Raw genomic sequence first — 61,556 nt, forward strand, 5'->3', positions numbered from 1 at the left:
CCCAGGCTCCCCTAACCACTCTTAAATAAGATTGGAAGTCCCAGTGGCTGGGGGTGGGGAGAGGGGGAGGGTTGGGGAGGAGGGGGAGGAGAGAAGTGCTTTAAACTCTTGACTCCTAGAATAAGTTCTCAACTTCCAAAGCCTCTGTTCTGCTTGCAAAGAACTGATGTGGTGAGATAGGTATAAACACTAGCCAATCCATCTGATCCAAAGAGGTAGAAAAAGTGTTTGCTTGTGTTTGCTTGTGCGTGTGTGTGTGTGTGTGTGTTTACTCATTCAAACAAATGTGAAAAACGTGAATATTCTTGTATCTCGGTGCTGATAGAATTCTAGGGCCCCATAGTCTAATCTCAGCTGGATGCTTGAATCTAAATCTGAGACAGAAACCTCTCTTTTGGTTGAAGGCTCTTGGTATCCTATGGATCAAACACTATTTCCACTTTGTTCCACTCCTCTTTGGGGGTTCCTGTAGACAGAACCTCCTTGGGAAAGTGGTCACCCAGAGAGCTGTCATGAGAGCTGTTTAGCAGTAGAGGGCGTTGTTTACCTAAAATCCAAGCATGAACTTGTCCTACAAGACAAACTTCGAATTCTGATGCCCTAACAGTGGTCATCTAACTGTCTCCTCCAAACCATGTTCAAACCAGCCCAACAGATGAGAAGGTCGTAAGTTCACAAAGTGCTCCCTTGTCTTACTCAGGAGCTCAATCCTGTGGTAACAGTTCTCCTTGTCTGCCTGCACCCATTGTGTTACATTTCCTCTTGTTCTGTTCCACTGACTTTGAACCTTGTGTTCATATTGCCGCAGATCGAATTACTTCCCCAAGATGCCTTCCCTCTATTATTCTCGTTTAGAGGGCATTCACTACCATGTTAACATCCTTGGGGTGGGACACAGGGTAGGGTTGGGCAGTACAAAGTGGGCCTAATTTGAACATGAGCAGATTAAATCTAACATTGTCTGAGAGTTTGGGATAAAGCTAGATGTCGTAAACAGTAAATAAAGAACATTTGCTTATTTATTGGGCTTACATGTCAGAAGCCTGGTTTCCATAAAACACATACAAAAACCAGAATCGCTCTTACAGGACTATGCTTCTTGGGAAAAAATGCCCCCAAGACATTCAAAACACTGGGAATAACGAGACATCCACAGTGTTATTCTCTACATATTGGCTATATTTCTGAGGATAACATTGACTTTACTTGTGTTGAAATTTGGCCTTGGTATGTAAGGTTAAGTTTTGGGGTCCCCGTGCTAGCCAAAGTGCCTTAGCACAGCCATGTCCTTTGTGAAATTTGCAAAAGTGAGATATTTTAATCACAAATTGGTTAAGGCTGTTGCTTTTTTCCACACTGCCTTCTCCTCCGTCATACTTGCCATGTATGTACATATGTTAGTCACTTCTGTGTAGATAATCACTGCTAACCATCCAGGTATAGAAATGGCATCAAGGCAACACCAAGGGACCCAACCATGCCATGAGATGAAGGTGCAAGGCCAGAAGCTTTGCTTCAGTGAGCACATGTCTTAGGGCTCCCAATATTGAAAGTTTGTACCAAGCTGTATGTACCAAGATTTAAAACATACAGAGCCAGAAACTTGTATGAATTACTTTTCCGGTTTTGTGATACTTGTTGAGATTCTTTTTCTTTTATAAATATACTATTTGGACAAAACTATGGAGAATGTAAAAAGATCCGTGGTTACCAGGAGTAAGGAGTAAGGAGGGTTGCATAGGTGAAGCACAGAGGATTTTTAGGGAAGTTAAACTACTCCGTATGGGTCTATAACAGTAGATGCATGTCACTACACATTTCTCCAGATTCACGGAATGTACAATGCTAGGAGTGAACCCTAATATAAACTATGGACTTTGGGTAATTATAATGCATCAGTGCAGGTTCATTGTAACAATGTACCCCTCTAAAGGGGATGTTGATAGTGGGGGAGGCAGTGCATGTTGGGGAGCAAGGAGTCTATTGGAAATCTCTGTACCTTTTGCTTTATTTTACTGTGAATCTAAAATTGCTCAAAAATTTTCTGTGATTCATTTACTCATTCCAAATAAATATTCACTTTTGAGTCTAAATATGCATCCACAGTCTTGTATTCTATTTCTTTAAGAGGCCTCCAGATTGTTGAGTCCTCCACAAAACCTGCTGCTGCCCTGCTTATAGATAGCAAATCCTGGTAGCTGTATTAGCTCACAGTTAATAACTATGTCGTTTTCCTCTCAGATTATAAATATCTTTTAAAAATTTTTTAATATTTATTTTTGAGAGACAGAGACAGAGAGTGAGTGAGGGAGAGGGAGACACAGAATCCGAAGCAGGCTCCAGGCTCTGTCTGTCAGCACAGAGCCCAATGTTGGGCTCAAACTCATGAACTGTGAAATCTTGACCTGAGCCAAAGTCAGACGCTTAACCGACTGAGCCATGCAGGCACTCCCAGATTATAAATACTTTGATGGTGAAAAAGTACTATTTCTTGTATTCCATACATGAAGTAAAACTACTCATTGGCTGGAATTAATAGACCCCTCTTATTATAGTCCACTGGCTATTATCTGTAGGAATTGTGTTACTGGCCTGTTGAGTACAGCATAGGAAATTTTGTCCTGAGATTTCTGGTCCCTCAGAAGTGTCTTAAACAGAAGGAATAATACAGGAAGCATCTAATTACCCTTGTCAGTAGAAGGGAACAGCAAACTGTGAACTCCACCAGCCAGTGTCTTTAGAACTGAGTTTGTGGTACCGTGAATGTGATAATGGCATCCTGCCCCGGTGAGCTAGGTCAAAAGGAGATACAAGGTCCTTCAGTGTGGTCATCCCATCCCCCTGTTCCCACTGCTGTTAATGACACTGAGAGACATTACTTCACAGACTCTTGCATACTTTTTTGTTTCTAGAATTTTCCAAGTTCATTTCTTATGGGAGACAAATTTAGTGAAACTTTATAATTTGTTTTCTCCAAGTTCCTTCTTGGCTAGAGTGGGGAAAAAAAACGATTTTTGCAACAATCAAGATTCACAAGGGTGAATTTTTCTTCACAGGAAAGCCACAATTCAGATTCTCCCAGAGGAGATAAAGAACTGAAGATAAGCTGTAAATGTGGCTTATCTGGTAATTCTCCCAGAGACCAACTATGAAGGAGAAATCCTGTCATATCTGCATGTGCCAGCAGAGGGCAGGACATCCCTGCAGGTGGGAACAAAGTTCCCCAGCTAGGGGTCTTCCTTTGGTCCACCTCCATTACTGGACCAGTTCTGCAGACTTCCCCTTATGCACCCACATCCCCTGATGAGGTGCTCCCACCTGAGGAGGTTGCACAGAGTCCTGAGCCTGAACATCTGGCTGGGGCTGTTCTAGGCGCCTTAGACTTGGAAGACCTTGTTCCTGGAGATCCACCTACAGCCTGCAGGTCTCCTCTGGAAAAGGTGCTCCAGAGAAAATTTAGGGAATGACAGATCTAGGGAGATGCCNTAAGCTTTCAAAAGAATGCCCTACAGCATTCTAGGTCCCACAATGGGGTCTTAAGTAGCATTGCTAGATAAAATACAGGACGTCCAATTCCATTTGAATTTCAGATTAAAAAAAGAATAATTTGTTCAGTATAATTATGTCCCAAATATTGCATGGGATATACTTATATTTTACAAATCATTTTTTATCTGAAATTCAAATGGAATTGGGTGCCCTATGTTTTTACTTGCTAAATTTGTACTAAGATGCCTAGAATATTCTACCCCGGCATAGACCAAGTGTAGGATTTACTTTTCTCCTTTCTCCCTGCCCTGTGTCCCCCTAAACTCTGCATAGGAGCTGGTTTATTAGGCCTGCTCTAACATAAACCCTTCACCTCAGAAAGGGCCCAGGTACTGTGGGCAAGGCGTGCCCTTTACTCTTCCATTTCCTGGGCTTCATTTGATCCTGTCAGTAGAACAGGCAGGCCTGCGCTTAACAGAGTAGGAATCGGAGATGCAAGGAAAGAGAGAACTAACTGCAGGGCACTGATATTGATGGAAAGAGGTGGAGAGACTGCATGTACCTCCTGACATCACAGCTGGGCCCAGGGTCTCCTGCTTCGCCCCCTCCTCTCCCTCCACCTCAAACACGGAGAACCAAGGTACCCACAGAGAGCACAGCCACGTGCCGTGTTCGACCGCGGGCCAGCACTCTGGGACAGGCTTGGGGAGCCTCGACTGTGCTGGGAGCCCCCGCCGGCGGGACACCTGGGCCCCTTCAGCCGGCCTCAGCAGCAGCCTCAGCGGCAGCCACGCTTTCCTGTGCAGCCGCTGCAGCGTGTAGGATGCTGATAACGGGAACAATGCGGCAGAGGAAAAGTGGCAGGAGTGGGACAATGAGCCGGCCACGGGGACTCTCCCAGGCCAGGCGGGGATCGAGGAAGGATCTGCAGGTCCCAGGGGCCCGGCTGGAGACTGCTCTGTGGCGGGGCCGTTAGGGGGCTGCCCGGTGGCCTGGGAAGGAGGCTGGGGGCAGCCGTCCCTCCTGGGGGCAGCTCTGGCACTGCTCCAACTCCCAAGAGACCTCTCTCTTTGTGGGTGGGGCAGGTGCAGATAAGGAGTCATTAATTCCAGACCTCCCCAGGGAGGAAGGCAAGCATCATTCAGCTGAAACAAGAAGAGAGAGGTTCCCAGGATGGCCACGGCTCTGACGACTCAGTTACTCTCCAGCTCTCCTGCCTGTCCCATGGCCAGTGTCAGGGGCTCTTCAACACCCGCCAGCCCATGCAGAGCAGCTGGGTACACACACAGGACACCTGGGTGGGCCTGCCATTAACTCAGGAAGGCCAGCCACTGGCCGTTAGTCATTTGCTAGACATTTGTTGCGGGGCTAGCCAAACAGACCAAGTTGTCTTGGTGGCTGAGTGCCTGAAGGTGCTGACGAAGTCATCCCAAGAGTTGCTGCTGAGGTCTCAAGTGCCACCACCTCATTGTCTATGGTTCATGGCATATATGATAGATATGGAGACAATATGTACAGAATATATACTCAGATCCCCCCAGGCCAGAATTGGAGACCACAGTAGGTGGGCCCAGGAGATCAGTGATGAGCTTTGAGGAATATTTGTACAAATATTCCCTATACAAAATCTAGACCACAAGAACTGAGGTTGTGTCATTGCTTAGTCTACCTTATACTGAAAAGGACTTAACAGCAACCTGTTAGATGCAACAATATAACAGGATAAAAAGAAAACAAAGGAAGGGAGGTAAAATGAAGCCAGGAGTGCTTGTGGCCAAGGGGAGCCCTGAATGCATCAGCTGCCGTGAGAGAGAAGCATGACCTGTCACAAGTTGTCTTTTGGGAGGAGCAAAAACAAAACAAAACGTGGGAATATTATTTCTGATACTAAAACCAAAGACCAGTTCTCATGGATAGAGCTCAGAGCAAGGCAATGGACACCTTCCCCTGCTTGGGGAGTTTGCTTCTCAAAGTTTCTCTTGGTGTTGGGCAGGGATCAATTAAGAAAGTCCCCACCTGGGTGGCTCAGTCAGTTGAATGTCCGACTCTTGGTTTAGGGTCAGGTCAAGATCTCACCCTTTGTAAGATGAAGCCCCATGATGGGCTCTGTGCTGACAGTAAGGAGCATGCTTGAGAGTCTCTCTCTCCTTCTCTCTCTGACCCTCCCTTGCTCCTGTTCTTTCTGTCTCTCTCAAAATAAATAAACTTTAAAAAAAGAAAAAGAGAAAGAAAGAAAGTCCCCAAAAGGAGGCCACTGTGGTATGGCTCATGTATCCAGCTATCTGCTGTTTCTGCTTAACTTTAAGGCAAATGTTAAGGGGCAAATTCTATTGTATCGAGAGAAGTGGATGGATGTTTCTTCAGTGCCCAGCCAATCTTCAGCTAACTCTGTTTGTCTTGGTGGAACTCTGGTTAGGGATCGGATCACATAAGCAGGTGTTCTTCTCTGGCAACACACGGGAGGGCCCTTGTGTGCATTCGTGGTTCTGTGCAGCTCTCTCTGCTGAGTTGTGTGCATGGGTGGGGCTGCCACCCTCTTGTGAAAGAGGAGATGTTTGAGAGGCCACTCCACCCTCTCCACCCTGGAGGTCAGAAAGGCCAAGGTCCCAGCACAGCCAGATTGGGCCTGGCCTAATGCAAGTGTTCCCTGGTCACGAGCAGGTGACCTGGCTTTTACCCACCTAAGCCCAGCCTTCTCTCAACCCCTGTTCTGGCCAACACTTCAGTCCGTATTATAGATACATTTAACTTTAGATGTGTCATCTGTATAGGGGAAGGATAGCAGCTTTGCTGGCAGGAGTGGGGGGACCTCTCGAAGCTCTCCATCTCTATATCTCCAGGACGCTGAGCAGCCAGGGACTGCACTGATGAGAGACATGTATGTCAGACCCCAGGTATAGCCTTGGAGGTGAGTCATGGATCCCAAACACCAAGCTGCATCAGTTTAGAAAGTTCCTAGCACATTCTTCAGGTTGGGGCCAGGATACCTTTGCACATGTTCCCATCTAGCCCAGCTGGGCCAGCTACCTCTCTCTGGTTACCCCCGGAGAGTTTGGGGGCCACACAGGGTCAGCTCATGGCAATTCTCTCACCCACACAATCAAGGGCAGCCACTGGAGCTCCCTATTATGGACTGTTTTGTCAGCAGTTGGCATGCAATCAACAGAGGTGACACCAATTACTTGTGTCACAGCTTCTGGGGAAGAGGGAGATGTATGAAATCCAGCACAGGGGCCATCTATCAAGGCCTGAGAGGGGGCTGAGGGTCTGTCATTGTGACAGAAGTTGAGGGAAGCCAGAGTCTCTCAGGACAGCTGGTTGGCAAAGTGCATTCTATCATCAGAATTGACACCCCAGCAGTGGAACGGAGCCCAGTGTGAGGAACCAGGTCTTTCTGAGCCAGGGATCTGGACCAGAGTGCCGACCCCTCCCCCACCCACCCGTGTTTGGTCAAGCTGGGCCCTCCCTGCCTGCTAAACCTCTGAGCTTTTGACTATTCTGTCCACTGCCCTGGAGTCTCCCCCACCCCAGCTCCCAAATCCTCTCCTTAAAACCCTGCTCCTTCAAAGTGCTAATCAAATGCAGTCTCTCTTCTGAAACTTTCCCAAATGTATACTCCTCCAATTTTAATGTGCTTTCTCTCCCAGGGCTGAGCTGTTGTAGCGCTCTAGCCCTCTCAAGACAATTTCCCACGTGCCACAGTAGTAAGTAATTTATATATTTACTATGGCATGTCCACATTTATTACACCACTTCATTCTCTCAAACACTTAGTCAGCTAGATATTGGGCCCATTTTGATAGAATGGTAAACTGAGGCTCAGGGACATTGGTAATTTGTCCCAAGTCACACTGTTGGTAAGCAGAATGTGGCAGCTGAACAACCTGGAGATACAAAGAAAGGTACAACAGTGGAGGTCTGCCAGCAGAGCCTTCGAAAGCTACCAATGTGCCCTGGGAGACCCTGAACCAGAGGGAGGCTGAGAAGGTCTAGTAGCGGGAAGTCAGCCTCAGGAGGACGCTGGGCTTTAAGAAGTGCCTGCCACCAGAGGAGAGAGAAGCCAGAACATGTGTGTTGGTTGTGGGGCCCAGACTCCTTTCTGGGTGCTGGGACCCTGCTGCATGTCACCCCATAATCCCTAGGGAATTTGATTCTGTCTTATAAAGCATGATTCCCAAATGAGAGCAATCTCATGGTTTACACCAAACCCCAAGATGCTCTAAGGAAAGATACTTCATCCTTGGAGAGGGACTATCTTTGTCTAACAGGCATACGTGTCTTCAGACTCTCTGAAACCCCTCACTGGCTATGACAACCCGAGGCTATCTCCACGTGAGGTCTTTTACCAGAGGATTTCTCCAATCCTTCTGTTCACCCTTCCAGAACAATTTCCCCCACCATCAAATGGGTATAGCAGACCTTGCCTTTCTTCTTCACTGGGTTGCTCTGAAGGTCAAAGGAAACCAGGTTGTACTTTATAAAATGTGCAGTGCCACTCACATGTGAGGTGTGGGCTGGGAGATTCCTACTGTCTGCTTTGTGCGATTGGTGGGGACAGGAACAGAACTCTGAGCTGTGGAGAGGTTTATTGTCCTAGCCAAGGTTGGAAAAATTTGAGGCTGGTGGATCCTGGGACCTAATCCAGGACTACTCAAGAGATTTTGCAGAACCACCAGTATGTGGCTCTGGGTCCGAATGGGAAATTCAGGTAGATGACTCAGCCCCATGGTTCAGAGCTGGAAGGGACTCTAAGAATGTCATAGATGAGGAAACAGGCCCAGAAGAGTGAAAAAGCTGGCCTGAGGTCACCTGGCTCAAGAAAGAAGAGCTGAGGCGTAGCCTCCTTCCCCCTCCCCCACACTGGCAGGATAGTCCCCCTCCTTCCTAAGAGGCAACAGTTAGCTAGCCCAGACTTCAGTGTACATCTTGTATCTGAAAAACCACATAATTGTGGCAGCTTTAGGAGCTGCTCAATCCACGTGCCCTTCAAATAATTCATGGAGGGTGGCATGTGACTATTCCCAAGTCTGTCTTTTCTAACTTCTGCTTCCCAGTTGAGGAAGTTGAGGTCAAATACAGGTGACTGGGCCAATGTCTGGCACTCAGGCCTGGAAGGAGACTCCTCTGCCTCATTGTCACCATATCCCTGTGCTGCCCCATGTCACAGGCCACTAGTCATCTGGCCTAGCTTCTTGCTTACTAATTTTCCTTAGATCCTCATTCTTGATTGGCTTGATACCATAGGTTATCCTCAAATTATAAAATATGTGTGATGCACCTAAACGTTAGAGCCCAGCCAGCTGGCTGGGAGCTCCTGGCTGCCTCCTGCAGTGCACAGGGACACCAGGACAGGAAAGTGCAGCCATCAGCACTTTTCTTATTTAAAGTGACACTGTTGCATTAATTAATTAAACCTCCTTAGTGTCTGAAGGAGACAGAGAGACCACAGTTATTCCTACTTAAAGCAGGTAGGCAAGCTCCATCCTATCCATTAAAAGGAAAAGTGGAAGCAGAAACACAGGGTTTCATAAAAAGGACCTGAAAGCCTCCCCTTTGTTCATCCCGCCATAGACTTGAATAGAACCACAATGGTAAATGGTAAATCCGCAAAGGTTTCACACTACCATCCTTCCAGGCTCAGCAGGCTGAGGGGGAGGGGCTTCAGAGCTACAGCAGAATACACTGGAAAGGGAGGGGGAAAAATCAGCCTAGAAAATGCGAATCAGCTCAGGGAGCGGCATAATGGGAAGATTTCAGCGTGATGTATGGTGCTGGGGATGTTATTAATGGTTTGCTGATTTTTACCTTTAAAACCTTTGGGCAGATTATTTATTATGTCCTTGGCGTGCCTATGATCTATGGAGGGGGCACTAATCTGCGAGCACGGCCCCCCATGTCCCTGCTCCTCTACAGCTTCTAATTAGGCTGGGATGCTGCCCTCCCTGCCCGCCACGCTCTCCACCCACACGAGCAGAGGAGGCAGCCCTAACTCTGAGGCTCAGGCTCAGGCTGTGGAACAAACTCAGGCCTGCAAATCAGGGAACCCTATTTCTAGGCCTGAGTCTGCTTTGACTTGCTGTGTGACCTTGGGCCAAGACAATACCTCTCCGGACTTCTGTGCTCTTATCTTTCAAACCAGGTCACCGGACTACATGAGCTCCAGTGACACACAGGTAGAGATGGCAGACCCAAGAGGTAGTAGGTGTGTGGCTCTCCTGGTATGAAAGACTCATGCTTCTGTGACACAGAAGTGGAAACTCGCAGGGCTTTCCAACAGTTAACTGTTACTGGCCGTAGAAGCCAAGTATCTCTGGGTAAAATGGGCAGTCATCCTTTCTTGTTCTGGCTTTCCTATTGTGGCAGGTAACCACGGGGAGATCCTCACAAATCCTGACTCCCATAGCTACAAAGGGATGGCTGGGCCCTTCAAGTACATGGGTGCCCCGAGTCATTCTTCTGGTTAGGTATAGAGCAAGAACTAGAAGCCAGGTGCAGCAGAAAGGCCATCTTGATGGTCAGCTCGCTCTCTGCCCTACACCCACTACCCATAGAGCACCCCACACACATACCATGTGACTCCCTGTGGTTCTTCCTAATTGCTGTCACCACCATCCTCCCCAGTCTCAGATCATAGCACACTTACCCCATCCTGGCTCCAGTCCTTTCTGCCTGGAAGTACCTACCTCACCACTGCCACGAGTCAAACTAACTCATGAAACCTGTCCTTTTTGCTGCCATAGTTGGTCTTGAGGCCATTCCTATTTTATCTCCCAGTTTTCTCAATTACCATCTGGATTTTCTGCTGTTGCTGCCCCAGTGGGCATACGGAGTAGAAACACTGCTCTGTTATTCCACTTACCCATCAAGAGGGCAGTAAACCCCAAGGAGAGGCCACACAGTCAGGTGCAGGGAGGGGGCACATCAGGAGCACTGGTTTCATCTCTGCATCCTCAGCAGCTGGCACATGGCTGGCATGAATCAGCTGTTCAACACATGTTGGATGAAAGAACGAACAAATGTCAATCATCCTGGTGTGCAGTGTGCCCTAAAATGCTGGTGTAAGTAATGCAGGAAAATTCTATTATAATGAGTCTTTGTGATGCTGTTAAGACACCCAGTTGCAATGAACCCATTGGCAGAAAATCATAACCCCCATCTTCAAGACCAAGACGAACTAGACACCATCTAATTTCATAGTAGGGGCAAGGACCCCTAGTCCCAAGAGGGAATAGAGTCATTTTATCTTGTAGGTGTTTTATCTCCTTAAATTTCCTTAAATTCAGAACATTTTATGGGTTTGATTCAGTTATGCATTTGGGAAGTTCAGATGTGTTTGGAAGGCTGAGGTCAAAGAGGGGAAAAAAGATCATTGCTCCTTGATCACAGAACAGAGGAGCTATAAAGCATTTTCTTCACCCCTGGGTCCCCAACATTTTCTGGAGCTGCCTGTCCTGTTGGGACCTGTCTCCCTCCCATAGGGCAAGACAAAGCTCACCATGCTGGGGCAGAACAAAAGAGGATGTGGGGCTTACCCTTTTCCAAGAAAATGAATCACTTGTCAAGTCTTATGCTTCCCACCATTCCATCCATTGCACTCAATGAGTATCTGTCCCTGGGTTTGTCCTTTCCGGGAATGACTATGATTGATGGAGCTTTGAAAGGTCACCCAGTTCATCCCTTTGCCTTGAGGCAGGGTGCTCCCAAGCCAGTCTGGAATGTTAGCAGTGATCTCATTCTTTATGGGAGAGAGTGGGAAGAGTCAGAAATCAAGAGAGGGATGTTCATCCACTCCTAGCCCTGTGCCTCTGATGAAGCCATTGTGCTTATGAACTTCAGTCTCCACATCTGTAAAATGCAGTAATAATAATACCTGTGGCAGTCAATGTGGGTCTACCCATCTTTGTGAGAGACTGCCCCATGTGTTGCAAGGCTTTCAACATCCTGGTCCCTGCACCCCAAACTTCACTAGTGGCCCCCAGCCATTGGCACAAACAAAAACACTCAATGCTTTTCCAAGGCTGTCCACAGTTGGAAAACCATAGATTCTCTGTTCCTTATCAGGGACAGGCCTGATGGATGGAAGTGTCAGGGATGCTACTGAGGAGGGTGGGCCCTAGGGTGGGGAGGCATCACTGGGACAAGATGAGAGAATCTGGAAGGTTCAGCCCAGCAGACCAAGGACAGGACTGCAACATGGCCAGAGGTGCAGCTCAGAAGAGTGCAGCCACGCTGGCCTGCCTCCGCATTGGGGCTCCAAGGAAAGATGGTGGAGCCTGAAGCCCAGTCCAGGGGATGTGAGGCGAGAAGATGCTCAGGGCATGAAATTCAGAGCTGGGCTGTGTGGAAGAGGGGTCCCACACTTGAGAGATTCAGATTCGAGTTCAAATCACAACTCCTGCATTTACCGTCATTCACAAACTGGCAGTACAACAGCCTTGTAGAGTTGTGGCAAGGATTAAAGGTGGGAATGTATATAAAAGCCTCTTCCTGATATATATTAGGAGTGCACTAAGAGATCACAGATTATTTGGGGGATAAGGGGGAAGTTTTACCTCCAAGAACAAGGTAGACCCTCCATCAAAATGTGCCCTAGACAGAGCTGAATTCTCAAGGCAAGGACCCAAGCCCAACGGAAAGACAGCAGTCCAGTTACCAGCATACAGACCTAGAGCAGACCCAATTAATCCAAGGGCTGCTTCAGTGCCTCTGCCCAAATATCAAGGCTTTCCAGGAGCTGAGGGATTCAAATGGCCTCCACTATGGGGCTGCACGCATACATGACCATACTCTCTCTATTCGCTCATGCTTGATTCCAGAGACCCTGCTCTGGAATTCGCTGCTCACCATTAAAACCCATATCTGACCTCTCTGTTCCTTTTCTCCTGTCATCACCTCCACCTGGAATGCTATTTCCTTCACCTCTCTACACCAGAGCTTATCCCTCAAGACCCAGGACAAGTGTCAGTGTCTCCCTGGTGCTTTCCTGGACAACCCAACTGGAAGGGATGCTTGCTCATGTTGAGTGTCCACAATATCTTACCCACTGGGGGCTCTTCCTCCAACTGCATTGTAACAGCCTCTATTTTAGGGAAATTTCCCTCACCCTTCAAATAAAAATGCGTTAAGTTGCCTTTCTTTGACCAGTATAGATGACTCTGCTGAATAAAAAGAACAAAATGGTGGTGAAACAACTGATAGTATTTGTTGACAACTTTTGGTTGAGTTGGCACCACCATGCTAATTGCTTTGTGTGCTATCTCTGAACCATCTCAGGAGGTAATATTTCCTCAATTTTCACATGAAGGAGGTTAAGTAAATAGCGACTAATGGTGGAGGTGAAGTGAGAGTCCCTGACTCCATCTCTAGAGCCCACCACTAACCACTGTGCTCTTGCCATTTCTCCGGTGCTGCTCTCCTTGCAAGAAGAGTCCAGACAAGGATGTGCTGTGGTCATAATCCTGGGAAAAGCAAACCAGAAAATGGCCTTCTCCCAAAGCTTTACCAAAGTATTTTAGTAAACGTGTAAAGCTTTTCTCAGTCATTGACCAAAAAGCCTTTGGTAGATAAGACTGTGATCTGTAGGGTAATTTGTGAGCAGTCAGAAACATCATTCTGAGTGATGAGAGGCTCTTGCCTAATTATAACTGGAAGCAACATGGTGCCTTTTTAGATAGGACATGGTGGCCATGGTGAGGATAAACTTGAGTGGGGCAAGGTGAGAAGTGGGGAGACCCACTTAGGAGGCAAATGGCAGTAATGGTGAGGACTGAATCACCAGGCCTGGGGAATTTTAATAGAATAAAGAGAGGATGGAAGAAGAGATTAATCTAAGATGGATAATGGTTGTGCCGTGGGCATGCTGGGGGAGAGAGGAGCCTAGGATGGATGGTAGTGGTGCCATGGTGAGGTTGGGGAGAGATGCATCTAGGACAGATGGATATGGTGGCAGGTCTGAGCATGTGGTGAAAGGAACAAGCTGAGAAAGAGAGATGAGTTCTGCTCTGAATGTGTTGCTCCTGAGGAAAAGGTAGGGGCCGGAAGCTCAGCAAAATACCTGGTGTGAAGCTCTGGATTTGGGAGTCATCAGCCCAAAAGTTGGAGCAGAAACAGCAAAAGTGAGTGAGATCATCCAGGGAGATGAAGGGGAGAGAAGTCCAGTGCGTGGGGCTGAGGAGACCTCAGCATTTCAGGTTCCCATGCAGGCCATGGAGAAAGTGCCAGAGCTGGACTCGTGGGCGGCATGAGGATGAGACATTGTCTTGAGCCAGAGGGAGCATTATTAGGAGAGGGGACCCTACCAATCAGGAAGATGATTACTAAAAAGTGCTACATTGTTTGGAATACAGGCCACTAGTCGTGATTTCAGGGTCAAGAGTGAGGTGCAGGACAGTGAGTTGAGATGGGAAGGGGTATAGATGAAAGTCGGGGGGGGGTGGCAGCAGCTGGGGATACAGTCAGTCAAGCTCCTGACCTGGGGGGCTTCGATCAGACTTCTCATCAACAAACTTGGCACCTTGGGTTATGATCACCCCCCAACCAAATCTAAAAATTTAAAACTCAGGAGGCTCTGGAGTAAAGCTCTATGGACCCTACCAGGAATGAAGGCACAGGTAAGGGTCTATAAGCACCTCTGGGGTAAATGTGTGGAAGCAATGGGAGTGTGGAGACCTTCTCCAGAGGAGGAGCATCAGGAGGCAGTCGGCTTCTCCCCTTGGATACTGGGGCTCAATTCAGATGCTGGGAATGGTCATTGCACAGAGGTTTGAAGAACCTGGGCTGATTACCCTGAAAGGCCAGGCCTGGGTGGCTCCAGTGGAAGTCATGAAACAAGTGTGGATCATTTGCCCTGGGGTAGTGAGAGGGCACGAATTCAGGGTCTTCTGCTGCTCAGGTCTTCTTCTGCCCCAGGTGAGGCCTGTTGACAATCGGGGCCAGCAATTGCCCACTTATGCCTCTGGAGCCTGGGGGTGGGTGGAAGGACAGCGGAAGGAGATTTCTCTTTACCCACCCTAATTGCTTCTCCAGAGAAGGAGGCAGACAAAGGTTGCTGTGACTGACCCACACTGTCCCCTGGACAGACCATATAATGTGAGAAAAACTGTGTGGGGGTGGGGCTGGAGAGCTGGTAAGGTTGGGAAGAGATTCTCAGCCTCTCTGAGGAAGTTCAGTTCTGATGGGATGGCCAGACCACAGAATGTAGGAGACAACTCGGTGAGGGTAGCGGGGGAGAGGCAGGTATGTAGCGTTTCCTCCAGGGGTTTGTTAAAATGCACATTCCTGAGTCCCACCTCAGACACACTGAATCAGAACTTTCTGAGTAGAACTGTCTGTTTTAATGAAACTCTCTAGGTGGAATCCCTGGCCGATGATTGGTTTGGAAATCTCTCAGGATGTGTCCCCTTCCAGCTGCACTTGCCTGGAGAGTTTTGCGGATGGTCAGGTTACTTCTCCCCTGGACACCTTAGAAGGGCCCTTCTGGACATAAAGCCTGGGTCTCAGGGACAGACTCGGATGCATGAAATTGGGGAGCAGAGGAAAGTGGGTGGGTGGGCCTGCAGGTGACATGAGCATAGGTGTGGGTGATAAGGGAGTGGGCTTGCTGCTTGTCACTTTCCTCTGCAAGGCCTCTCTCAGCTCTGGGAAGGAGTCTGAAGTGAGATATGGTATCTGGCCTCAGCATGGCCACTTATGATTGTGTGATTTAGACAATTCCCTTTTTCAGGTCTTCTTACCTGGAAAAAGGAAGTTGGATTAAATCAGTGATGAGCCACCTGACTGAACACTGTATACATCTGAAAGCATGACAACATAGCTATGCTAGAGCTCTAACTCACACCAATAAAGTCAGAATCTCTGGGCACAGGACCTGGACATGGGGTCTTTGGCTCCTAGGCACTGAAAAGCTATCCCTCTAAGCTGGAGCCTCTGATCCCTGACAGCTGGACACAAGGATAGAGAGGAGAGCTTGGTTTCTTTTTACTACTGCTCATTTCTCTCTCCAACTTACTTTAAGGAGAAATCCCTGGCCGGAAATGTTTGCATTACCACTGAGACTATAACGACTTTGCCATTACTTTGAGTGATGAATGAATCAAGTTTGGAATCAGGGATTTGGGCTAAGACTACAAGAATGCCAACATTTTCCCAAGGTGCTAAATATCAGAGGCCTGAGCCAGGCTGTGCAGTACAGTTGCTATAGAGAAGGGGTGGGGGAGAAGAGATGCAAATATCCCCACCTTAGGTGATGGCCCTGAATTCTTTATCTTCAAGTCAGAAGAAAACACAGAGTTTTCCATTAACAGTGATTTTTTAAATGTAAAGGGGAGAAATATTTGGGAGCTTAAAGCAGATGAGGTTGTAACTAAAAGGAGAATCCCTTGGAGAGATAACTTTCCAGTTTAACTTTTAGTTTTATGAAACCAGTTTATCTCCAGCTCCTGATATCTGCATATAAGCAGAACATTCCTAAGGACATAATGCAATCAGTCGAGCAAATCGATCCTATCTAATTTACTTTTCTAAGTCTTAACGATTTTGCAGTAGTTGATCACCTTTAGTTGAGTTATTTATTTTTAGGGTCTGAATCAAAATGAAGAAAATATGATACAATGGAAAAAAGATGGGGACTTTAGACTCTGAAACATCTGTGTTTAAATCTTGGCTTTGCTCCTAACTAGCTGTGTGTGCTTGAAGAAGTTTTAAGTTTTCCCAGCCTTGGTTACCTCATTTGTGAAAAGGGGATGACGATGTGGTCTTGCCTACTTCACAGACACATTGCAAAGAATATACAGGTTCACATATGTCTAATATGGTAACCAACACATAACAGGCACCGAAAACATAGGAGTGATAATGAAAATATTGATATTTTCCCAATGTGAGAGTGTAACGAAGTTTCATATGCTATCTCATCCACTTCTCAACAATGGGATGAGGAAAACATGACTTTCACAGGTGTTGAAACTGAGGTGCTGTCCCGCGTCCCTGGGACTAGAAACCATGTAACTCCAAGCCCTGTGCTCTTTCCGCTGCATCCTCATGATCAGAGACGGATAATGTGAATGCCAGGAACGGCTGTCTCTCATCTGGGGAGGTCGGATTAGGAATTAGAAAGGTTGGAGCATCTCTTAGGGGATGACTGGGGACCTCAAGCCACAGAAGAGGTGCATGGTGTATGCGTCATGTCACCTAATAGTGACAAGTTCCAGGAAACCCTGCATATCACCATATTTAAACTAAGCTCACAATAAATCTGTTCCACTGAGGGCTCCTGGCTAAGACACCCGTGCGTGCGTGTGTGTGTGTGTGTGTGTGTGTATTTCTAATGAAAAAACTTTAAAGAATCATCTCCACAGAAAATTTTATAACACATCAAATTTTATTAAGAACATCTCCAGCACTCAGAACAGATGACTATAGGTGAGAGGACACAGCCCATACCCAATATCCACTTATTTTTAATTTTTTACTTAAAAATTTTTGTTTTACTTTAGAGAGAGAAAGTGAATGTGTTGGAGGGGGGGAGCTGAGAGAGAGGGAGAGAGAATCCTAAGCAGACTCCATGCTGTCACCACAGAGAGGGTTCTATCCCACAAACCATGAGATCATGACCTGTGCTGAAATCAAGAGTCGGATGCTCAACCTACTGAGCCACCCAGGCTCCCTTTTTACTTATTTTTATTTTTCCTTACCTTTTATTATTAATATTTACATTTAAACAACAGTGGTCAGTTCCATTTTAATAATTCTGAATACACAAAATGGTCATGTATTTATGAGTGGAACACTAGTGAAAACTAGTCAAGAAATTCTGCACCATCCGGCAGCTCCCCACTCAGACAGGGCCCAGTTCTAGGCTTGCTGTGGCAGGATGCAAAGAAAGGACGTTTTTTAAATCTCAAAAATGATAAATAGAATGTTAAAAAATTATAAAGGGCACATCCAAATCAATTTATCCAAAAAAAGCTAGGACCTCAGTTGAAAATGGGCAAAAGGCATACACATAAAATTTATATGCAAATAGCTTTTTAATAAACATGGCAAACTCTTTAATCTCACTAGGAATCAAATACATCAAAAATAGGACCACATTAAAGTCAGGTACCAAATTTTGCCCATAAAATTAGCAAAAAAATTAGCATTTTTAATGGCTATACCAAACATTGATGAGTGAGTGGTGAGCCAGGTGATGTAAATTAGTACAAACCTTTAGAGAACCAATTTGGCAGCAAGATATCAAAGCCTCAAAAAAGCTGGTATTTTTGGCTGAGTAATTCCATGCCTGGGGAACTGTTCTAGGGAAATCATTCACAGTTCAGGAGGGAAAATGTTGGAAAAAAAAAAAAACATGAAATGCATTTANTGGATGATCCATGAAGTAATGTATTTTATATTTGCACAATAAATTATTCAGCCATTAAAAGTAGTTTTATGAAAAAAGAATAGTTTTATAAAGATTTTGAGATAAATACAGGAAATTCTTATATTGTTAAGTCAAAAAAAAAAAGAAGCGTATAATGATGAGCTCAACTATCAAATGGTTAGGTAAAAAATGGAAGGAGTCATATCAAACTGCTAACAAGAGTCAACTCTGAGTGATGGGACTGTGGGTGACTACTTTTCTTTCTTCCCGCTCTTTTTGCGTTTTCTGTATTTTTCCATTACCAATATATATATTCATGAATATATATACATATGAATCAAGGAAATACACTTGGACTTCTGGGCTGAGAACAAACTTTGTCCAATGACCCTGAATTTATCTGTTTCTCCCAAGTATTCACATCTGCAGAGTCACCAAATACATTCAAGATTAGAAAAAATCACCTCAAAGTCAAATGAGGTGAACACCGAGAGAGGCCAAGGAGAAAAATAACTGGAGATCAATAGGCAAAAGAATGAGAGCGAAAAACAAACACATAAACAAAACACTCCTGGAACATTTCCAGTCAGGTCCAGCTTCTTGGGCTCAAACGGGAAAATGGAAGGGTCTAGCAGCCCTCGGGTAACAGGGCAGGTCTGAGATAAGCCTCCTTCACACCATGCACGGGATTGGCCAGCAGGACCTTTGAAGCTCCAGAATTTAGAACCCAGGGACAACATGGTGTGGCCGTGTCCTTGGCAAGTCCTGGTCTTTCTCCCTCTGTACATCTGCAAGGGACCGAGCCATTGTTCAGGTTTATAGACAAAATACGAATAAAAATAGACTTGTGACCACCTTGCAGCTGGATCTCTAAAAATCTAAGTCATCTTGGCCAAAGCCATCTGTCCTGTCCATGGTGAGGTTTTTAAACCTCATTTCTGTGAAAGGGAGACTTTCAACTACATTCTCAGCTTCTAGGCCAGAGGCCTCACCTACTTCCTGCTCTGGAGTCCTTGGGCCCAAGGGGGCCCCTTCTTGCTCAGAAGTGGAGCTTTCTGGATACATGCCTATAACTTTTCTCTCTGGACTGGGGACTCCCTTGGACTCATCTTCGATGCTCCTCATGTCTCCATTCAAAGGCTTTTCTTCGGAGCCTTTCTGAGAGAGCTGAGAGCAGTTTCCCAGAGAAAATGTGCTGGAAGAAGCAAGGCGTACTTTCCAGCCTGACCTTTGGCAGAGGGTGTCTCTACCTGGGGTAGGAAGCAGCGCTGGCTTCCCCTCTTGGTCTGGGCTGCTGTTTCCAGAAGTTTCACCTGGTTGGCCCTGGCCCCAGACAACTTGTGAGCTACCTTCTTTCTCACCTTGATCTCCTCTTCCCGACTCTGGCTCCCTGTCTCCCTCTGTAGTTATGGCACTATCATTCTGTCCCTCGGGACTTTGGTCACCTCCTCCTGAGGCTTCACCTTCCAAACTGCCCTCAGCCCCAGAGCTTTTTTCTGTGTATTCTTCCTTCTCACTAGAGCCCTGCTCCTCCCCGCCTGCTCCCTTGGGGACTTTGCTTCGCTTGGGATCTGTTATCCCTTCTCCATTCTGAGCAACTTCACCCTCCTCTCCCACTTGGGGGTCTCCATCCGTGCCAAGGGTCTGGCTGCTCTCATCTTCACCCCCCTCCTCTGTCCCAGGGTCCTGGCCTAACCCTAACTCCAGACCTCCATTGGACTCCTGAATAGTCCCTGTCCGTGAGGGGTCCCCCTGGAGCGGCTCCATCCCTCTCTTCTCTGGGACTGCCTCTACTGCCTCCCCATTAGCACACCTTCCTTTCTTCTTTTGCAGAATGTGCTGCAAGTCAAAGGCCTTTGTGATGGGTGCACTGGGTGCCCCCATTGTGTCTTTTGGGGATGTAGGGATCATTTTCTTCTTCATGCAGGCCTCACAGGGACAAAACTCCTCCCGCTCAGCTTCCCCAACCAGCCAGGTCCCCAGGGCTCTGTGGAGGGTTGGCACATCCTCCACAGGGAAGGACAGGAGCTCCTGGCTTCGAGCCTGCTCAGAGAAGGCCGAGAGGTTGCGCAGACCCCGGAGGCGATGCCTGCGCTGCTCTGTCTGCAGGGACATCTCCCACCTGAGGGCTTCCCTCGCGGGTCCTGGCATCCTCCCACCTGCCCAGCTCCGGATCTTGCGGACCTCTTTCTCAGTGCTAACCTGGAGCCGCTGGCCCACATCCTGCTGCAACTCTGCCACCATTTGGTCTAGGAGGTCATTGCTCTGCAGGCTCCAGCGGGCTCGGAGCTCAGCTGTGGCCCTGGCAAGGTGGGCCATGAAGGCCTTCTCCATCCTCTTCAGCAACCTGGACACCCAAAGGGGGTCAGGGTCCAGGGACACTCTGCAGGCTGTAGAAGAGCTGTTCTCCTCAGGCCCCTGGGAGAACTTGGCCTGGGTTTGCTTATGGCGTATCTCAGCTGTTTGGGACGGCTTTTCCAAACCAGGCTCATGGTTGGGGCCACTCTGACTTTCACTGGCATCCAGATCCCTCCTGCTAAGGCTCCTAGTGGGCTCTGGTGGTTTCTCTCTTGCCCCTGGAGGGCAAAGTGTGGTGGAGGCAGGGTTTCCTCCTGCTTCCTCTTCCTGCATGCTCTTATCTTCCTGTGCACCTTCCCCATCATCAGAGTCAGCCTCTGACAGTTCTTGTCCCATGACTCTTCCCTCTTCTGGAGATCCTTGGACACCCTCTCCTTGCAATTCTGCTATTTCTTTTTCTTCTTCAATTTTCTCTAGTTGTACCTCTTCTTCTTGCATTGTGTTTTCAACTACTTGGTCCAGGTTACTGCCCAGCACCTGCTCCCCACTGTTTCTTTCTGCCTTGTCTTTCCTGGTGGCATAAGCCTTTTCTTGGGAGTTTGAAGAGGCTGTAGAACTGCTGGGCTGTTGGTTTTCTGGATCCTCTTGGTTCTTGGAGGTTCTAGAATCAGGCCTCTGGGAGGGGATTTTCAAGGGCAGCTCTATCCTCTCAGGGACCAGGGTGTTGTCCATGGCACAGGGTCCGCTGCCTTCCCCTGAGCCTCCGGAGCCACTGCCAACATCCACACCAGATGAGGATGTTGGTGTGAAGTCCTCAGTCATGACATGGGACCTGAGGCCTGGCAGAGCCTGGCACCAGCCAAGCTCCCAGAGGCCTGAATCCAGCTTACCTCGTCTGAGGCCACATCCTGGCCACAGGGACTGGAAAGTGCTCAGGAGCTCCTGGTACCGAGAAGAGTCTGTGAACCTCACTTTGCCAGTAGGAGACCCAAGGTCTTCATCAAAGAAGTGGAGCCCAGCAAGACAGGTGATAAGGGCCCGGGCAGAGTGGCTGAGCCTCCTACCCACTGTACTGGACACTTCAGGCAGACTGCTGGGCCGGCCCTGCTTGGAGCCCATCAGTGCCTTCATGATCTGTATGGAGGCAGAGACCTTGTGAGGAAGCACACACTGGCCAACACCACAGTCCACAGCCATTCCTTTGCCTGATCCAGCCTCCCTGGGGGCTTCTGAAACTCCGCTACAAGGAAGACCCTCTCCTGACTTGGGATGAGCATCACCAGTCACTGGGAGAGGTCCTTCTGATTCTGCTTTCTTACTGGCAGCCCCTTCATGGGACAGTTGTCTGGTCAGAACTGGCTCCCCTAGACCTTCCAGGAGATGTTCGTCAGCAGGATCCTCCTGGGGGCCTTCCGGCATGTCTCCCACCACAACTGTACTCTCATCCACCATCTCACATTTCATAGGTATGGGCTCCTCTGGGATGTTACTCAGCCATTCACGGACCACAGCATCTGGTGAAGTTCTGGGCAGGGCACCCAGGGCCATCCTGCCATCTTGCTCTTGCTCCTCCAGGCTTTCCCCTCCACCAGCAGCCTTTCCCTGGAACATTCTCCCAGTCCTGGGACCACAGCTGGAGCTGCTCCTTCTCGAGGCTTTGACTGCTTTCCGCATGGCCCCTGACTGAGAGCCTGGGGGCCGTGGGTGCCATGCGTCAGGCTTTTCCTCCCCCAGCTTTCCACCACTTGGCCCCCAGTCAGCACCAGGGCTACTGCTACCCGAAGGGTGTTTCTTGACAAAAGGCCATGTCCTTGGGGGAGTGAGACAGTACCTGCTGCATACCAAGGAGACCTTAGAGAAAGGGCCCTGGCTGCCTGATGGTTGGGAGGTCTGCAGGGTCTGAGTCTTCTTATCGGGGATCCCATGGAACAGGGATGTGCTGATTGGTGAGCAGCAGCAGCCTTGGTGGGCTCCTAGCATCCCTCCCTCAGGCTTTCCAGCTGGAGAAACTAAAGTACAGGAAGGCTTGGGAAGGCCCCCCCTTGCCTTTTTGTCCAGGCCATCATCTGGGTTGCTCAAAGGGTCTGATGTGTTGGAAAGTGAGAGAGCTGGTGAACATGCCCTGAACTCAGAGTGACCTTCAGTCTCAGCAGAGGGAGAGTATGGAGGATAGAAATTGGAAGCACAGTCAGAATTGCTCACAGGGGTCATGAGAGCACTGCTAACCCCCTGTGCATCCTGGGAATGAAGAGAGGCAGAGGAGGGCAGCCCTGCATCTTGGGAGGCCTGGTTCCTGGTACTAGGTGAGCTTCCAGAAAGGTGTGGTGCTGGGCCATCTGGGTAGGCCCTGCCTCCTCTAGGAGGTCTTGGTACTTTCCTGGGCACAACTGAGTCAAGTGGGCAGTGGATATCCCTTCTGTTGGGGCACTGCCTGAGGTGGCCTATCCAGGACCCTCGGCTGTGGCTGGAAATGCTGAGCGAGGACACAGCCCTGGCTTGGCCCTTCTGCTTTCTTCTCCTGCCTGGGACTGAGGCACAGGCAGAAGGCAGAGAACAGCTTTCTGCAGTATCCCCAGAGCCAGAATGATTTGAAACCAGTGGTGGTCTCATCCCAGACATACCCTTAGCCTGGGAGTGCCTGGAACCCTGTCTACTCTCCTCTGCCTGTGAGTCCTTGTTCCTCAAAGATAAGGGACTCACCATGAGAAGATTGGGGCCTTCCCTCTGAGTGGTCTCTGGCTGGGAAGCAGTCACTACCCTTGTCTTTCTGAAGCAGCCCTGATGCATCTCACCCCTTTCACTGGACTCCTCATGAGACCCAGCACTCCCTGAGGACTCACAAGGAGCATCTGCTGTGCCTCGGCTCAGGGGCTTCCGGCAACTATGGCACTCCCTGCTCTGCCCTGTTCCCTGTGGACCTGGGCCTTTCCTAGTCCTGGATGTGCCACCAGCTTCCCGCCCTGCACCTCTCTGGAAGTCAGCCCCAGAGGCCACATGTAGGTCGCAGCTGCCCACGCTGCCCTCCAGAGACCTGGAGCAGCAGGAGGAGTTTGGCTCAGAGTCTTTGAGGGGTTTGTCACTAGAGTCAGGGCTGACACTGTCCTTGCTGCTCCTTTTCCTTCTGGTGACCCGTTGGCTCCAAGGCCTCTTGGAATGGGAGTGTTGGGTCAGCCTGGATCTCCTCTGAGATGCCATCCCCTCTTCCTGAGCAGAGTACAAGGGGTTCATCCAGATCTCATAACTAGACCCTGGCTGCCACTGGCCTCGTGCAAGGGCTTTCTCACATCCTGCTTCACAGGGCCCCAGTCCCTGTGTCCTAGGATCTGAGGAGCCCCCAGGGTGGCTCTCGCACACACACTGGATGGAATCCACCTCCCCCAGAACAGGGACCTCCCCACTGGCTGCCGTGAGGACACTAGCCCTCCCCACCCTCCTGGACCATAGGAGTGCATCCTCGCCAAGTAGGTGGAAGCGGACTTTCATCTCTACAGACAGGCTGCCATCCTCATTCATGCGGACCTTTTTCTCAACATCATCACTGGCCACCAATGGGCCAAGCTGGGCAGGTGTGTCCTGAGGGTGTCTGTCAGGAGAAGGGCCCATCTTGGCATGATGCAGGGACGCTGGAGGGTTGCTGAGACCAGACCTCTCTGACAGCAAAGAAAACCGCCGTGGCCGACTGCCCGACCTGGACCTTGAATGGATCACACTCTGCTTGGCCTTTGGCCCCCAGCTTCCTGGCACACAATGAAAGCAAGAGAAAAGAGGAAAGACAGTGAGCTACTAGGGGGAGCTTCAGAGTAGGAGAATAAAGCCTGGTCATGAGCATTTCATCACCTCAACACCCCTACCACCTCCCAAACCACAAAGTAAGGGCAGAAGCCACTTTAGAATGAATATCTAGTCTTCAGTTTGTGAACCACCAAAGCCTACTGAGATGATATTGAAGTCTGAATTAGATCTCAACTCTGACACTTCTTCACTGTGTAGTTTTTGGCAAAGCCTCTTTACTGAGTGGTAAAATAAGAATAATGATAGGTTTGTTTTGATGATGCAAGGCAGTGCATATAAAACTTTCTGGAGACTTTCTAGCACAAAATAGGTTCTTGATGGATAGCAGCATTGGCAGGCAGAGCAGCAGTGCCCAGAACTAATTCCTGGCCCTGCTCATGCCCACCCCTGACACAGGAAGCAAAATCAATAAGCTGCTGCATAGGTGTTTGACTGTAAACTGTAAAATGCTTTGCAATTATTAGGGGTGATTTATCATCCCAACACTCATCAAGCTTTGGGGTTGATAAATGATTGCAAGAAAGGACCTGGGCACACAATAGCAAATCCTGATAGTCAAGCCTGCACCCTAACCATGAAAGAGAAAGAAAGGGAGCCACTGAGAGAAGAAAGAAGTGATCCCAAGAAAGAATAAAGCCCTTAGTACTTTCTCATTTCATCTTTTGAACTAATACGTGGCAAAAGGAAAAGGTTAGTGGGGGCTGAGCCAATGGCCAACAAAAGAATAGATCCCCCCACTTGAGTCCATCTAGACAGAAGGTTTTTCCAAGCTCTCCTCTTCCATAAGCACCTAATGAGACTGAGAGGTCCTCCTAAGGAGGATCTGTGGCTAATAGGTCTTTGTACCTTTAGCACCTGGCATGCAGCAATCACCAAAACCATTATTGTTATTTCTTAACAGATTTTCACAAAGGATATTATTTTGTTTATTCACCAAATTTGCCCATTTCCATTCCAATAATATTGCTGAAATTTCAATCTGCAGTTTTTAATTCTACTTTTAAACTAATGTGTTTTTTTAAATAACAACGCCTAGACTCTGGTACATAATAAACTTTTGGAGGGATATAAAGTTGTATGTATAAATTGATTATAAAGTTGTATGTATATATTGATGAATGGATGCATGATTAATGGTTACCATGGTTAGTTTTAGTCCATTTGTTTTCCACTATTGTCTAAAGAAGTTATGACTCTTGAAAGATGCAAATGCCACATACCCATGGTCCATTGTCTCTATGTCATGACAACCATGGTCCTTAATAAAGCTTATTTTAGGTCCTAGAAACTTAGAGTTCAAGATCTCCTAATTCCAGTTTTCTTTAACTACCAGATCCCTCTCTCTCATATGCCAGTCAAATGTTCAACCTGATTAAGTTTGATGGTGGTAAGAAAAAGGAAAAGTCAACAGTGACCCAAAACAACTGAGATACCCAAAACTTGGGGCCAAAAAACAGGTTTTAAAATTATGTAGAAGGGATATCTGTCCAGTCCTACTGAACCACTATCCAGTGCAAATAAAATTGGGGAAACTCCAAAACTAACTCACCGGTTTTGTTTCTTGGAGTCTGCCCAGATGAAGTTTCAATCCCATATCTTCTGGCATCTTCCATTGCCAGAGGTTTGAAAGACTCATAACCAGCACATACTAGCACTGAGGGGCTGTGCAGCAGATCCTTCCAAGAGTCCACCTGAAGAAGGAGAGTGTTGAGTTAAAAAGCCTGGTTTGCAAAACTCAACTTCTGTCCAAGGAGACATAGGCAGAGGAAGAATCCTCTCACTCTGGCCTTTTCCTGATGTTTGCACATCTCACCCCAGAATTCTGATTCAAGGGAAGGATTCTATCCACTTGTCATAATACCTCCATAACTATCTGGGGGCTGAGGTCCTACCATTATGACCTTTCTCTCTACCTAAACCCCTCCTTCCACATAGTATGAGGTCTGTGGTTTAGGGGTTATTCTGGATGCCTCTGGTGGAAAACACTTTCAAGAAGTCTTTGGCTTGCTTCCCTGCTCACACTTGTACCCTCCAGAATACCTTTCTTTCTTTCTTTCTTTCTTTCTTTCTTTCTTTCTTTCTTTCTTTCTTTCTTTCTTTCTTTCTTTCTTTCTTTCTTTCTTTCTTTCTTTCTTTCTTTCTTTCTTTCTTTCCTTCTTTCCTTCTTTCTTTCCTTCCTTCCTTCCTTCCTTCTCTCTTTCTCTCTTTCTTTCTTCCTTAGCAACCAGAGTAGAAGGTCCTCCAGCTTCCCTATGGAAATTGATTAACTACTTCACTCTTTTCCCACAAAGAGTTTTCTCCTGGGTCTAATCTGTGCTTTCCAGTGTAATCTTGAGCCCATTCCTTCTACTTTCAACTCTTCTGGAGTGGAGAAGGGCAAGGGTGTTCTCTCTACAGGTAGTCATTCCCTTTCAGGCTCCTCCTGTGGTTCCCTAGGCTCCTGCCCAGAGGTTTGTGTCAACCTTTCCCACCCACCCCAGGGCATCCTGGGCTGGGAGCCTAGCAGGCAAAATTGCATTCCAGGAAACAGGTCTCTGCTTTTAGAAAAATCTCATGTGGGCCTGAGGCTCCTGCATATGTGAGAATTTGCACTATTTATGACATTATATTGTAATTGGCAGAATTAGTTTCATCTTCAAAGGGCTGTATCTGTTCTTTTCTATTTTCTCAAATTAGAAGGGTGTGTTCATTAACAAGGAAATGAAAGGAAAAAAAAGACCTCTTGCATCCTCTCTCTACAACTAACATTAAATTAACTGTACACCAGATCTTTCAACCTACTTAATTAGAAGTTTGTTTCAAACTACTAGGTACATTTCTTGGTTGACTTAGAGCTCTAGTTCATCACAAAAATACATACAAATATGGTCCAAGTCTATCTGTTTATAGATGTAGTCATGCTTCTAGGAAATCAAACTTTTCCAAGGGGAAAAAAATTGAGGGCCAAATAATGCTCTCATTCTGGAAAGAGTTGAGGATTAGGATCCACACACACAAAAAGAGAGTTATTGAGAGTGTTCGTCCAGTTGAGGACCTGAAAAATGATAGTTATGACCCAGCCTATGCTAGGGAGCAATGAGACCCTTTTGTTAACAGAATAGTTCTTCAGTAAATCTATATGAAATTACATTAATATTTTTTTCTCCAACTAACTTACGTTTGTACCTGCTGTCTCCCTCTCCTTCCCACTGAACTGTAGCTAGTTGAAGATAGGGACCTAGACTTATTTCTCTGTGTACTCTGCATGTAGTACATGCTAGTACATAGCAATGTGCCATAATTTAAATTTTTCTTGCATGATGACTCCAAAATCATTAATGCTCACTCTATCATTTGTCACCCATGCAACCATGAGCAAATTACTGAGCCTTTGTGCCTTAGTTTTCTTACCAAAGAAAAGAAAATAATGACATTAACCTCCTCATGAATTTGTGTGGTAGATGTCATGTCCTAAATTAGTCAACCTTTATTTTACTCTTTTTGATATAATTTCCAGTACTGTACAGCATATAAAGCTCTACACACATTTCCTGGACTCCTTTGCAGCTATAATTCTAACCATGAAATAGTTTCCAACAATTAGATGCACTTGTCCAAGGTATGGAAAATGACAGTGAAGCAGAGGCCATCTTTCTTTTGCTTTTGAATGTTGTCACAAGAAAAATAGTCAAAAGTACAAAGAAGATTGTGCAGCCAAGATGGCAAAAGTCACACTCATTGTTCCAGTACCCAGTCACCAGCTTTCTGGATGCCAGTAAACAGTAGTGGCATATAACCTGCCTGATTCTGGACCACAGCAATGGTGGACTTATACTGAACTCAATTATTCTAGTGACAGCCTCCCAAAAACCCACTTACTTGATTGTGTTAGAGGTATCTACCCAGATAAGTCAATAATGTTCTGGGAACTAGTTCCGGAAATCAAATTTATGTTCCTCCAACTTCTCAATCTTTAAATACAAAACTCTCATTGCCATGTAATATTCCATTGTATAGATAAACCACATCCTCTTGATCCATTCGTCAGTTGATGGACACTTAGGCTCTTTCCATGTTTTGGCTATTGTTGAGAGTGCTGCTATAAACATTGGGGTACGTGTGAGAAAGAATGAAATCTGGCCATGTGGAGCAACCTGGATGGAAGTTGAGGGTGTTATGCTGAGCGAAATAAGTAAGGCAGAGAAGGACAGATACCATATGTTTGCATGTATAGGAGGATTAGGAGGAACTTAAAGGAGGACCATGGGGGCGAAGAAGAGGAAAAATAGTGGGGGAGAGGGAGGGCGGCAAACCATGAGAGACTCTTGAATGCCGAGAACAAACTGAGGGCGGATGGGGTACGGGGAAGGGAAGGGGGTGATGGGCATGGAGGAGGGCACTTGGGGGGATGAGTCCTGGGTGTTATATGGAAACCAACTTGACAATAAACTATTAAAATAAATAAATAAATAAATACAAAACTCTCTGTGTATATTTTCTTCATGTTTGTGATACCTACAGAGGTTTCTGTTTCCTGTACTGAATCAGAGCTGATTCTACGTATGGTATCAGCAGTCGTTACATGCAATAGACCCTCAAGAACGGGAATCTAGGATTAGTTATCTGATTATCTGACCTGATTGGGTTTAAAGGCAGTGATAATCTCGTTACAATGGGCACTGGTGGCCTATGGCACAAAGTGATAAAACAGATTCTTGAATGATCACCTCTGATGATAAAATGCAGTGTTTACTGAGAGCGGGACTTTGACTATTCCTGGCTGCCTTGATTATGAGAGCAAAACAGATTATGGAATAGGCTAGCTTTTCTGACTTAAAGAAAATGGCAAGCTTAAGGTCTAAACTCTCAGTTCAGAGATGCCCAGAGAAACTGGGTGCTTCTACTACTACTGTAAAAGAGTATTTTTCTCTTATAGTCAAACATCAGATGCAGAAACTGATTCTGCTAGTTGTTGAAATACAACTGAAATAGTTTTTGTATGATCCATCAAGCCACAAAGCAGGATGTCAAAGCAGCACTCCATAAGCAGGTGGTGGTGATGTGTACAAGATCAGGCTTCAGATGTTTGAACTGAAGGCATATATAAATTGCATGAGCCACACTCCCAGTTCACTTGCTTCTGCTGCATTGCCATGTCTCCTCCCCATACACCTACAGCTTCCTGTGGAAGTTCCCTATGATGAGTTAGCTGAAGATGAAAATATTTGATTCTGGGTTTCAGATGGTTTCACAGGATATGCTGACACAAGTAAAAGTTGACTGCTGCAGCATTATAGACTCACTTAGGGAGGCATTAAGGGCAGTGGAGAAGGAAAATACAAGAAATAATGTTTGATTGGCTACTTTTTATGGAAGGAGCAATGGAAGGTTCTATGGAAATTTATGGACAGTAGTTAGCAGTTCAATCCAAAAATCAGGGACTTGGAAGGAGCAAGACTGGAGAGCTGGTGGCAAGGAACTGTGGAAAAGAATCTGTGAATAGGTCTCTCGTACCGGCCCCAGAGAGTAAGAACATTTGTGTCCTATTGAATGCTCATCAGAAGTTTATAATCATGTGAACAGATGACCTGTACACTGGATGTTAGTCATTATCTTCCTCCAACCACCCCAAGTTGTGCTCAGTTGGCTCAAACAAAGTGGCAAAGTAAGCATGAACTAGAAACATAAACTGCCTTATTCATTTGGATCTGACTGCCAACTCTGCTGAGGCTCCAATCTGCCAAGAGCAGAGATCCATGCTAAACTTATGCCAAAATACTTGCAATTTGCAGCATACCTTGAGGTATTCAGCCATCCATCTCTTGGGAAGATAACGACATTGAATCCACACACACCCCCGATGATGGAATGCATATTCACTGGAACAGACACTAATTTTGGATATGTTTTCGTCCTTGTCAACACCCTTTTTCTACTAAGACTTAGTGAATACCTTACTCATCATTGCCATAATCCATGAATATTACTTCTAGCCAAAGAACTGATTTTATAGCAAAAGAAGTGAGCCAATTCACTAACACACATTCAATTCGCTGCGTAGACATAGACACCATTGCCCCAAAGTAGCTATAACTTATGACAGTGGATCATTCTACGGGAGGCTCCGTTTGGGTACCAATGGAAAGGCATCACTTTATGATGTTGGGGCATTGTCTTGTAGGATGTGATATGTACTCTGGACTGACAACCAATTTATAGTATAGTACTGTTTCTCCATAGACAACAGATACCTGGGAATTAAGGGGTGGGAATGGGAGCAGTTCCTCTCATTGTTGCCCCTATCACCTAGCTGAAAACATTTTGTTTCCCATTCCAACAACTTCAGGCTCTGCTAGTTTGGAAGTCTCTGAATCTAAGGGAAATTGTTCCTACCCAGAGATACAACACAACAGTGGGTCAGTGAAGTTGAAAGTTGAGACAGTGAAGTTGAAAGTTGAAAGGATCCCTTACCTGGCTATATGCTGATCCTTTCAACAATGAACCAAAAGACAACAAGGGTGTTTCTGTGTTGAGTGGGATGATTGATTCTGATTATCAAGGGAAAATAAGGCTGCTGTTATGCAATGGGGTCAGGGGAAAAGTTGCCTATTGCCCAGAGAATCCCTTGGGTGTTTTCTGTGGCTGCCATATTCAGTGGTAAAAGTTAACACAGTAGCTTATGAAGTTCCTCTGAGGGCTCAGAGTCCACAGGAATGATCTAACACATGCCAGCACATAGTAAATGCACCATAATTTATATGGTAGAAATAGTTCAGTCACCCTACCACATCCACAACCACATTCAGCTGAGGTGCTGGCAGAGGGAACACAAAATGGACAGTAGAATGAAACCTAATACCATCAATGGTCTTGTAGTAGATGACCTAGTCTTCTTCACAGCTCTGCTAGGTGTGAACCAATTTTCTATGTTTTGCCTTTGCCTGCGTCTGACACTTTATACAAGGTATTTTGGTGGTTGTGGACTTGATAGTTAAACCTTAAGACAGAGGCTACAAAGGGGGACTTGTGCCCAGAGGATGGATGGTACAGTTCTTTTTATCTGTATCTTTAAGAATTTATTGACAGAATATATACAGGAAGGAAAGAACATTGCCCCAGTGTTTCAGCTCTCTTCTTTAAATGTGTTTTTATTAGCTTTTTGTCTGACCTGTTAATATGTTTTTGACACCATTAAGCAAGATTTTGGTACCTTAGAAATTATATTCATTTTTATTCTAATGCCACTATTTATTCTATTCTAATGACACTTGCTAACATCTTATTATTTATGTGCAATAAAAACGATCTTGTCTTTTATTTACTCTCTCAACAAGAAATCTCACTAATCTCTGATACTAGGTAATAATGGTATAATGTGAGCTATTCTGCTATGCTTTTAATAATTGAAAATATATGAGATGAAAATATGTTACTAGAATTTGAAAAAAATAGTTTATTCTTATATCAGTATATTTTTTTAATTTCATAAATTATAGTCACTTCATCACATGTGGTTACACTGAGTCAATCTTCTTTCCTGAAAATTCTGTGACTTTAGTCATTTGATAACTAAGTGGTTCTTTTTTTTCTTAAATAGTTTATTGTCAAGTTGGTTTCCATATAACACCCAGTGCTCATCCCCACAAGTGCCCTCCTCCATGCCCATCACCCCTCTTCCCCTCTTTCCCACCCCCATCAGCCCTCAGTTTGTTCTCAGCATTCAAGTCTCTCATGGTTTGCCTCCCTTCCTCTCCCCCACTATTTCCCCCCTTCTTCTCCCCCACGGTCTTCCTTTAAGTTCCTCCTAATCCACCCATACGTGCAAACATATAATATCTGTCCTTCTCTGCCTGACATATTTCACTCAGCATAACACCCTCAAGTTCCTAGATGGTACAGTTCTGATGTGACTCTGATGTGACTCGGAGTGGGGGGGCGGAGGTGCATATGTTCTGATTGTAGGAAAGACAGCTGCATTCTTAGGTGAGCATATGCTGCTGTAGCTGTTGCTTATGAATTTAAGTAGTGGTAGAGTAGTATATACAGTGTCAAAAGGTGATAGGATTAATATGGGGAGACTGTGGATTAGAGCAATCCATTTCCATCCCTCATCCTGCCCACCTACAGTGCACATTTATGTTCTGCAGAGGCTGGAAAGGCAAAAATTACATTCACTAGCCTTCTTTACAGTTAGGGTTGTATGCAAATTGGGTTCTCCACCAATTAGATGCATTTGATCAAGTCTAGGAAAGCAAGTGAGGCAGACACCATTTCTTCTTGATTCTTGTTGTTGTCACTGTGAAGCAAATGTGTGGGTATCAGGAAGCCACAGCAGCCCAGGCAACAGTGGCTAGACTCAGCACCCCAGTATTCCTGCGTGTCAAGAGTGTCCACATGCAGCTGTGGCAGTTTCCTGATCCCAGCTGCATAAGCCTGGATGCCACTGCAGAGAAGTACTCTTGAATTCAATAATCACAGTAGCTTCAAGCAGAATACCTTACAGCTTCCTGCAGACCACTGAGAGCTATTCTTGTAGACCCAGCTTAGAGCTCATGCCTCCAACTATTCAAAGATTTGGAAATCCCCTGATGGCCTGTATTAGATAGGGTTCTGCTAACGGTACTTTGAGAAGTTTTCGTGTTCTGCACTGAACTCTTATTGGAATAGGTGGGATTGGATAACAGAAGGATTGGATGAGGAAATAATAAAAGTATGCAAGGCCTGGTGTCTGGCACTTACTAAGTGCTAACTAAATGGTAGCCAGAATATGAATAATAATCGCTGTTTAACTGACTGAATGTCTCTATTCACCTTTAATTAGTAGCAGGGCAATCTGTGCTCCATTTTAAGGAATAACCCCCTTATTCCATCAAAGTATTTCGATCTGAAGGCTAGAGAACTTTTTAAAGGAAATATCATACCCAGACAGCCTACCTTTTCCCCATTGGTTGTATACACCTGTTTCACAGGAAAGTGCAGAAGATCTGAGGCTTTGCTGAGAAAGGCCGTCAGGTTCCTTGTATTTCTGTGACTGAGAACCACCATCTGCTGGAATCTAGGGTCTCCATTCTTAACCAGCATTATCCTCCTTGGGGCCTTAGAACCCTTGCAGGAAGAAGATGTTCCTGGTGCCTCACTCCGGCTTTCAAAATCCCTTGACCGCTGAGCAGATGAGTTTCTCCCTTGTGTCCAGCCTGGCCCACCTGGTGTTTTGGGGGGCTTCTTATCAGAGCAGAGGTAGCAGCCACCATCTTCCAGCTGTTCCAGGGCACTGAGGCCATGCAGGCCCCGGGGTGTAGTGACAGAGCGCACTCCAAAGGAGAGAGGCATGCGCTGAGAGAGCTCATCCATCAGAGCACCGAAGCTCTTAAAAGCACGCTGGTCAACAGCCAAGCGAACCCCAGCAAACCGGGGATCCCCTCGCTTGAGGAAGGTTATCTTCTTGGCTGGAGTGATCTGGGTGACAGAGGGAGTCCGGGCCACTGAGGGCAGGAGGCACTCCCGGTGGCTCGGGGCCTGGGCATCTTTCAGGGTGCTGTTCATGGCGTGGAGTTCCAGGCAGCTGAAAGAGATCAGAGGAAGAGGAGAGTCAGAGAGCAGCTGGAGAGAGTTTACATTTCCTCTCTCTTCTTTGTTATAGAGGTGCCTCCTGACTATCCCAAATTTGTTCCACTTGGCTACATAGATGCTGGTTAATCTGTTTGACTGGAACAGAAGGAAGGACAAAGGTTTGGCATCAGAAAAATATGAATTCAAATCACAACTCCCCACTTATTACCCAGGAGGTTAATGACACAATCTGTGTCTTGGTGCATCTCACCTGTAACATGCAACCATGTTCACTCTGCATAATGACTATAATGATTAACTGAGTTTACCCATAGAGACCACCTGGCATGGAGCAAGCATCAATAAATCCTTATTCCTTTCCTTCCTCTTGCGGTTTCTCTTACTCTCTTCTACACCCTTGAACTCCTTTAACACTGTAGAGGTTGTCTCCTAAAGAAAGGAGTAAATAAAGAGAAGACCTTATAACACAGGCAACAGAACATGGGACAGGGAGTCAGGACACCTGGGTACCTTTCCTACTCTCTCAGTGCAAGATCTCGTGTGTAACCCTGGAGGACTCCCAGCAATACAGATTCACATCTTCAAGGTGCCAGGTGAGCAGAATCCTTTGGTCGCAAACCACTCCGAGATGGGAGTGTAGACAAGGAGACTTGTAAACCAGAGTGGATGCCACCATATCTTTTCTTTATTATAATGTTATTTATTATATTGTAATGTTTGCATTAATGTAAAAAGAATGTCCCCCCTCCTTGCATCCCTCTAAAGTCTTTGGAAGATGTATAATAAACCCTATGGGAGAGTACACCAGCCCACTACCATCAACATGGAAGATTAATGACAGCCCAGCCTTGATAGGATCAAGCCCATTCGTCTAACTGTTCATTTCTATTCCCACGTCAGGGAAACCCCATTGTCTTGCCTAGGACCTTTGGGAAAAGACTCCCACAAGTTCTCCCTGCCTAGATCACTGTGCTGTGTTCTGTGCACCTTTCGGTCAAGTTGTCCTGAAACGTAGTTTTTACCTAGACATTTCCTGTGCTCCAAATCCTTCAAATGATTCCCCAGTGTCTGCAGAAGAAGCTTGTGCTCTTTACCCCCACAATTAAAGGGTCTCTCAGGCTTGCTTCTGGCTGCCCCTCGAGCCTCAGCTCCCATTTCTTTCCTGCAGGAATTCTCCACTCCCATCAGGCTATCTGGCTCAGAGGCTCTCCCTAGTCCCTATCCTTCTGTTCCCTATCTTGGCTTCTCTCCTTTGCTGAGCCTTCCCCAGACTAGGAGTAGTCTTTTTCAGTATAGCTCTCCCAGTATTTCCTATATTCTGGGCCTGTATCCTTCCTGGCCAAGTATCCCAAGCCTGGGAGGCAAATCTGTACTGCTCAGGGCTCCAAGCCCCATGCTTGACACAGACCAGGGACCGGGAAATAAATACCGAGTAACATCCATATTTCACAGAACCTCATAACAATGCTCAATCCTGTCATTAAGCTGACACTTGATGAATTATGATCAAGTCAGGAGTCTTCCCCACTTCCATGTGGTTCAGACCATAGCAAAATCCTCATAAATGTACATACGTCAGGTAAACATCGTCTTCCCTGCTACAGCCATAATCCTTCTTATGGCTCAGTGGTGCCCACATCTCCCTTTCTTACCTTTACTTCTGTTTATCCCTCTTCATCTTAGGGAAGGAACTCTTCTCTCATTTTCAAAATCTTGCAGCACAAAGAGGCCTTATAATCCTCTCATCTCTGGTACAAACTTTGTAATTAGGTTCTTCAAACTCCTCCCTCCCAACTAATCCCTTTAAGCTGCTTTCTTAGACCTCCCACTAACATCCCTGCAGCGTCCATACACGCTATTACCCAGGCGTTTCTTCTTGCAGGACTAACTTTTCTTCCCACTTGGTTTCCATTTTCACTTGTGATAATGCACAACCTTCTTGGCCCTTACAGAGGGACTGAGAGGAGCAAGGAGAGTCATTGTGTCTCCCCAGCATCACCATGTCCCCATGGTGGGTGTTCTCCATTGTCACTGCATTCCTCAATGTCACCACGCCCCCCAGTGTCACTGTGTCTCCTAGCATCACCATGTTCCCCAGCTTTCTGCTGCCTCCAAGGGCTCTTTTGCTCCTTGGAGCCTATTTCTGGGCGGAGAGGGCATCTCTGGAGACCTCTGAGACAGCAACTCTGCAGTGAGAAGAGGAGCCTTCAAGCAGAACCTGGCCTGCAGCACCAGCAAAGGACCTTCTGTCACTCCTTGAGGACCCAGGCAAAAGCGTAACATTGCAACATATGCTTAAGTGATGACTGCCTCGTTCTTCTGGCATTCTTCTATAAAATAACATCTTTTTGAATGGATCAAGAAGATGTTGTTTATCTATACCATGGAATACTACATGGCAATGAGAAACAATGAAATCTGGCCATGTGTAGCTACATGGATGGACCTTGAGGGTGTTATGCTGAGCGAAATAAGTCAGGCAGAGAAGGACAAATATCATATGTTTGCACGTATAGGAGGATTAGGAGGAACTTGACGGAGGAACAAGGGGGAGAAGAAGGGGGGAAATGGTGGGGGAAAGGGAGAGAGGCAAACCATGAGAGACTCTTGAATGCTGACAAAAACTGAGGACTGATGGATGTGGGGGGGAGGAGGGATGGGCATGGAGGAGGGCACTTGTGGGGATGAGCACTGAATGTTATGTGGAAACTAATTTGACAATAAACTATTTGTAAAAAAAAAATCTTTTTTAATTAGTTTTCAATCTCCAACCAGGTTTTTGAAATAAAAAGAGAAATGGATCCTAAGTAGGAAGGATCAGACTAGGAGCAGTCATGGTTCACCATGAAGGCTCCTTCCCAGCATGAGACCAAGCACACAGCCCCAAGGGAAGCTGAGGGAACTTTCTGGTCATCCCCTGCTAAATGCACCTGCACTCAAATAACTGGCAAGATGTTGCATATAACTAGGTGGCTTGCACACATGCATAAACACATACACACACACACGCACATATATGTGCATGCACACATATACATGCACATGTTAGAAAAAAATGTTTGGACCCAGGAGAATGAGCTGAAGGACCCAGAGTGGCCTAGATCTGTGGACTATGAAAGGTGAGGGCGTATATGACTCACACTGCTCCTTGCAAAAAGGTGAGGCAACTGCTTGCTTTCCAGCCTCATTGATTGAAACAAACAGGTTCAACTTCATCTCTTGGCCAGTCTCTGAGAAGCATGACCTTCTCTTGCAGCTATGGGGAAGGGAGAAGCAAATCAATTTTCTTTTTCAAGGAGGCTTAGTGAACTTTTGATTTGTTCACCTTCAAAACAACCTGGCTATACCAAGTTATTCATTCATTCAATCACCTATCCGTTCACTCATTTGTGTACCCATCAAAGATTTCTGAGCATCTATTGTGTGTCAGGAACCATGCTGGGTCCTGGAAATATGAAGATTGCGGAGACATTTCATGAACCTTCAAAGAGTTCACATTTTAGTGTGTTAAGCAAAGATGTTATTAAAATGCAACCTAAAAAATGTTCTGAGATATACAGATATAATATGTTATACCCAGGGTGTGACTGAAAGCAGATTAAGAGGAACAGCAAATCAGGGAAGACTTCCTGGCAGAGGTGACATGGAGCCTCCTGAGCTGAGACCTAAAGGACAATTTAAGGATTAACCAGAGAAGGAAGAAGTTAGAATCAGCATGACAAATAGATATGGCTTTGGTGCCAACTCTGAACAACCAGGTGGGCAGTTGAAAGGACAGAAGAAAGGCGTTCAGGCTTCCTGTGTATTGTGATCAGCTAGCAATGTTACCATAGCACCAGGGCAGAGAAGGGCCAGAGAAGTACCAGACACTTGCCATTCCTGCTCTGCTCAGGGCATTTGGGGAGGAGGAGTATGTGCCAAGTTGCAGTAGAGGGAGAAAGCGTGGGCGTTCGAGAAGAGCCTTTGAGGATGTCATCCTACTATTTTAGAAAGATCCCTCTGCCAGCGGTGGGAGGATGGGGCCTGGGAGAGCAAGGCAGTAATCGGTGAGTGAAGGGCAATTGCTGTGGAGTGAAACAAAAGGACTGATCCCGCAGAGACTGAGAAGGCACCAGCGGGACCGGTGACCAACAGACAGGCTGTGGAGGGCGCTGCAGGGGTGGACATGTCCTGCATGGCTCTAGGGGTGTCAGACTCAGGAACCTTGGTGAGAGATGGCACTGTCTACTCACCCACCTACAGCGAAGTTGCAGAGGGAGGAGAAGTTTTGGAGGAAGGGGTGAGAGGGCGGTGGAAGGGTCATCCTCTCGGCGGGAGCAGGTGCACCGCTCAGGAGTGCATCTGACACAGCTTTATTTAGGAAGCTGGTGGGGATGGAGTGACACGCACAGCTCTGGAACCAGGTACCTGCACAGCAGAACCCAAAGTCCCCCGCTGCTGAAGCCTGAGAGGCCAAGAGTGGCAAAAGCAAACTGGGGGTCCCTGCATTAGATCTAAGAACAGGTAAGTGAAGAAAAGGAAGACAGTATCAGAGTCTGGCAAAAATGGTGGGGAAACAAGAAACATGTCACTGTAGGGCAAAATGACCAAATGTTCCAGCTTACTTGCAACTGTCTTAGTTTTATTTATTTATTTTTGTTTATTTATTTATTTATTATTTATTTATTCTTAATGTTTATTTCTTTATTCGAGAGCAAGAGCAAGCAGGGGAAGTGCAAACCCTGACCATTCAGAATCCTGTAATAAATCCATGCCATGAAACATTCTGCTGACACCATCCCCTAAAAAGAGGGAAATGCCACAGGGAATTTTTCCCCCATTCTGCTCCTTCTACTTGAAATGCTTTATGTTTATCTTTACCAAGTTAAATGTCATTTATCTTTTAATAATTTTCAAAGTTTATTTATTTATTTTAAGGAGGGGGAAAGCAGAGAGAGACAGACAGACAGACAGAATCCCAAGCAGTCTCCACACTGAGAAGCCTGATGTGGGGCTTGAACCTATGAACCATGAGATAATGACCTGAGCCCAAACCACGGGTCAGATGCTTAACTAACAGAGCCACCCAGGCTCCCCAGGACTGTTTTGGTTTTAACACTGAAATTGACCCTCAAATGCTGGGACCCATCTTTCTCCTGCCACCCCCTCCCCACCCTCCGTCCCCTAGCTAACTGGACCTTTGGTCACCTTCAGTGTGGGGCCTGTGCAGTTTACCAGGATCAAGTGGCCTCTTCCTGGCACTGGCCCTGCTGCAGTGAGGCCTCAATAAGCTGGTTGTGCCATGAGTTGACTGGTGGAGGTGGTTGAGCCCCTGGATTCAGCAGCACCTAAAACCAGAACCCAAACTGGAAAACCAGACTCTTTAGTTATGTGAGCCAACAATTCTCTCCTTAGCTTAATAGACTTGAGCTGAAGTGTCCGTCATTTGAAATAGAAAGGGGCTTGGATCCACCAGGGAGCAGGACCAGTGAGTGTCCTGCCTTTTCGAGATTCTAAAGCTCGGCTTCTGAGTTAGGAAGGCCCTCTGGTGGGGAGGGCAGCCCTCAAGCCCCTGCCAGATCCTTCACTCTGCCCCCAATATGGGACAACTGCTCCATTCCTACATGTGGTGAGGAGGGGAGGGGAGAGAATGTAACACAGGCCCTCAGATGTGGGACAAAGGATTAATAATCAGCTGATACACATTATATCAGTTTGTCCCTCATTGTTTTCCTCCTGGTAAAATCATGAGGTTTCTCTCCCTAAGCAGAGGGGAAGAGAATATGACCTCTTACACAGACAAGTAGGGAAGAACTCCAGGCCTAGCCCAGAAAGAAGGTGGCCTGAGTCTATTTAGCTCCTCCTTACTGCATGAAGCAGGTTGGCCACACAATTCCTAAACTTCTGTCATAGTATATGGAAGACAGTCCTTCCCCCCCAATACTTTTATAAAAAGAATATAAAGGAAGGGAAGAGTCCAATCCTTCTAGAAGCAAGGAACAGTGGGGGGAAGGGTAGAGAGAAGAAGGGCGCAGAGCTGGAGGACAGCAGATAAGGTCTGCTTCCCAACTCTCCACATTCAGTTCCCAGCATGGGGCCCAGTGGGGGAATACTGGTGGTTGAGGGGGTGCAGTCGAGATAAGATGAGAGACACTCCAGCAGCAGAGGGCTTCTGTCCAACCAAGCCCGATGACCAAGCTCTAAGGGAAACCTCCTCTTGGACTCCCCACCCCACTTCACTGGGGGCAGAGCCTCATCAAGGTATTCTGGGCAAAGTGGATTGGAGGGGACTCTGATATCAGCTTTCCCAGGTGACCAGGGTGCCATGGGTATAGATAGGATCATGCAGGAGCTCAGGGCCCGGCTGACAAGCTCAGGTGGGTAGTCTTGGTGAGCACAGAGACAAGAGGGTGAACCACTTTGTTGGCCCAGCAAACCCCATGGCCCACAGCATCATTCAGAGATATTATGGAATTGGTTTGGAGCAGCAAAGGAAGGGGGAGGGGTGTTGGGGGGATTTCAGGAGGAAACAGGGCAAGAAAGCAAAGGAGGGATTCCAGCTGTGTGTGGGAGGGGGAGGGAAGCAGGGAAAAACAGATTAAGGGGCAAAAGTAGAAAAAAATAGAAGCCACAGGAAATGCTCAAAACGGTGACAGCCCTGGTGGAGGAATTGGCAGGGTGGGCCAATTCCTGGGGAGGAAAGAGTATTGCCTGAAGTCCTGGAAGCAGGCTATGCCAGGGTGAGGAGCTGGAGGCAGGAGCGGGCAGCAAGAGTGATGGATTCAGGAAGAGAATAAATAGGGTGAAGTCTGCAGGCAGGATGGAGACTGGGCTTTGCAGGAGAAAAACTACAAGAGGCAAGGACACCAGAGCTAGACCTGAAAGGGAGCAAGCATGAAGCAGGGAGAGCACCATGGCCGAAGCCTTGAAGGGTTGATTGATACTACATGTCAACGGCTCAAAGAAGCAATGGTGATGTCAGTAGTATATGTCCTCAGAGAAAAATGCTTAAGGCACGTAGCCTCTAGAGAGAATAAGAGCCGCTGTCATTCCAGGCAGCTAAGCCCTTCATAGGTTCTTCCAGGTCCACACAGGTCCATACAGGGTGTATGGGGTCGAGCCATCTTCAAAACCACGTTTCAGTGACTCCAGTTTGCCAAGGAGCAGCATTATTTTATGAGCCAAGAAAGAAGAAAGAGAGAGAGAGAGAGAGAGAAAGAAAGAAAGAAGAAAGGAAGGAGGGAGAGAAGGAGGGAAGGAAGGAAGAAAAGAAGAGAGAAAGAGAGAGAGAGGAAAAGAGAGAGAAAATGAAAGAAATAGTGCTAAGATGAAGACATGTTATTAATTGCAGGATACATCCTGATTTCAGAGATATTAAAACACAGAAGGAGAGCCTCTGTGTATTTCAAGTTAGTGAAATGCAGTGCGACAAAGAGCCAAGCATGGGTTGGGTTGTACACATAGCTGTGACAAAGCCACGGCACTTAACTCGAGTTGGATTTCTATTGATTTGGAATGACAGCATCAGGGAGTCATATCATTGTGCTACAACCTGATAGTCATATCATGGTGCTCGGATGGGCAAATGTGACTTATACAAGAAGGAGGGGACAAAAATGACATACCACTTCACACCCTTTGGGATAGCTAATATCAAAAACAAACAAAAACAAAAATCCAGAAAACAAGTGTTGACAAGGATGTGGCAATTTTGCTGGTCAGAATGTAAAACGGTGTAGTTGCTATGGAGAACAGTATGGCGGTTCCTCTAAAAATCAGACACAGGGGTACTTGGGTGGCTCAGTCGGTTGAGCATCCAACTTCAGTTCAGGTTATGATGTCACAGTTCGCGGCTCTGAGCCCTGCATCGGGCTCTGTGCTGACACCTCAGGCCCTATAACCTGCTTTGGATTCTGTGTCTCCCTCTCTCTCTGCCCCTCCCCCTCTCTCTTTCAAAAATAAATAAACATTTAAAATCATATATAGAACTACCATATCATCCAACAATTTCACTTCTGGGTGTAACCCCAAAAGAACTGAAAGCAGGGACTAAAACAAATATTTGTACACCATGTTCATAGCAACGTTATTCACAATAGCCAAAAGGCAGAAGCAACCCAATTATCTATCAACATATAAACAAATAAACAAAATGTGGCAGAGACATACAAAAGTCTATAATTCAGCCTTAAAAGGAAAAGGAAAACATTATGCTAAGTGAAATAAACCAATACAAAGGGAAAAATCTTTTGTATCATATAAATATCACTCGACTTATATGAGGTACCCAGAGCAGTCAAATTCATAGACACAGAAAGTAGAATGGTGGCTGCCTGGGCTGGGAGGAAGAGGGATGGGGAGTTTGTGTTACTGGGGACATAGTTTCAATTTGGGAAGATAAAATGAGTCGAGATGGATGGTGGTGATGGCTGCACAGCAATGTGAATGTACTTAATGCCGCTGAACTGTACACTTTTTTAAAAAATTTTTTTATGTTTTATTTATTTCTAGGAGAGAGAGAGAGACAGCGTGAGCAGGGGAGGGTCAGAGAGAGAGGGAGTCACAGACCGAAAGAGGCTCCAGGCTCTGAGCTGGCAGTCAGCACAGAGCCCGACGCGGGGCTCGAACCCACGAACCGCGAGATCATGACCTAAGCGAAAGTCGGACGCTTAACCGACTAAGCCACCCAGGCGCCACTTAAAAATGGTTACAGTGGTAAATTTTATGTATATTTTACCACAATAAAAATGTAAAATGAAATAATAGAAAAGATGTAAAGGAGGCAGTGAAGAGAAAGGCGATTTGGTGGGTGGAGACTTCCCAAATCTGGTGCTGAAGTGGAGAAGTGGGTGCGGGGAGGGGAGACAAACACCACACTGGCTCCACAGGGCAGAACAGATGCTCTCTAGAGGTGCTCAAGGCTCTGAGTGGTGGATTCAGGAAGCAAATCAACACTGTGAGAGGGAAAGCAGGTGTAACAAGAGTGGTGGTTGTGATTAACAGGAGTAAAGCAATCCAAAGGCAAACTCTGAGACCTGCTGTGTGCCAGGAATTTGGTTAGACATAGAATGAGGCACAGAATGGAGACATGGGCTTATGTCTACTAGGATTTATAATCCAGGAAAGGAGGCAGAACGTCTGCAGCCTGGGTCCTCACCCTTGGACACATAAGTGTCTTTGCTGCTTCCAGAGGGACCCTTGGTTCTTTCAATAACTAGCTGATGGCTCTGAGCAAGCTTGATTTCTCTGAGCTTCAGTTACTTTAATCATAAAAAGAAGGTTTAAACTAAAGGGCCACTGAGGTTACATGAGGAGTTTGTAGGAAAGGGCAGCACAAATGCTATGCTATGAATGATTAATCTTGAATGTTGAAGACCTCTGGAAAAAGTATTGGAGCCATTAGTTGTATACGAGGATTAGGAGGCACTTGATGGAGGAACACGGGGGAGAAGAAGGGCAGAAATGGTGGGGGAAAGGGAGAGAAGCAAACCATGAGAGACTCTTGAATGCTGACAAAAACTGAGGACTGATGGATGTGGGGGGAGGGGGGGATGGGCATGGAGGAGGACACTTGTGGGGATGAGCACTGAGTGTTATGTGGAAACTAATTTGACAATAAACTATTAAAAAAAAAATTGTCCAGGTAATAACCCCCCTTTCAAAATCATCGTGAAAAACCACGAAGAACACCCCAGAAAAAATGAGCACATCGCCATATTCCACATATCCAATAATTATATGCCTATAATATTGCATACAATTTCAGGGGACATGGGTCTCTGAAACCCACCCATAGAAGCTCCCATTCATAAAGTCCAGGTTAAAATTTTCTGATCTAGGTCTGAGGATCTAATGTAAAACATGGTGATTATAGTTGATAACATTGTATTTGTTTCATTTGTACATTGTAATTGTATTGAAATTTGTTAAGAGAGTAAAACTTAAATGTTGTCTTTCACACACAAAGAGCCTTTGCGTAGTTCCTAGACACACTTTGCATAGTTCCTAGACACGAGAAAAATGAGGGGAGGAGGGACAAGTGACAGAAAGACTGTGGAGCTCCGGAGTGACCAGTATATATGCTGGTGGTGGGATTTAGGAAGAAGGAAAGAAATTGTGTTTGTGAATATAGATACTCTTGTTCACCCTGTAGCTACAGGGGAAAGTTTCCCAAAGATAGTTCCCTTTCTGCCTGATGATAAAGGAAAGACACATCCATGATAAAGTCAGGAAAAGACAGATGGGATGGGAAGAAATCAGATATTGACATAGGAAGTAAAATCCTTGGAAACTGCCAAAAAAAAAAAAAAAGACAAACAGCAATAGAATATGTTCATGCCCCCCACCCCCACACACACTTGCTAATATTCTCTAGACAGCTTATCAACAAGAGAAGTAGGCTAATGAGATGGCCTGGATTTGTAGGGCTTAAAATGCAAAGTGGAATGTGCAAAGTGGGGTTTCTGAGCTCCCAAGAAGGCAAGAAGTGTTTCTGTTTCTGTCTCTGCTGTCCCAGGCAGTGCTTGGCACATTACAAGTGCTTGACAAATATTTGCAGAATAAATGATGCTTGGGAGACCATGCAGTAGTAAGAGTGGGGTGAGGAGTACAGTCAGCCAAGAATAAGATAACGGTAAAATAGGGGCAGCTTAGCCCAAGGTTAGAAAGCTTGCCTGTCCCTGTGTCCCCACATGGTCTCCCATCTGTATGAGAGACCAGTGGACCATGGGCCAGTGCATGGAAGAAACAAACATCCAAAAAAAAAAAAAAAAGGTGCAAGTCCAACAGTTACCATGAGCTAGAGACAGCTAGGGGTGCACAGACAGGGCACAGCCAAGCAGCTAAGAAATCAACTAAGGAAGCCTGAGGTACAACAAACATATAATCTCGGGTAAAAGAGATGGGAGTAAGGATCAAATTTTTAAAAAAAATGGGCATGTAGGAGGACACTTGTGGGGATGAGCACTGAGTGTTATGTGGAAACTAATTTGACAATAAACTATTAAAAAAAAATCTTAAAAAAAAAATCAATGGGAAGGAACTGGGAAGAATCTGGGGAGAAGGAAGGGATAGACTTTTTGGCGGACAGGCTGAGAAGGCAGAACTAGGGGCTGAGAATGGCCAGGGCTTTCCTAGGACACTGAGGCTACTCTCAGCTGAACTTCGGAAACAACTTTCAAACAAATGGAGTCATCCCAAGATAACTGCAGTATCAGAAACTGCATTTGGCTCCTAATAGCAGAGACCCTCCTCCCCAAAAGACTTAAACCAAGCAGTTGTTTATTCTTCTCTCACATAAAAGAAGTCTAGAGATGGACACTCTTGAGCCAGTACAGAATGTCCCTGACAACTTCCACATTTCTGCTCTGTTACCCTTACTGTTGACTTCTCTCTTCATTTCCTTGTAGTCACAAGATGGCTGCTTTGGGCCTGCAGTTTGATCAGAATCCACTCAGCCCAGCACTAATGGTCTGTTTCCTTGGGCTCCATGCTCACCAAAACCACCTACCTCAGCTTTACTACTAACCCCTGAGCTCTTGTGTGGTCCTGTCCAAACCTCAAGGCAACCAGATAGCTCAGAAAAGTAAACATCAGAGTGCTCACCAATCCACTCTCCCCAGCCTACCTTGATGAGGCCCTGCCCCAAGTGGGAGTCCAGTAGGGAGTCCAAAAGGAGATCTCTTTGAGAGCACAGTCATGAGGCTTGGCTGGACAAAAGCCCTTTGCTGTTGAAGTGTCATTCACCTGCAGAGAGCAGAGAGCTAGGAACCAGAGCTAAAAACCCTACCTTGCTTTGTTCCAGCTCTGCACACTTCTTCTCCTTGTCACCCATCCACATTTCAGGAGGCAGAAAGGGGAAAGGCAGAGGCACTTACCAACTGAGTTAGCCCCTTAGAAAGTTGACCTGAAGCTGTCATCTTACAACTTCCGCTTACTTTCTGTTGCAGAGCCTCCGGGGCTATTGTGATCTGCATGGGGACTAGTAACAACTGCAACAGCAGGTGGAGAAACGAGATCTGGCCGTGATGACCACTCTAGGCCATTGTTGGCTTTCAAGTGGAGAAAGAGGATGTGATATAATGTTTGAGAGCTATAAAGGACAGATTGAGAGAAAACTTCAGGACAAGTTCTAGAGAATGAAGCGTTTTGGTTTTGTCTTATGCCCATATTGTTTACCAGGAAAATAAATCCCTGTCTCTAGGGCATCAGTGTGGGTCAGAGAAAAGAGGTCTGCACTATTTAACAGGCAGCCTGCAAACAGAGGCTTGGCTACTGCCTACCTATCTGTGAGCAAATCACTTGTCACCTCTGGGCTTCACTTTCCCATCAGTAAATGACACCTATATTCACTTCCAAATGCAGAATCCAGTTGTTCTCAAACGGTCCATTTCTGGGGGGAAAAAAAAGCTCTCCGACTGAGCCACATCACAATGGCCTTGAGCAACAAAAGATGTGTGGAGGTGAGTGAGCCCTTTGGCAATGTTTTCAATGACCCCAGAGAGAAGGGAGCTAGTCCAGGCCAGTGACATTCCTGAATAAGATTTAAAATCCTACTGGAAGTGTCAAGTCATTGGTGCCAGTGACAGTTATCTAACCCAGTAGACCAAGTGTGGACCACATAAAAAAAGTCAGAAAAGTGAGATGTTTACTCAAAATAAGAGAAAATATTAAACATGCCAACCAAGGTTAGGCTCCCTGGACTAGAAAAAGTCCTTTCACAGAAAATCATAGATGTAAAAGTGGCCAAGATGATAAGCAGAAAATCATTGTTTAAAAAAAATTTCCAAAGCATCTCTAAATACACAGGGGCATAAAGAGTAAAAAACCAGGAAGAGGGGCACCTGGGTGGCTCAGTCACTTAAGCATCTGACTTAGGCCCAGATCATGATCTCACAGGTTCATGATTTCAAGCCCCACATTGAGCTCTGTGCTGTTAGCAGAGATCCACTGTCCCCCTCTATCTGTCCTTCCCCAACTCATTCTCTCTCTCTCTCTCTCTCTCTCTCTCTCAGATGTAAACATTTTTTTAAAAACCCATGAAGAGATACACACAGAGGCCATGTTCTATGACATAACAAGCTGTTATCAATGGGTCAATACTCAGCTATTATACCAAAAGTTACAGTTCCACCTACCACTGGCCTCAGGGAGATTATGATCCTGCTGGGGAGACAGAAGGTGGAAGGAGATGAGTGTGGCCAGTGAAGTGCTGCACCTGGATGTACAACTGAATCACCTGAGTTATTAGTTTGCTCCAGCTGCTGTAATCAGGTACCACAGACTGGACAGCTTCAAGTACAGAAATTTACATTCTTACAGTTCTGAAGTCTAAGATCCAAGTGGTTGGCAGAGTTGGCAGAGGCCTTTCTCCTTGGCTTGAAGGCTGCCACCTTCTCCCTGTGTCCCCACATGGTCTCCCGTCTGTATACATCTGTGTCCTAATATCCTCATCACCAGTCATATTGGATTAGGGCCCACCCATGTGTCTTAACTGAACTGCATTACCTCTTAGAAGACCCTATCTACTACAATCATATTCTGAGGTACTAGGGATTAGGATTCAACATATGAATGTAGTGGGGGTGGGGGGCATAATTCAGCCTGTAACTCCTAGAGAGCTTTTGAAAGTACTGACACCCAGACTCCACCTTCAGATATCCAGAGTCTTTGGTTTGGCCCGAGACCCAAATAATTTTTTAGAATTTAAAAATGGTTCTCAATTTTTTTGAGGAAAAAACTCCCCAAGTGATTCTTAGCCAGTGTTGAAAACTACTAGGCTAAAGTAACACCTGGGAAATATTGTATGGCAGTTGCAGGCCAGCCAAAGTGATGTTAAGTCTAGGCACAATAGAAATTCACAGGAGAAACTGGTCAACTAGGCAGAGAGTTGGACCAAGACTTTCCAGCAGGCCTTTGGGGGAGTGGGAAGATGTGCATTGCTGAAGCAGGGTGAGCCCTACAGCAACTTTGTGAGTGGAGCCTTGCTTGAAGGAGCAAATGTCTGACTGTCAGGAGTGATGACATTGCTTGGTGACATTGCTCCACTTTGTTTGGGGGAAGAAGAGGTTGTATACAAAGCAGCTGTGCAGTCAGGAACCATGGGGGACTTCTGAGTAGGGGCATGATGATCACCCAAGATCAACCAGCAGAATGAATTGGAGTGCCTGTGGGGAGGATATTGTCATGGCAACAATACCTACACACACACACACACACACACACACACACACACAAAATGGGCAAGGAGTACTGCTTTAAAGTACATAATGAATATACAAGCACAGCTCAGCAAGAGTTCACAAAACCTAAAGAACCCTTAACTGTACACAATAAATCATACAGTAATCTTTTACACAGTTCAGAATAGGCTTAATGAATCTGCACTGTTAGAGGACAGTTGTTCTATATATGGGGAGGGGAAGTGAAAGAGGACAGTGGTATTATGTATGGTGGGGAGGCAGGGATTGAAGATTGGTAACACATTTGAGAACAATGGCTCTGGAACACTGGTAATTTCTGATTCTTGAGCTGGTAGTGGTTACATTGGTTTTCCTCAGTGATAATTCAGTACGTATAGCTGGCTCTACACTCTTGATTTATATACTTTTTTTGTATGTATGTTATACTTCAATAAAAATCAAGTTTAATGTTAAAAAAAAGTTTTGTGATATGCTATTGAATAGACTTATGAAGTATATTTAGCCAATACCCTATGGGTAGGCATTTCTTACTGTGATTATAGACATTATTATAGACAATACTGACATATTGACAATATTTCTTACTGTGATTATAGACAGTATTATAGACGATACTGACATAAACACCTTTGTAAACATAAAAGCAAAAGAAGAAAAGACTCCTCTAAGGCAACATGTGTAAAAGCTCTTTCCAGTTTACAGAGCGACTTTACATATAGGTATACATATTTAAATGCATACACAAATATATTTAAATACATATACATGCAAAAATACTTTTTATGTATATGTAAACATAGGTATACATATGACCTCACTGTTCCTACCATAATCTACAAGGGAGAGGGTGGGAAACCCCACTGAACAAAGCAGAAATCCAAGGCCAGGCATAGTTCCAAGGTTTGTTTGTCCCTTGGCCTCTGGGTCACAAATGACAAGGGCAAGGCTTGGCCAGCCTTCAGACTGCCAACACCATGGCTCTCCCTTGAGACTGCCTCAAACCGTTGATGAGTGTTGGTTGAAGGCAGAAGAGAAGCAGCCCATTCTTGATGAAGTGAAAATCAAGGACCACAAGCCCATAAAGACTGCACCATGGGGAAGACACTGTGACCACAAGTGTCTGGATTCAAAAACAGGAAGGGGGAAACCAGCACAGAGCAGATTTGGAATCAGTCCATGGAAGTCGAATGAATAACTCCAAATCCTGCTTTCTCAGACACTTACAGCAGCCTCTGTGAGCGGGACCGCTCATTTCCTTGAGAATGTTTTTGTCATTTTGTCATCATGCTTCACATGGTGAGAGTGGTGGGGGAGGAGCCTTCAAGGGACCACCAGAGGACAGGTCCAACTGAGGAAGAAAAGGGAGCAAAGACAGGGACATACCTGGCCTGGGGAGAGGGCTTAGTGGTGCAGGCCAGGCGGTTTCTCTTCCCACAATCCTACCATTGAGTAGTAGTTAGGGTCCTCCAGGGAAATGTAACCAACAGAATACATGGAGAGAGATACATAAAGATTTATCTTGAGGGACTGGTGCGTGAGATTCTGGAGGCTGATGGGTCCACTGTCCACCATCTGCAAGCTGGAGGCCCAGAAGGGCCAGAGGTATAATTCAGTCTGAGTCCAAAGACCTGCGACCCAGGGGAACTGATGGTGTCAGTCCTAGTAGAGTCTGAAAGCCTGTGAACCAAGTGCGCTTATGTCTGAGGGCAAGAGAAAATGGAGGTCTCAGCTCAATCAGAGAGCAAAATCTCCCTTCCTCTGCCTTTGGGTACTATTTGGGCCCTCTGTGGATTAGATGATGCCTACTTATGTGTGTGAAGGTCTTCTTTACTCAGTTTCCTGATTCAAATGCTAATCTCTTCTAGAATCACCCTCACAGACATACCCAGAAATCATATTTTACTAGTTATGTGGACACCCTTAGACCAGTCGAAGTGATACATAAAGTTAACCATCACGCACTGATCCTAACAAATGATGTAAAACAACATGGGGCAACTCCAGTGTGCAAGAACAATAGGCGATCCCTGTCTTTCCTACTTAGGTTCAGTGACAACTGGCTAGCACTCCACTCTACAACCCATCATCAGATGCAGACAGAACCTTCTTTCCTTCTCTGGAAAATGGATAGGAGCAGTTGTTCTGCAATGTATAGATGTGGAAGAGACTGTATAGATGCAAACCTTGAGCCTAGAACTTGCTGGGCAGCCATCCAACTGTCAAAGCTGTTTCCTTCCCTGCACAGTGAGGATATTACCAGGAGTTTTGAGATGATGGTTGTGAAGCCCATGGCACATAAAAGGTCTCCCTTTTGGCTTAGCTTATTGGTAAGCAATAATCTCTTGGCTATACAATCCAGTGTATTGACTTATGGGGTCACCTCCACCCCAAATCCAGAGGAAGTAATGATCTATCTCATCCCAATTTCTTCTCTCTTTCCTGAGCTCCTGCAGTGCTTTATCTCTTTCCCCTCATTTTAATGCTGAGTGTATCATTGATGTGTGTACATGCAGCTTTTTCTCCTACTATACTAGGAGATGGGGTGAGAGCAAGGCCACTTATTTTGGGGCCCCCAGTGCATAGCACATTTAAGGTGCTTAGGAAATGTTTATTGATTACCTAAATGAATACTATGTCCCTGCCCTTACCATGGTTTCTGTTACCCATCATCAGCAACCATTCAAAAGTAAATGATCCCTCTTTTGACCTATTATTGTCAAAAAGTCCATAGTAACCTAACACATTGTCTGCATTATTCACCTCACTTCACTTCGTCATACAGCCATATTATCATCTCACATCATCATAAGAAGATGGGTGAGTCCAGGACAATAAGATATTATGAGAGAAAGAGAAAGAGACCACATTCACATAAATTTTATCATAGTATATTATTATAATTGTTCCATTTTATTAGTAGTCATTGTTAACCTCTTATTGTGCCTAATGTATAAATTAAACTTTATCAAATGTATGAATGTATAGGAGAAAACAGTATACATATAGGGTTTGGTACTATCAATGGTTTCAGGCATCCACTGGGGGTCTTAGAACACATCCCTTGTGAATAAGGAGACAATATTGTAAATAGATGAACATTGGGCACATGGTCATATGATTCTCAATCTGAGGCTGACCTGATATAGGATCAATGAGGTTGATGTTAGGATTTAAAAGCATTTAAGGAAGCTTTGATGTTCTGACACTGTTTAGAGCCAATTATGATGAGCTCTTTGAGGCTGCTCAGCCCATACTCAGAATTAAAATAAATAAAAGTTTATACTCACTCATCCTTGGGCTAAGATTGATGTATAATGAGTGGTACCCCAGCCACTTCTCTTGCTTATCTGTTATGCTGGTCTGGCTCCCCCACCAAAGCTCAGGGCCTGGACCCACTGAGCCCCAGGAGTCACTTGAAGAATGAGGGTCAGCATCTGATGGTACCCACCTTGATAAAGTCAGGGTTCTCCTGGGAAACACAGGGTACAGTCAAAGGGTTGACTGTAAGAGTTGATAAAAGAAACATGGGTAGAGGGTCCAACAAGGGACTGTGATGTGCCTATGAGATGGCAACAGTGGGAAGTCATTACTGCCCCATGCCTGAAGGGGTGATGAGGAAAAAGCATTGCTAGACCAGTGAGAAGAAAAGCTATAGAGCAACCACCCAATGGCTTTGAGTAGAAAATCCAGATGTTGCCAAAGGCATAGGCCTGGGAGGGGGTGGGAAAACAAATAACCCAGCCTCTCTCTTCTCACCCTCTGATCTTCTGCTGGTGTCTGCTATTATTGGCCAACCCAACCAGAAGCCAGAGGGTGCAGGGGTCTGTGAGGCAATCCATATAGGTCAAAGGTCTAAGAATGGATCTGGAGGAGCAGATGGAGATTTAAGTAACCAAATACTCCAAATGACATCAGCTTCCAGCCAAAGGAAACCCTGAATAGGGGTGCCAGTAACATGTCTGAAACCTTAGTACAGCTCTCCAAAAACCCTCTCCACAACCTCCTCCTATGTACCAGGCCCCAGAGAGTTACTAGCCTGCCCAGAGGAGTCCACAGTCCTGGAAGAGAAGCCAACTGTCATCTTTTTTATCCTTCTTGAATTTGGTATCAACCTAGAGCACTGCAGGGGCTTCAAATCTCCAGATTGTGACCCAAGTTACTCCAAAAAGTTCTCCAGACCTACCTCAAATTAATATGAACTTCAGTAACCTCTAATTTATGGTGGCTCACTGTTTACAAGGCAATTTTAATAGTGTTATATATAATCTTCACATTGTACTATGAGGAATGCAAGAACTAATTTTCCTTTCTATACTCCTTACTTTTTTTTAAATGAGAAAACTGACAGATGTAAAGGGAACCCAATCTTCATGACTCTAGAAATCCTGCCTTCTTACTGCAAAGAAGGGTGGCTAAAGGCCTAACCAGGCTCCCAAACTTACCTGCTTCCCAATCAGGCCTGAGGCAGCTTCAGGGCCTAAAAATAGAGAAGACGGCTCAGAGGATCAGACCAGACCACACCACAGTTGTCTGAGCAGGAAGAGAGATGATGGGGGCATGAAATGGGGTGGAGCACTCATACCACAGAGCACCTACAGAGGGAAGAAAATAACTTTGGCTCATTTCTGACAGCCTAGTCACTCACTCTTGTGCAAATAGTTTAGAATACATTCTCTTCCAATATCCAAGAAGAAGACGCAACCATGGCTGTGGGCAAGAACACCAAGATTCTCAGCACGTGACCACAGAACAAGATGTACCCTATTGTACAACCTCATCTTCACTGGCAGCTTCAAGATTTCTACAAGCATGTGCACTGACCCTTTGTGATTGCAATGAGTTGAGGAATATCAAATCAAAGAAATCTGAACAGTCAGAGAAGAGATGCAAGTTTCTGGAGAACTTGGTTTCCATGACTGTTCAGGTCTATCCTCAAAGTTACAGGCATTGCTCAGGTACTGCTTGCTGGAACTGAAGGCAGCTCTGGGTTTAGCAAGGAAGCTGGCAGAAGAGTACCAAATCCCTGGGCTCTTGCTTAACTAGGAGACATTCGAGGGATTGAGGGACATCCCAACAGGAACTGAGTCTATAGACACAGTGGTGGCTGCTGCATTTACTGCTACAGTAAATGTAGTACTGTAGATTGTTTGTAGTAAACGTGTAGATTGTTTGTGAGGTTTTTGCCTTCTCTTTGCTACATTAACATGAGCCAATAATAATAAATGCACAGAACAGTTAAACTGTGGAATTCGGGGAGACAAACAAAGACTTGGGAGTCAGTAGACTAATTCTTCATCCTAATTATACCATGGGCCAATATTCATCTTTGAGGAAGTCAGTTTACCTCACTAGGTACAAGTTCATGAGGGGGTAGAAGCCCATGAGCTTTCCAAGTGATCCTTGATCCACAGTAGCCCATGATTCTGTTACCTCCTCCAAAAGGAGTCCCTTCTAGGCATCCAGAAAACCCTCATGTTAATCTCTGGGTCTTGTTCACCCTACCATGCCTTGTTACTCTCAACCTGCCCCCAGATACCCAATGCCTCATGTACTTTCTGTTTTCTCTTGGATGTCCTAGGAAAACATAATTAATAAAACTCATGTTATTCCATGAGACCAATTCATTCCTTTGTTCTGCAAGTACCTATTGAATATCTATTAAGTCCTTGGTGTTGTCAAGAAAGAAGTAACCTCTTGGGACAGGATTCTTCAATGTTCTCTCTGGGCAAAGGAAAAACCTTTGATTTAAGCACTAAGATGTCCATCCCAGATGAACATAGGAGAAAGGAAGGACAAACAAGATAAAAATAGAGAGGGAGACAAACCATAAGAGGCTCTTAAATACAGAGAAAAAACTGAGGGTTGCTGGACGGAAGGGGGGTGGGAGGATGGGCTAAATGGTTGGTGGGCATTAAGGTGGGCACTTGTGATGAGCCTGGATGCTATATGTAAGTGATAAATCAGTGGGTTCTGCTTCTGAAACCAATACTATATTGTATGTTAACTAAGTTGGATTTAAATAAATGAAAATAATAAAATAAAATAAAAATAAAATAAGCAACACTAAGAGCTTCCTATTTCCTCTGCTCTTCTTTTCTCTTCCCCTCCTGGTACAGAGCTGTTGGTCGAGGGAGCAGTTGGTAAGGGTGATTGGGTGCCTACAGGGATCAAGGAGGATTTGGGAGTTTTTGTACTGTTCCTGCAACTTTTCAGTAGATTTGGAACTACTTCAAAATAAATATTACTTACTTAAAAGGCATGCATAGTGGGGACTCAGGAAAAACTGGAGGCAGGGCCACAGAAGTTCCCCCAGGTCAGGCCACTGCATTGACCTGTGGACAAAGGTCTATTTGAAGAGCCCCGCACAGACTAAGAATCAAACTGGAATGGGGCTTGGACTTATATCCTGCTCCACCACTAATTCGATCAATTAATCAACAACTCCCTCTGGATAACCTGCCCTCTGCCAGGCACAGTGTTAAGTGCTATGTGGGCATGGAGGAGTTCACTCATCTCTCTGGACCTCAGTGTTCTCATCTGTAAAATGGGTTATTTGGACTTTATTTGGACTAAGTGATGCTTTTGGGCCCTTCCAGTGCTCATCTTTTCTGAGTCTGTAACATGAACTCTAGGATGCCCCATGGCAGGGCCTTGAAGAGGGTCACTGGGGGCATTTGGGATAGATTAAGGCTTGCTTTGCTCAGTATGAAGATGGCAACATGAGGCAAAGGGAAGAGAAGCAGGTTTGCAGTCAACCAGAACCCCTCAAAGTCCCAGTGCTACCCTTTAGAAGATGTAAAGCCTTGAATTTGGACTAATGAATTAACCTGTCAGAGCCTGGTCACTGCTCCTGTGTAAAATGGAGACATCAACACCTGTCCTGCACAGTCAATGCCTCTCTTCTTCCCCTTCCCCCTCGAATTGCATCTCAGGGCTCTGCCAATTCCAAGGAGCCTGCTTCATAATGACCTCCTTGGATGACAGGCGCTGAGGCAACAGGAAGGACTGTTGTTTTAACTGCTCTGCGTTTCCTCCCTTTGTCTCTGGCATTATAAACAAGCCTATTCCCCAAAGCCACATCTGATAATCCAGCTGCAGGAGGTCAGCGGTCAAGCAATCAGAAATGCTTTTAGCTGGGATTAGGTAATTCAGAGCTGGACCTGATGCCTGCAGCAGGTCAGAACCAACCTATCCTTGCTGTCACTCAGGCTGCCTGGGCATAGATGCCCCTTGGGAAGTTGACTGTTGCCCAGAGAGAGTGGGAGTGGACAGGGCAAGGCTCAGCCTGTCCACATAGCTCCCTGAAACAGCTCCAGGCCTTAGGACCTTGGGCCATGGCAAAAGGTTCCTGTTAGGAGAGGCTCTTTGTGGTATACAGAGCACTTTCACCCTGCTCTCAGCTATCCTCGGAAAGCATTTAGAGCCAAAGATCTGGGGCCCAGAGACGAGAGGGATCTGCTTAGGGTCTGAGGAGTAGGTAAGGAGAAAGCAGTTTAAGTCTGAACCCAAACTGAATGCTCACACAGTTAGAGACATCAGTTCACATTCCCCAACCATCTGGGCTCATCACAGCATCTGATGAGTTACTGTGCCCCCTTTCACAGTCTGAGAAGAGCACAATATCTTCTTCAGTACTCATCTACTATATTGAAATCAAGCTAGTTAGGTGATAGATTTAATGAGGTGATAAATCTACTGTGTTTGTGATGTTGTGCAGGAACCAGAAGACTCTTCTAGGTCTTTTTGTTATTAAATAGAGTTTGTTATTAAATATTAAATAAATATATCAGTAAAAAAAAATAGCCCAAAGAACTCCCCATTAGTCAGTTGACCCACTTGAGAATATACTAGATGCTCTAGTTAATGTGCTCAGTTGAGCTTTCCTGCAAAGGAAGAGTTAATGTAGATGTTATTTGTGGTAACTTATCTCCCATATAGGCACTTATTTCCCTAAGTTGCTTGAGACAGGAGGGGAAAGAGACGGGGGGAAATAGGAAGAGAGAGAGGAAAAATGGGTTCGTTTCAAGATCAAAAGATGCTCAGAGATCCAAAAGGAAATACAAACTCTGGGGGTGGGGGTTTTTTCAGGACTCTGTATCCTCCTGATAAGGAACTAATTCTTGGGATGGCTCCACCCTCCTGTCTGCAGCCCCAGGGCCAGGTCCCCTCTCCAGAAAGAGCAGGCAATGGCACCCACTCCGGAGTTGGTGACCAGAGAGCCAGAGCAGACACAGACAAGGGGAATATTCCCTAAGTCCACAATAGGAAAGAGCAATTGGAAAACACCTGCTTTGTAATATTTTGTTAGTTTCAGGTATGGCTTATGTCAATTACACATGTTAACACAAAAATACTGGCTAAGTTTGCTGATGCAAATTAGACACATATTCAAACGCATTTCCACTTATTTGGAGGCATTAGTGACTCTCACTGAGGTCTAACCAAATAGTAAAACAGCTTGATTCATCTTCATGATAAAAGTTTAAACAGAAGCTTCGAAATAGGAACTTCCCATGAATGCTGGAATTTAAGCAGAAATTTAAGACAGTTTCACATGGAAATAAAAAATTGAAGGAAGAAATGAAATAATTTCTTCCCTTGATTTTTTTCTCAAAATATTAGATAAAAGTTTCTACCCAAATCATTTGAGACTTGAGACTTGGAATTATTGAGACTAGAGCTGAGGCAAATAAATTTGATCACCAGACAGAAGGACACAGATTAAACCCATTAGCTGCTCAAAAGATTAATGCAGAAGCTCCAACAGGGCACCTGGGGCCAGGTGTTCTTGGTGTTGCTTTCTGACAGAGCAAGCAACACATTAGCTCTGCTGAAGGCCCTTTGCTCACCCTCAGTTCTGCTCCATATAAGTCCATCAGCAACAGGAGAGAAAGAGAAACAGGACATACAGACATTGTATTATCCAGGATTCAGGTAATACAATTCTTTTTTTTTTTTTTTACAAACAGTTTATTGTCAAATTAGTTTCCACGTAACACCCAGTGCTCATCCCCACAAGTGCCCTCCTCCATGCTCATCCCCACTCCTCCCCCACATCCATCAGTCTTCAGTTTTTGTCAGCATTCAAGAGTCTCTCATGGTTTGCCTCTCTCCCTTTCCCCCACCATTTCCGCCCTTCTTCTCCCCCTTGTTCCTCCGTCAAGTTCCTCCTAATCCTCCTATATGTGCAAACATATGATATTTGTCCTTCTCTGCCTGACTTATTTCACTCAGCATAACACCCTCAAGGTCCATCCACGAAACTCCACACCCAAAAAACAAACAACCCAGTGAAGAAATGGGCAGAAGATATGAACAGACACTTCTCCAAAGAGGACATCCAGATGGCCAACAGACACATGAAACGATGCTCAGCATTCCTCCTCATCAGGGAAATACAAATCAAAACCACACTGAGATACCAGGTAATACAATTCTAAGTGTGTCAACCTGACCTATGTCTTTCTCTTTGTTTATGATGATGCTTTCAATTTCTTTAACAAACTGTGCTATTTGAGCATCTTATTGTGAGCCTTTCAGTTTCATGACAGTAGGGAAAATGTGGCTGCACTGTACTTAGACTACCAAGACATCAAGGTATCCACCCCATAAGAAATCTAGAAATAAATGAAATCTAGAAATGAATGAAAATAAATAAATAAACTTAGAATATGTATATATTTTTTAAGAGGATACCTGGGTGGCTCTGTCGGTTAAGTGTCAAATTCTTGATTTCAGCTCAGGTCATGCTCTGACAATTTGTGAGATTGAGCCCCACATCAGGTTCTGCACTGATATTGCAGAGCCTGCTGTTCACAGCAGCTTTATTTGTAGTAGCCAGAGGCTGGAAACAACTCAGATGTCCTTCAGTGAATCAATGCTTAAACAGACTGGTGGTAAATCCATCCCATAGAATACTACTCAACAACAAAAAGGGAACAAACTATTATTGATGCACACCACAAGTTGTGAGGCAAAATGTCACATATTCTGATTCCATTCATTTACCTTTCTTGAAATGGCAAAATTATAGAAATGGAGAACAGAGGAATGGTTGCCAGAGTTAAGAAGGAAAGTGGGTGCGGCTATAAAAAGGCAAAATAAAGGATCTTTTTGGCGCAGGATATGTCTATATCCTGACTGTATCAATGTCAATATCTTGGCTGTGATATTGTACTGTAGTTTGATGAGATGTTGCTATTGGGGAAAACTGAGTAAAGGGTGCAGATCTCTCTGTATTATTACTTACATCTGCATATAAATCTATAATTACCTCAAAATAAAAGACTTAATTTTTTAAAGAGTTTTTTTTTAAAGTCCCAAGAGGGAGTGTGATCAAAATTATGACCATGTGTGGCAAAGACTGTTAATACCCACTCTCCCTTTCTTTTTACTCACCAAATCCTTAATATTGGAGGCTGCAATATATTTAACTAATAAAATGACATTTCCAATTTTTTTTTTCAGATGGGGATGACCAATGAGGTTTAAAATTTTTTTTAATGTTTATTTATTTTTGAGAGAGAAGAGACAGTGTGAACAGGGGAGGGGCAGAGAGAGGGAGACATAGAATTCCAGGTAGGCTCTAGGCTCTGAGCTGTCAACACAGAGCCCAACATGGGGCTCGTGAGATCATGATCTGAGCCAAAGTCAGTTGCTTAACTGACTGAGCCACCCAGGTGCCCCAGGATGACCAAGAAGTTTTAAGCTGACGTCATTTGGAGGAGCTTCTAGGAAACCTCTCCTAAGGATGTTAAAACCTTTTCCCCTTCACTCCCTTCTCCTTCCAGGTGCCTGGAACATGTATGCAGTGACTACAGGCACCAATTTGCCTTCATGATGGAATCCAGTATTAAAGATAAGAGATAGAAGGAGTTTGCATGCCAATGGCCATGGAACTACCATACCAGCCTTGGACTGCCTCTGAGTTTTTCAATTAAGTCACTAAAACTTGATTTTCCATTACCTGCAGTCAAATGTAATCTGATTTGGTGCACCATACAATTCACCACATCTCTCAGTGCCTTACTTCCCCTGCCCAGTTCCAACCATCCCCAACCCCACACAAAGGAAAGGTGACTTTTTGGATTGAAGTTTAGTTGTGCTTGAGGAGCAAGAGTAAGTCTGTAGAACTGGAAAAGCAGGTGATGACATTGATTCATTTACGTTAGAAAATTCTCAAGAAACTTAAGAAAAACAAAATTAATTGGGTAGGTAAAAGTGAGAGAAAAAAAGGAGAGTAGTACTGGCTAAAATCAAGAGGGAAAAATTTGGGGGAAAACTAGAAAAATCTGTGGGGAGGGGAAAATAGATGAAGAAGATCTGTTGGATATTTTGCCATGAAATGACCCCTTGGGACCTCTTAAGGAGGTTTTAGTAAATACTTGACTTTTGAAAAAAAAAGTTTTAAATATCAGAATGAGTTTCTCTGATCCTGCTAGGATGTTGCAAAATGCCACCAAGCAGCTCAAGTGTATTTTGGTTATAAAAGTATTGTCTATACACCCATCCTTTGAGTTAGATGCTTAGTAAGTTAAGAGAAAGATAAGAAGAAAGCAGGGTGTTCTTAGAAGGTACAAGTAGAACATCTGCTCTAGCAAAATCATGATCAATTTTTTAAAATTATAAAAATATTTTTTGGAGAGGAATGTCACAGACGTTCTATTTCTCTCTTTTTTTATTTTTTTATTTTTTTTATTTCTAGGAGAGAGAGAGAGAGACAGCGTGAGCAGGGGAGGGTCAGAGAGAGAGGGAGTCACAGACCGAAACAGACTCCAGGCTCTGAGCTGTCAGTCAGCACAGAGCCCGACGCGGGGCTCGAACCCACGAACTGCGAGATCATGACCTAAGCGAAAGTCGGACGCTTAACGGACTAAGCCACCCAGGCGCCCCTTCTCTCTTTTTTTAATGCAGAGCTTCAAGCAAGGCACCGTGAAGCTTATGGTTACATGGGCATAGTCAAATTTTGGCTCTTTTCCCCACTTACTAGTTATTTAGGTAATTTTGGCGAAATTAACTAGTAGCCCAAGCCCCAGTTTTCTCACCTGAGAAAGAAAATAAAAATGACCCCAAGTTCTACATGAAAGCGTAAGTTTGAAAATGCCTGGCACCCTATAGGTGTTCTTAACTCCTCTGATGGCTCCTAATCTGGCTTCTGCCATAGGATGATATGCATAGGTAGTCTGCTGTGGGCTCCCCCCAAAACTTGAAGATCAGTGATGAAGGACACATTCTTGGCTTCTCAGAAAGGAAGCATTTAGATTAATGTCTTGGGCAGGAGGGGAACAGTGTCTTTCAATCTGTCTCTTTTGCCAGGTAATAAGGTAACAAAGAGTCTGGAAAAAGTTGGAATGTGATCCAGCAATCTCTGCACCAGGAAAGAGAAGATCTTGGTTCAGCCAAGAACCTAATGTGGGTGCTGGAAAAACACTCCTTTCTTGCCTGCGGGCTTCCCGGCTACCTCTCACCTGGGCAGGTGGTGGTATGTGGCAGAGTACCCAGGTCCTGAAACATGTTGATGGATCCATGGAAATTCAGAGAATGGAAGCAACTAGTATGTTACAAGAAAGTGGTTTACAAAACCAGAGCAAAAAAACTGGGTATATTCTGTGTCATTCTGGCAAATGTGGCCAAGGGTGGGTGGGAGGAGATTGGGAGGTGGTCAGGAAAGGTAGCCGAAACTTCCAGCAACTTTCAACAAGGGGGCATGTTGCCAGGGACAAGTTTGGGATGTGAGAAGGTCATGTGGGTTTCTGAGAGCATCCAGCCCAATTCTCCTCTCTGGGAAAGTTTACGCTCTGCTCCTTGACCTTCTTCTCCAGGAGGACCCAAGGTCTATTCAAGGTCTGGGAAACTGGAATTATAAGGAGTGCTCAGGACTGGAACCATGTGACTGAGATGCTATCTCACTGGGGTAATGAGGACTCAGGAATTTCACACCCTATCTCTAGACTTCTGACTTCTCCCCCCAAATATGAGGAGGCTGGACAAGGTGCTCCCTAAAGAAGCTGTCCATCCTGAAGGTCTATGACTCTACAAAAAGCCAGTGGCCCTCCTGAATTCTAGCTTCCAGAGAAAAGCAGCCCATAGCAGACCATCCCTGTGCCATACTCTGCTCTTTGAAATGCACACAAGGCCACGCATGTCTGATTCACCCCTGCTCTCAAGTAAACAGGAAAGTGTAACAACTAAGAGTTGACTGGGTCAAGGTGAGCTAACAGCATCTATAAACAAAGACCACCTCTTTCCCTCTCTAGCTTCTGGCTGGCTCATTCCCCAATCTGGGCATCAGCCTTTTCATCCTTTTTCATTAATAAAATAAAAACAAAATCCCTGCCTATTTTGTAGGCTTGCCCTGAGGATGCTGTGAAGCTGGTAACTAAGGGGCGCTCTGGCAATGCCGTAGCTGGAGTTCTCAAACCTGGCCGCATTTAAGAATCTACCTAGAGCCCCACCTCAGAGATGCCCTGCTGAACTGGCACTTTTCTAGTGTTCCCCTTGGGACTATAACATATAGCCAGGAACAAGAACCGCTTCTCTCCAACTCTGTGTAAATACATGCTATTTCTAATAAATATGAAAAAGTCAGCTGAGTGGTTACTTAGCTTATGCAACACTAACAACCCATTTGACTGATTTTTGTATTAATGACCATTTATTTTAACATTTGATCTCTTGGATTTCTTTTTTTATTTTTTTTAACATTTATTTATTTTTGAGAGAGTGCAAGTAGGGGAGGGGCAGAGAGAGAGGGAGACACAGAATCCAAAGAAGGCTCCAGGCTCTGAGCTGTCAGCACAGAGCCTGACATGGGGCTCGAACCCACAAACCAGGAAGTCATGACCCGAGCAGAAGTTGGACACTCAGGTGACCGACTGGTGACCCTG

At 45.5% G+C, this 61,556-nt stretch overlaps 1 protein-coding gene across 1 annotated transcript; it reads right to left on the reverse strand.

Annotated features, from left to right (window-relative positions):
* Positions 1-18,721: 18,721 nt before the first annotated feature.
* Positions 18,722-33,463, reverse strand: RP1L1 (RP1 like 1). The gene is made up of 3 exons (XM_077769739.1): positions 32,855-33,463; positions 25,491-25,632; positions 18,722-23,886 (listed from the first exon to the last, which is right to left on the reverse strand). Exons 1-3 carry the CDS (start codon positions 33,461-33,463, stop codon positions 18,722-18,724), a joined length of 5,916 nt encoding a protein of 1,971 aa, XP_077625865.1.
* Positions 33,464-61,556: the final 28,093 nt, after the last annotated feature.

The sequence above is a fragment of the Crocuta crocuta genome, unplaced genomic scaffold (assembly GCF_008692635.1).
Source record: "Crocuta crocuta isolate KB4526 unplaced genomic scaffold, BGI_CrCroc_1.0 scaffold551, whole genome shotgun sequence".
Lineage (NCBI taxonomy): Eukaryota > Metazoa > Chordata > Mammalia > Carnivora > Hyaenidae > Crocuta > Crocuta crocuta.

Bases quoted from the DNA above. Each gene is read 5' to 3' on its own strand.
- RP1L1 (XM_077769739.1), bottom strand. From the start codon at position 33,463: ATGAACAGCACCCTGAAAGATGCCCAGGCCCCGAGCCACCGGGAGTGC. The intron at 25,633-32,854 runs GTAGGCTGTCTG...CTCCTTCTTCAG, and splicing joins ATACAACCAATGGGGAAAAG to GTGGACTCTTGGAAGGATCT. The intron at 23,887-25,490 runs GTGAGTTAGTTT...ATTGTGTGCCAG, and splicing joins GACTCCAAGAAACAAAACCG to GAAGCTGGGGGCCAAAGGCC.